The 72,089-nt window shown below is 42.8% G+C and overlaps 1 pseudogene; it reads right to left on the reverse strand.

Annotated features, from left to right (window-relative positions):
- Nucleotides 1–28,989: 28,989 nt before the first annotated feature.
- LOC129697719 (U2 spliceosomal RNA) lies at nucleotides 28,990–29,111 on the reverse strand (annotated as a pseudogene).
- Nucleotides 29,112–72,089: the final 42,978 nt, after the last annotated feature.

Here is a 72,089-nt window from a genome sequence, read left to right on the forward strand (position 1 = left end):
TAATTCTATTATTATGTCAGTTTGATGCTGTGATGAGCTGGACAAGTTATTTAGTAATGTCAAAAACATACAGTTTTGGGATTAAAGGTCTTATAGGAGGCAGTAATAATGATTTTTTTTTGCTCAAGAATATTTAATTACATTTGTTTGTCTTGGCTCGATCACTAACATTTTGTTTCTTTGCATTTGACCCCGGGGAATTTGCCTGATGGAAATGAACAGAGGGGTCAATGTTTGCAGGAATTGAATGGACCGGACCGGTGTGTATGAATCTTTGACCAAGAGGTGATCACCAATAAACCCAAAGAGTTGTGGCAACCCTAACAACTTCTTCAGGCAGCTTTCCAAGTAACCCAGCTAAGATCAGACTTTCACCAGTTTCACACAAGGGTGTGTTTTTCAGGGAAATGGGAGAGAAATCTGACCAAAAATATGGACTGGGAAGCTGGATGACAGGAACTGGTGGGTAGCACTGATCAGAAGGAAGTGTGATTGGAGAATGGAAGATGTCAAGCACCTCATTAGCAAAGAGGTGAAAAGCGGCTGACAGAAATCCAAGCTTCACTTTGTGTTTGGTGAATTCGCCCCTCTTTCGCAATATTTAGGTGAGCATTTTTAACAAATTTACATTCTTATTAGGGCTATAGAGAAAAATGAGGAGAAATGAAACTGAGGGGACCAGCTTATGCGTGATAAACTGAATGTGCTCTTTATGTGCTGTGACCAGTGAGTAAGTGTTGAAACTTGACTGTTCGTAAATTGCAAGGTGTTTATTTATTGTAATCCGAACTGATTTAATTATCTTTCATGACAGATTGTGCTTTTTACAACAATTAAACTTTTCTTAACTGCGAATATCCCAATTGGCATTGCTTAAATATGATTTCAACACATTCCCTGCTGGAATTAAAATCTTGTTTTGTGAGATGTTTTGTCCACCTGCTGCTGTAAAAATGTAGTAGGATTAAGTGGTATGAAAGGCTACTGAAATTAAATACTTTGAGAAATGCAAAGCTCACATAGCTGTAACATTTGTAACCTGGTATTCAAGTTAGCTGGAGATTTCAAATAAATGAGAGTAAAACTAATTTGATTCTCTGGTGTAGTGGGGCTAGGGCGTTAGTGGGTTGTGTTGCCATTCATAGCTATGAGTTAATACCACATTGGATGAGTTTGGATAAGTAGGTTTGTGGATGCTTTACTGTGAATTTGTTTTATATAGCTTCATTACTGGTGGGAAGGTTTTCCCAAGCAAGCATATCAAAGAAGGATGCAAGACCTCTACTTAAGACATTCATTTATTGGCTTACTTCTTATAGTACATTTTTAAAATAGGAGCATGCTTTGCAGGAAGAAATTTTTCTTTCCCAATTGCCTTGAATATCGCGACCAACACGTTGGAAATAGTGATGTCCTTAATGGCAAAATAGATCATTTTTATGCCCTACCTTTTCATTTCACAACTCAGGACAACAATTTTATTGTTATTCATCTTTTCAGGCCTTATTACCAACCACCTAGTAATCCTAATTTTAGCACCTTTTATTGCCAAATTGTTAAAATTCAACCAATTCAAAAGAGAAATTAATCAAACAAGAAACAATTTATTTTCCATATTTTAAAATTTGCTACAATTTTGGATTTCTTGATAAATGAAGATATGAAATAATTGAAAAGACGTTTAAGTGCCTGTCCCACTTTTCCAAGTTACTCACGAATTCTCCTGAGTTTTCCCCTTGATTCAAACTCAGAGAATTATGGTAACACCCAACCATAGGTACTCGGGGCTATTTGTTTTACTCGTGCACATTTTTCAACATGCTGAAAAAACGTCCTGACTTACCTGATGCCCAGAATACTTACGGCTGGCATTACGAGCTGCTACAAAATATCTACGGACTCCTACGGCCACCTACGGACTCGCTACGGACATTCTCCGAGTTTGAATCAAGGGGAAAACTCGAGAGAATTTGTGAGTAATTCGGGAAAGAGGGACAGGGGCATTACCAATCCTTTGTGGTTTAATACAACTTAAAGTAATGAACTGTTGCAGACATTTATTCTGATGTCTTGCATTTTGAAATTAAAATTGCATTTTGAAAGATTTCAGCTCCAAATACAGAGTTGTTTTTGAGGTCAGATACTTTCAAGATACAGTGTAAACGTAATCTTCTGCCAGGACAAATATAATAAATACTTTTACATCTGCAATTAAACTTTTTTTCACATTTTCTGATTTAATTGCTTTATTTTAATATGACAAGACCGCCATTAATCTATTGGATAACCAGATGCACTTGCTGCTAGAAGCTATATATTGGTGCAGCTGACATGCACAGAATTGAATTCATGAATCAGATTACAAATCTCCACTTCTTTTCCCAAGTTGCTTACATCTAGTTAGTCAAGTTGTGCTGTGGGAACCCACCCATGGAAGACTTGACTCGGGACGGCCAATCAAGACGATGCGGAAGAAGTTGATGGAAGACGCATGTGTAGGGACAAAAGAGGAGCTTGCCAGCTGCATGGAGGACAGAGATGTGTGGTGCGTCCGTCACCGTGCCCGTCGGAAACCATCACCACTGCGTCACTAATGTTTTCAACGATGATGAATGAATGAAGTTAGTCAAGAGAATCAAGAGTGTTTAATTGCCATATGTACCGATAATGGAACAATTAAATTCTTGTTTACAACAGCATGACAGTCCTGTAAATGCAATACATATCGATAATATATAACTAACAAAAAAGATTATTAACCACAATAAAAGTGCAAAAAAACCCTGTAATCCTTAGTGCAACCAAACACAATCCTTAGAAGTTTATAATTGAGTTTAGTATTGTGTAGTGTTCAAGAGCTTGATGCTTTTTGGGAAGAAGCTATTCTTGAACCTGGTGGTCATGGTTTTCACTCCTATACCTTCCTCCTGATGGCAGCAGGACCTGCATCTGAGATGGAAGATTGTGTATTCATGACTCTACCCAGAGGCTAGAGCACATAAATCTAGTCATTGGAGCAGTGCTGCACTGTCAGGCAGCAACTCTACCACTGCGCCACCGTGCTGCCCAGCGATCAGTTATAAATGAATGAATGATTGATTGAATGAATGAATGATACTTTAATTTATTATCACATGTGACATGTCACAGTAAAATTCTTTGTTTTGCAAAGACAATGTATGCAAAGAGTCGCCACGTATAGGGCACTGACAAAGTTACAAAGTGTTCAATGTAGTCCCTATTGTCCTTCTTCATTCTCGGTCCCCCCCTTCTCCCTCCCATGCCGGGTCTCACTTTGCTCTCGTCATTAATAAGTTAAGAAATTATTGAATGCTGAAGCAAGTGTGAGGGGCTGAATGTATTCTTTTAATTCATATGTGTTCAGTTATCAGAATGGGCATTATGTGAGTGAAGGCGCTTGCAAACAACCCAATGTCCTTAGTAATTGAAGGTTGTGTTCACGAAGGTAACACAGACCAATATAATGTATTAGAGTAAAGAATGTAACTTGGAGCTATCATTGGGCACAAGAAGAAAAAATGCAGAAAGCACTCGGAAGGTCAGGGTGCTTCTGTGCAACGAGGGAGTTAATATTTCAAGTCAAAAGCTCTTCGTCAGAACTAGGAAGGAGAAAAAGTAAGTTAGTATTAAGTTGCAGGGAGATTGGGGAACATCTGTGATTAGGTGAGGTCAGGGTTGCCCTAGGGACGAAAAACAGTAAAACATACTGACTCTCTTTCCACAGGTGGTTCCTGATCCTTTGAGTGCTTCCAGCATTTTCTGCTCTTTTTTCATTTCAAATTTCAAGCTCCTGCTGTTTATTGATTTTCAGTATCACCAGTATTGCACAATCAAATTGGCACAATTCTTGTTTCAACACTTTCATCTGAGTTTCAGACCAACTTTTCCTCTGAAACTATATATCAAAAAATACTTTAAAGGTTTATCAACATACATTCAGTGAGACGATATAGGGGTGACATTCTGGGGGTAAATAGAGAAAACAGCTAAGTACACATACATATCTAGGTGATATTTAAGGGACAGAAGTATTGAATAACGCATGTAAGGGGAATTTATGCAATTTTCTGCAATATGTCAATGGAGGGTAGTTTAGTTATAATTAAAATTGCAAATGAAATTGAGTGCTACAGTTGGCAATAATTAGTGAACTGTAAAATGATTTTGTTTGCTAAATAGGTGGATGTATCAACTTTTGATGTCATTTAAAGGATTGGGTGACTGTAAATAGGACATATGAACAATGCTGTATCAAAAAATAACAAAACTAAGAACATTACCTTCCACTGGCAATTTGGTATGCCAGAGTCTATGCCTGAAATAAACTAATTCTGTTTATTTTGTTCCCCTTGGGAAGTAACATTATTCACACTTGCATATCAAGAGCAGCAAATGCAAAAACTCTGGGCAGATTAGGCAGCATCTGGGAATTCACTTCCAATATGCAGGAGGCGACACCATCTATGGATATGCAGACATTTATGGAATTATCTTTTCTCACATCTCTTTTTCTATCAACACATTTTCAACACTGCTGCATTTTGTTTATCCTAATTGGGCAAAGAATAAAATAACACTTGAAGCTTTCTTCCCATTTTGTAAATGTAGAAAATTGCCCACGTGCATTCTGTCCACAACGAGCACCACTAATCCAATTTAGGCCGATCAAGTCCTCCCACGTGCTCTCAGTCATCATCAAAATGATGCAAGCGCTATTGTAAACTTGTTCATTAATAGTCTGCCAACTGATGCTTATTTTGGTTGCGATCACCACTTGGCTCCAAGGTTCATTTCTGTCCCCTTTCTTGCCCCATTACAGATCAAAATTGAACTCCAGACATGAGTTGAGAATGACTACCTGCATTGCCAAAGGCACCATTAACCTAGTTTGACATTATGGAGGCTTATAACTTTGAGTCCACTGGAAAGAGAAGGAAACAATTTCCAAAAAGGAAGCTGGCTTGTTTATTGAACCTCGGTTCCTCTCAATCCCAGGAGACCAGTGCAGGAGTTCCTCAGAGCCTTGTGCCAGACACAATTATTTTTCTCAGCTTAAGTAATGGCCTTCCTTCAATTAAGCCTTCACCCACAAGTAGCAAAAGTTGGTCGATATTGAGGATAAGTGTGGGATTTAAGATTTAGGCAACACATTCAAACCAAAGATCTCAAAAACAGTTTATCTACATGTTCTTAACAGTACCACCACTCAATCTCAAGTTGTTGACATCTAAAGGATCAGTTTTATAGGATATTGGTTATTGTGTGATGTTTGGAGTATTGTGTGCAGTTATGGTCGCCCTATTACAGGAAGAATGTGAATGCTTCATTGCCAATGTCAAAATCCTAACACTCACCTCAAACCAGCAGTGTGGGTATAATTTCAATACCGTCTCACCCTTGAGTGCAACAGTTCAACACAGCAGTATTTCTCCTCAAAAGTAATTAAGGATTGTTAAGAATTTCTGGCTTTGCCTGTGGTATCACATGCATTGAAAGAAAGCAAGGGAAAAAAAATCCATACCAGCTGAAGAGTTTAAGCAACGTCTTGCATAGTTTATCATGGGATAATAGTAAGATATCCATAGATAGATACAAAATGCTGGAGTAACTCGGCGAGGCAAGCAGCATCTCAGGAGAAAAGGAATAGGTGATGTAAAGGGTCTGAGAAGGGTCTTGACCCAAAACATAACCTATTCCTTTTCTCCAGAGATGCTGCCTGAGTGATCCCAGGGCCACATTTACGTATAAACTTCACAAGTTTAAGATTAGGGTCTCACGATCTAAGGGGGCCTTGGCAGGGCCGGATTTACCGATAGGCTTCATAGGCTGAAGTCTAGGGCCTCAAAACCTAGGGCGCATCCGGCCAAGGTATTTTTTTCCCTGAGTAAAGAGTAAAGCAAATCCAGAGAAAAAAAAAATTGGAGCGCTATCAGCGTTTCCACTTTTGCGTAAATTACCCGAAATTCAGATTTCTGCCCGCTGGAAGTTTTGGGGGAAAATAAATTGCGAGCATCCACGCCTGCGCAGTTGGGGGAAGCTGGTGACGCAGTAGCAACACAAAATGACGCTGTCTCTCCGCGCGTGCGCAGTGGGCCTGGGCGTGTTCAGATCTCCATTTGTACTCTCCATTTGTACTCCACATAATCACCTTGTGTCTACTCCAGGTACGTATTGGAATATTGCGTTGCGGGAGTGCCGTTTCTTTGGACCGGGGGGAGGGGGGGGGGGGGGTTGCTGTGGTGTCTGCAGCGCAGAGTTGGAGCCTTGCTGCGTGGGAGGGAGAGAGAGGGGGGATGTGAGAGGGGGAAAGGGGGGGTTGTGACAGAGGGGGAAAGAGAAGGAGGGGAGGGGGGAGAGGGGAAGGGGGGGAGGGGGGGAGAGAGAGATGGAGAGGGAGAGAGAGGTGGAGGGAGGAGGGGGGAGTGGGAAGGGGATTATCTTTAGTGAGATTGCAAAATTAAAGTAGGTTTTAGAGCAATTATATTCTCTCCATATGAATAATATCAAACAATTGGAACAGCTTTCTTTTCCTTGAAAAACAATACTGAAAAATATGTATTCCATAGTTTGCGACTTACATTTTGCATCATATTTTTAATGTGCACACACTAACACAGTTGAACAGAAACAGGCAATCAAATCAACACACAAAACATTTTCTAAAAAAAGGTTTTATTTACTGCAAAAAATTACAGCATTTTATTTGCAGTGTTTGTTTGCATGCTCCTTTATAACATTTAAAAAAACATTTTACAGTACAACTTCAATTCTTGATTTAAAAAAATGTACACAACAATGACCCCAATCATCCCATGCTAACCACTCATTACTCTTGATTCAACCAAAATTATTTTGGAAATATTGGTCATAAATTTGGTGCAAAAATGCTCCAAATTAAGGCTCAGAATGCACCAGAGAGCATCTAAAACCCCAGAGCTTCCGGGCTCTGGACCCCAGCCGCAAGGTTTTTTGAGCTTCGCACTTGTGATATGCGCTGCGTGCATTTATTGCACATTTTTTGTAATCCTGCAATGCCACACCTCTTTTTGAAAAGCTTCGTACGGGCTTGGTGTATAATATTTTTGACACTGTCATAGGCCTTTCTTACATATGCTGTCGCAATGCACTGTAGTCTCTAAACAACACTTTAGTAATTTCCCTTGCCCTCCATTTCAGAATAATAGTGTTTTAAGCCGACAACTTGACACTAGCACTGGCAATAAATAAAAAGCGCAGATTTCCAGCCCTTATCTCATTGGCCATGCTCGGCTGCACATCGGTGTGAATCTGGTGAACTCTTCCATCTTCCTCTCGTCGTGGGGGTGGGGGGGATAGGGAGGGGCCTCACGTGGTATTGCCTCGGGCCTCTCTTCATCTAAATCCGGTCCTGAGTTACCCGCTGAGTTACTCCAGCACTTATCTTTGGTGTGAACCAGCATCTGCTGTCCCTTCCTACACAGTAAGATATCCATCATTGGACATTATTGTTGTCCTTCCTTGGCCACACTGTGTCAAGCATTTTGAGAGCTCTGGTACATCACTGGACCATCAGATGACTAGCTTTGGAGAGGTCATTATAATTGGTGATTAGATAATACTGAATGTGGCAGTATGAACATTCTGACTGACTTCTATGTGTGTGGATTCTTTGCCCCCTTAGGAGAGAAAGGACACTGTATAAATCATGGCACAGCATTACAGAAAAACTCGGATAAATTCAGCATCTTTGAAACTTTAGTGATGCCAGACAAGCAGATTTTTCATACTATTGAATGTTTTTCCAATTGCTATCCAAGTGCACATTTTTTTCATGATGTTGCACAGTAGTATAATGGATTTACCAGGGAGCCTTGGAAATGTGGCTACTGTGAATTTTAAGGATGCTGGAAATAGGGTTCTGGTAAGTTTAAAAGGAGCTTGTAAAGGAACAGCCATTGAGTTTATAGAGGAAGAGGGAAAGAGAACCTTGTGAGCCAAGTGTTGAACCATGGGAGTTCTTAACAATGGGGTAGGAATAATAAAACGCACCTGTGTAAGTGTAGAAGTATCTCAGCGGGTCAGACAGCAATAAATGCAGCCTGACCCGGTGAATTACTCCTGCACTTTGTGTCTTTATTGCTCAAGATTCCAGCATCAGCATGTCCTTGTATCTACTGGATAAGGGTTATGGCAGTTTTACTGTACACATTGATGAAAGTATTGAAAGTGTTCAGTTCTGGGCATCATGCTATAGGAAAGATGTTGTCAAGCTGGAAAGGGGTACAAAGAAGATTTAGGATGATTTTGCCAGGACTCGAGGGTCTGAGCTTTAAGGAGAGGTTGAGTAGGCTGGGACTATTTCTCTACCTCTATAGGGTGATCCTATAGAGGTGTATAAAATCGTGAGGGGGATATATGCACAGTCTTTTGCCCAGAGTAGGTGAATAGAGGACCAGGTGACATAGATCTAAGGTGAAGGGGGAAAGATTTAATAGGAACCTTTTCACACAAAGGAGTGGTGGGTGTATGGAACAAGCTGCCAGAGGAGGTAGTTGAGGCTGGGACTGTCCCAACATTTAAGGAACAGTTAGACAGGTATATGGATAGGACAGGTTTGGAGGGATATGGACCAAACTTGGACAGGTGGCACTAGTGTAGCTGGTACACGTTGGCCAGTGTGGGCAAGTTGGGCCAAAGGGCATGTTTCCATACTGTATGACTCCATGACTCGAGGTGAAGCACAATAATCATTATGATTAAACTCCAATCTTGAACTTGTTTATACAAACATAGACCAAAATTAAATTAGTGTACCAACCTGGCTTTCCTCAACCTCTTATTGGAAATACGTTTTTTAAAACAAGAAAAATTGCATTCCTGTTCCAATGAAAAGTCATTAACCCAAAATTATTTCTCTCACCTCACAGATGTTACCTGATACACTGAGTATTTCCATCATATCCTGCTTTTATTTCAGCATCTGCAGTTTATTTGCCTTTCAAAAATTGTTGCTGTTGATAGGGGCAGACTGGTTCCAGTGGTTCAGGGGTGATGAATGAGGTGACATGAATATAAAAGGTTCAGGAGAGAAAGCAAAAGGAACAACTTTGCGGTTAAGTCTTCAGTTTGTGGAATTCATTCACTGAGTTAATGGTTGAGTCAAAATGTACATTAATGTTTGAGATTAGAGATGTCAGGTGAAGGGAGGAAAATGGGACAATGGAATTTTGTTTCAAGGAGACTGACTGTTGCAACAGACTGTTTTGAGTATGTAATAACAAGGAATTGAAGATGCTGGTTTATACCAAAGAAAGATACAACATACTGGAGTAACTCAGTGGGTCAGGCAGCATCTCTGGAGAACAAAGATACATGATGTTTCGGGTTGGGCCTCTTCTTCAGACTGATTGCTTGTTCTACAGAGATACTGTGTGATCCACTGAGCAACACAGCATTTTGTGTCTTTGTTTGGAGCATTAGATCTACCCTAATGGGCCTGTCCCACTTAGGCGACTATTTAGGTGACTGCAGGAGACTCTGTGGTCGCCACATGGTCGCCACAAGTTCGCGGGTGGTTGCCGGGGAGTCGCCTTCATGGTCGTGAGGAGTTCCCGCATTCTGGGAACTAGTTGTGGCCTCGTTATGGACGCCGCAAATTTTTCAACGTTGAAAAATTAGCAGCGATCAGAATAAAACTGCCTGGAGAGTAGCGAGAATTCTCGTGCCGTAGTTGGGTCGCCAGGAGGTAGTAGTGGGTTGCCAGGAAGTCGAAGGTTGTCGTAGGTTCCCTTAGATTGTAGCCGGTGCTGACTGGTGAATTTCATTGGCTCATTGGGGAAAAAACCCGCAAGCTGTAGTTTTCAGAACCAAGGATGACTGACCGTTAATGTTAAATATCTGCCGAGCTTCACAGCCGTGTATCTCTGGCTTCTTAAAAGTTGTCTCCACTCCTTCTCCCTCCTTCTCCCCCTCTCTCCCCCCTTCTCCCCCCCTCTTTTAAAGGACTTACCGTACACTGTGCTTTACCCGTCTTAATTACACCGCAATCTTCCTGCTCATCGTGGTGTGTGTTTTTTGCTTTTGCACCGTGTGAATTTCACTCAGAAGCACTCCCCCTGCTTGCCCTGTCCCCCTGCCTGCATAATGGGCTGGTAAAGGAAGCGATGTGTGTGTGTGTGTGTTCCACTCTGACAGTCGCCGTTCAAGTTGCCGGTTTTTCAGGCCACTGCGGCAACTTAACAGTCGCCTGAAAAATCACCTAAGTGGGACAGGCCCATTACTGTAATGCATTTAGTAATTTCTTATGTTCTAAACTCTTTCTATTGTTATTGTGGAGGTAGAAGTGGACGTTGCGGGGATGAAGCAGAGTGAAGAAGGGTCTCAACCCGAAATTTCACCCATTCCTCTCTTCCAAAGATGCTGCCCGTCCCGCTGAGTTACTCCAGCATTTGTGTCTATCTTTGGAGGAGTAATAGTGTTCCCTGCCTGTTTGAAATCTCATGTATATTCACTTGCAACTTTGAAGTTTCTTCAAAAAGCACACACACATCGGGATAGATTTTCATCCTCGCTGTAGCAGTTAATCTGATTGAGAAAATCACTTGGCTGCCCACTAACTTGAAAATTGAGCAACTTGTAGTGAACATGAAAACCTCCTCGTCACCTACTCCTTTTCTCCATAGATGCTGCCTCACCTGCTGAGTTTCTCCAGCATCTTTTGTCTACTTATGAAAACCTCCTCTGTCTTTTTATAACTTGTTTTACCATACAGAGAGTTTGTCATCTACAATATCGGCAATGTTGCAAATACCCTGCTGAACCCTACATCAGTTATACAGGTGCACAACCTTTTATCCGGTGTTCCGGAAACCGAAAAACTCCGAAAACCGGCCATTTTTTCCAGGATGTCGTCTGCACACCAAAGCTCGCGTTTGGCGCCAAACTTGACCCGAAACGACCCACGGTCAACCCAGGTCTGTACTACTGTAGCGGCTGCCTCCTCCCCGGAGACCGGGGAGACACTTAAACATCTGTAAATCATTGCTTAAATATTAGTCAGTTAGTTTGGAGGGCTTTTATGTGAAGGGGGGGTTGACGGGGTAAACTTTAATTCTTAGTCCCCTACCTGGTCAGAGAGATGGGGAGCGGTCAATGCCTTACCGGGTCGCCGTGCAGTAAGCTCCGCAGCGCTGTGGCTAGTGGGGCTGCGGGCGGCGCCGGTTGTAGCTCCGACCCCGGCAACTCTACCCCTGGCTGCGAGGTGCTCCAAATCCAGCGCCGCCCGCGGCCGGACGCCCCCCACCCCAGCTCCGCAAATGTTGGGAGTCGGCGGCGTCGCAGCGCTGGGATACCAGCGGGAAGCGGGCAATGCCTTACCGGGTCGCTGTGCGGTAAGCTCCGGGGCGCGGAGGTCGCCTTCTCCCAGCATTCGTGGAGCTGGGACTGCGGGCCTCCGACCGCGGGCGGCACTGGATTTGGAGCGCCTCGCAGCAAGGGGTCGAGTTGCCGGGGTCGGAGCTCCAACCGGCGCCGCCCGCGGCCGGACGAAGCCCCCAGCTCCGCGATGTTGGGAGTCGCTGACCAGGTAGGGGATTAAGAATTAAAGTTTCCCCCTTCACCCACCCACCCCACCACCACATAAAATCCCTCCAAACTAACTGACTAACATTTATGCAATGATTTACAATGATTCTCCGGGGAGGAGGCAGTCGCTCCAGACTTTTCAAGCCGCCCGCGCTACCTACCTAATCTACGCTAAAAATCTTTCATTCGGAAATCCGAAAATGTCCAAAATCCGACAAGTGTCTGGTCCCAAGGCTTTCAGATAAAAGGTTGTGCACCTGTAATCCCGAGTATGAACATTTATTGTATGAGAAACTTGCAAGTATGCTAATTCCAGTTATCAATTAGCCCAAAGCTGTTGCACTTAATAAATATAATCTATTTGAGTGTTATTAGTTTGTGTTAGAAACCATTAAATATGTATGCAATCTCTCCTCTATTGATCCCATCTATTGCACATTCAGTATTAGTCAGTTTCATTACAATAGCTATTTAATCACTGACTCCAAACACTCTAATAAATTACTTCTTTCTTTTAACTTGTCCAGCTTTCTACTTTAAGAAATGTTTTGACAAATCAGACAACCTGATTTTCTCATTCTTCAGCTGAGCAAACCAATGAGAATAAATTGCGATCCAGTTTGCTACTAATTTAGTTTTCTAATTTTGTTGTTTTTTTTCTTTGCTAAATGATAAGCGACAGGAAAACATAAAAATCTGGAGTTACAGTAGAGAGCAGAGATCGACAACATTTCATGTGGGGTAATTGATCTTCCAACATGATGGGATGTGAGAGGATCTGCGCATTTTGTAACTGGTGTTACTGCAGCTCTAGGTACTTTTGCTGGAATTGTGAGGGTTGTTAGCGAACTATTTCCCATTAAAGGGTTGTTATGGCACAGAAGGAGACCGTTCTGCACATTGAGCCTTTGCTTACTCCTGAAAGAGCAAACTTGTCTGTCGCATCACCCCTGTTCTGTCCCCACAGCTCTACACATCTTTCTCTCTCTGATTCTCATTGAAAACAGAAGATGCTGGAAACACCAAGCCAGTCAGCAGTATTTGTAAAGAAAGAAATTATTCATCTTTTGGGTCCAAAACCATAATCAGAACTTACTCCCTGTGAATTTCCAACATTTTCTGTTTTTATTGCAGCGCAGTCTCACAGCGATAGATGTGCTGCATCACAGCGCCAGAGACCTGGGTTCGATCCTGACTACAGTTGCTGTCTGTATGGAGTTAGTATATTCTCCCTGTGACCATGTGGATTTTCTCTGGGTGCTCCGGGTCCCTTCAACACTCTAAAGCCGTACAGGTTTGCAGGTTAATTGGCTTCTGTAAATTGTCCCTAGTGTGTGGGTTATTGTTAGTGTACGGGTTGATCGCTGGTCAGCACGGACACGGTGGGTCGAATGGCCTGTTTCTGCAATGTTTCTACAGTCGAAGGTCAAAAGTAAATTTTAGATTTCTGCAGTTTTATTTATGATTTTCCCCTAAGAAGTTACGAACCAATTCTTGCTGAATGTTTCCAGCCATCAGGTTTCAGATCATATCCATTTTCTGCGTGAAATGTTTCTTCTCACAACCCATTTGTACCCTTGCCCAAAACTTTAAACCTATGTCACGTGTGAATGAAAACAGTTTCTCTCTATTCATAATTTCTTAACCTATGTGTAGTTAAACTGCAGATGCTGGTTTAAACCATAGATAGACACAAAATCTGGAATAACTCAGCGGGACAGGCAGCATCTCTGGAGAGAAGGAATGGGTGATGTTTCAGTCTTAACCAGTCATGATCTTAAACATCTCCCTAAAATCCCCATGAAGGCTGCCTCTGCCTACAGTCTGTCCATTTTTTCCATCATTTTTTATTTTTTTATTTTGTTATTAAGTATGTTGAGGAGGTTTCTTTAGTTTTTCTATGTGGGGGAGGGGGGGGTAGGGTAAAGGGGAAACCGTTTCTCAGTCGCCTCGTGGCGAGGAGGCGACTATTCTTCGAGTCGTGTCCTCGCCCGCCTCCTCGCGGCCTACCAAATGGATTGGCGAATCCTTTCCTGCCGGGGACCGGACCAGAGCTCCAGCAGTGGCGGCACAGCACTGGATACATCGCGGAGCAGGCGATGCCTCACCTGGGATGGCCGTTTGAAGCTCCAGAGTGCTGGGCCTGCTGCAACAACATTGCGGGGCTGTGGTTTGAAGAGCTTCCAGCGCGGGCGGCGCTGACTTCAACATCGCGTTACTCTGGGGCCATTTGCCGAGGGCCGCCAATGTGGGTCTCCGCTCGGAGCAGCCTGTGGACTTCGGGAGCCACAGACTTTGGTAGGAAGTGGCAGATTCAGAGGTCCAAGCTGCTGAGGTTGTTCTCCCGTTCCGACGCCGGAGTTCCATCATCCCAGCGAGACGGCCTGAGCATCGGGCCACCAATAGCGGCAACTGCGGAGGGCTCAGGCCCTGACCACGGGTGTACATCAAAGAACATCAAAGAGGAGGATGACTGCAAGGGATGTTTATGTTAAAATACTAACGTGTTTTGTTCTTTTTTTTTATATGTCTGTATGGTGACCCGAAATTTCACTGTACCAATTGATGCATGTGACAATAAATGTCTCTTGAATCTCTTGAATCTCGACCATTCTTTGCTCCAGGGTGTTCATTCCCACATTCTCCAGAATCACTCTGGAACCATTTAAGTAAATCTTTCCCAACCATTCTTGGACGTTCACATATTTCCTAATGCAAGTTAACCCAGAACTGAATGCAATGCTGCACTGGCTAAATCAGTATGTAATGCAGGTTCTAGGTAGTTGTATTTATATAGAAATATATATTTACAAAGAAATACAAAAGTGCTTTTGTGCTCTACACTTCTATTTACAGATTACATCATCCTATTTATTAACAATTTTCACAACATGCTCTGCCATTTTCAAAGTATATAAGAACAGGAACCAACTTAATTCCTGGATTTTCTAACTTCCTGTGGTCCATTTGATAATTTATTATTAAGAGGTTTCTCTGCCCACTTTCTTCCTATTCAATTAGGCCACAGCAATATATGGTTTTAACATAAAAGTTAAAAGTACAAATTCCAGAAATTTGAACCTATAGATATGATGCTGAAATGTGATGCCGACAAAATGTGGTTGAACTGCAATGTGCGTTCAGCTTTATTAAACCTTAATTTTAATGGTGGTTCTCTTCAATATTGACTGATTATAGGGCATGAGCAGCTTCACATGTCTGTGTGCATTCTAAGATAATCCTTTTAGGTTGAAATTAAAAATACATTTGTAGAGGTATTAGGAGGATACTTTTAAAGTTAAAAAAAAAATCAAACTCGTGGTAAGCACGTAAAATGTACGTCGCGGGTACGTCGGAGCTCGGGACGTCTCTTAGCAGCTAGTAACGCTAACGGCAGGTACTCGGGAAACGCGGTAAGCTCGTGAAGATTTTTCAACATGTTTCCTAATGCAAGTTAACCCAGAACTGAATGCAGTTCTGAACCTAGGTCGTTGAGTTTGGTGATCAGTTTGGAAGGGATAATAGTGTTGAATGCTGAGCTATAGTCGATGAACCGCATTCTCATGTAGGTGTCTCTGTTGTCGAGGTGGGAGAGGGTGGAGTGAAGTGCCGTGGAGATGGCATCCTTTGTACTCCTGTTCTTGAGGTAGGTGAACTGATCAGGGTCCAGTGTGGGAGGGAGACAGCCTTTGAGGTGTGCCAGGACCAGCCTCTCAAAGCACTTAGTGATGATGGGAGTAAGTGCAACTCGGCGGAAGTCGTTGAGGCTCGCTGCAGTGGAGTGTTTTGGCACCAGCACGATGGAGGTGGTTTTAAGGCATGTGGGGACAGCTGCTTGGGCAAGTGACAGGTTGAAGATGTCAGTCCAGACATCCGTCAGCTGCGCAGCACAGGCCCCGAGGACGAGCCCGGGGATGCCGTCAGGGCCAGCAGCCTTACGTGCATTAGTCCTTGCTTAGTGCCTTATACACATCAATGGGTATGAGTGTGAGGGGCTGGTGATCAGCAGGGAGCACAGCCTTGATGGCCATCTCTTGATTGTGTCAAAGTGGCCATAAAAGTGGTTAAGGAAGGAGGCATAGCTGGATGTGGGGGTGGTGTTGGTGGGTTTATAGTCCGTGATGGTCTGGATGCCTTGCCACATGCGTCGGGGGTCGGAGTTGTTCTTGAAGTGCTGCTCGATCCTTAGCTTGTAGCTGTGCTTGGCCTTCTTGATGCCCCTCTTCAGGTTAGCCCTGGATGAACTGTAGGCTCGAGAATCGCCTGACCTAAAAGCGGTGTCATGTGCCTTCAGCAGTAGCCTGACCTCTCTGTCATCCATGACTTCCGATTCGGGAATGTGGTAATCCGTTTGAGGGTGGTGACACTGTTAATGGTGGAGTTGATAAAGTCCAAAACGGAGGAGGAATATGTGTCAATGTCCGTGTGGGAGTCAAGGGTGGCCTGAGCTGCAAACACACTCCAGTCAATGTTTCCAAAACGCTGCTGAAGTGTGGAGTCCGTTCCCTCTGACCAAACTTTAACTGTCCTCACTGTGGGTTTAACACGTCTGATGAGTGGAGAGTACTTTGGGAATAGGAACAATGAGAGGTGATCAGACTTACTATAGAGATTGAAACATCAAGTCCTATTAGCTCTACTAATTTGAACCAGAACACAAGAATGGGAATAGAATTGAACAAAATACCAGTTAGATTGCAGTGAATATTCTACAGGTTCATGGAGATACAAATAATATCTTTGTTCAGTTACCAATTATCAATGACCAATTATCACCGACACAGTAAACATCATTGGAAGTAATGTCCCATTATTCCCTGGCTTAAACATTATGCTTTGGCGTTTAATATCCCTCCACCGTGCGCTGCTCAAAACATATACTAAAATGCCCTTTTTTAAACATCTTAATGGCAGCATTAAACTAAAACACAAAGGAATGTTCCATAAATGCATGAAACCGTGCAGTGCCAGAGCAAATTAAACCCTATATTAATGAATGACAGATGTGAGAACAATAGCGGTTAATGACTTTTGGAATGCTGTGGTTAATGAGTACGATGTAATTAGGATTAACATTTGCATTATGTCACATACAAGGGATGTACACCCCAATCACATTGCATCGCTCAGCAGGGAGTTAAGATTTTTTAAATGTGATCTTGCCATTTCTTACTGCTTATATATTCTTTCCAAACCTACCATACTATTCTTCTTTTCCAGTGAAACTAGCTACAGTTGAGTGACTCATAAAACAAGCTCAGGTTACCGTAAAACCTATGGAAAACTGCTGCAGCCTGCACCGCAAATTGTAAAAAAGCATAACATTAATCTCAAACAGCTAATCTTCGGAAGCAAAGTTCTGCACAAGTACTTCCTTAACCTCAAGGTACTTCTATGAATGTCTATTTCATTTCCAATCCAATTGCATAATCCTTTTATCAATGTTACTCAATTGAAATTTGTTTTGTTTTTTCCCCCGGAGTGAATACAACAATCTTTTCAGGTCAATTTACATCACTCCGGAAATTGAACTGAGCACTTCTGTGCATGAGTCTGCTTTATGTCCTTAAGGCATAGGATGACAGTGTGTGGTGCTTCCTTTAGACCCTTGTAGGTGAACTTTGAAGGCACTTTCCTGAGATTGACTGTTATTGGCATCTCCTAGAATAACATTGTCTTCTAAGTGAAGTATCTTCACGTCCAACTCACTAAAGTTCAGGGCCATGCCTACCACCCCCTTATCCTGGGATCATCTTTGTTGAAGGCCACAACTGCTGCTGCAGAGACTGCAATCCGTCTCTATGTTGTAATAGAAGAAACAAAGAACTGCAGTTGCTGGTTTATACCAAAGATAGACACAAAGTGCTGGAGCAATTCAGCGGTCCGGGCAGTATATGTGGGGAAAAAGGGATGGGTCATGTTTTGGGTCGGGACCTTCCGTCAGACTGAAAGTAGAGGGTGGGGGGTGGGGGTGAAGAGTTGGAGGTGAGAAAAGACCAGGGCCAGTCACAAATGATATCAGGCAGGAATGAAATGGTCCCCCCACTCTCCACTGTCAGTCTGAAGAAAGATCCCGATCCAAAACATCACCCATCTTATTTCTCCAAAGATGTTTCCAAAACCACTGAATTATTGCAGCACTTTGTGTCATATATTGATTGGTGCGACATCATCCTTGTTCAGTTGCTGCAGTGCTCCCAGCAGGACGAGTCAGGAAGAACAAATAAAAAACCATCGCTACATCTAATGAACTGGCACACTCTTCCTTCCTCACTGTATTATCATAACAAGGGACATTACAGCTATAGTTGCTGGCTCCTGATGTATGCCAGTGCCGCCTCCCATCCCATCCTTCCTCACACGTCTACAGTTAAATTCACCTTAATCCATTCTCTCAGCTTTTACATTAAGGTGTTGGGGTAACTCAGTGAGTTATGCCCCTGTCCCACTTAGGAAACCTGAACGGATACCTCTGGAGACTTTGCGCCCCACCCAAGGTTTTCGTGCGGTTCCCGGAGGTTTTTGTCAGTCTCCCTACCTGCTTCCACTACCTGCAACCTCCGGCAACCACTTGCAACCTCCGGAAACCGCACGGAAACCTTGGGTGGGGTGCAAAGTCTCCAGAGGTTTCCGTTCAGGTTTCCTAAGTGGGACAGAGGCATTACTCCATCACTTTATGTTTTGGTCAAGAATCCAGCATTTGCAGTTTGTTGTGTCCACAGATTTTATATGGTCTGTCATGTCTGCTTCTTTCTGCTTCTTTTCTGTTGTGTCAGTAGCTCCTGTATTGAAATAAATCTGGCCCTTGACTCTTCTTACTCCGCAAATTCACTCACTTCTACCACGTTTCTTGGTTCTTTATGATCTCTACAAAATCCAGTTGTTGCTGTGAGCATTAAGCGCTAATTATATTTTAGCATGGAGCCACAGGATGCTGCAGCAAATGGAAGCAATACAACCCTTCCATGCACGGTTACTGGTGTAACAATCCAGCAATCCAGGAACATAGGAAGAAGGAAAAGGATGCAAAATGCTGGGGGAACTCAACAGGTCGGGTAACATCTCTGGAGAACGTGAATAGGTGATGTTTCGGGGTTGAGATCCTTCTGAAGAAGGGTCTCAACCTGAAATGTTACCTATCCATGTTCTCCGGAGATGTTGCCTAACCTGTTGTGTTTAGTTTCTTGAACATTAATACCAGTATTTCAGAACATAAATCTCCAACCCAGCAAATTGGGAAGTAAATCTGGCAACTTCTGAGTTGTCTGAATCATTCTGAAGAAGGGCTTTGGCCTGAAACGTTACCTATCCATGTTCTCCAGTGATGTTGCCTGACCTGTTGTGTTACTCCAGCACTTTGTGTACTTTTGTCTATTAACCAGCATCTGCATTTCTTTGTTTCTAGAAGTGGGAGAAGCAGTAGCTCCCTCAAGCCTGCTCTGCCATTAACAATGATCAGGGCTGAGCTGACGCCATCTAAATTCCACATTCACGTCTATCCACAGTCACCAGATTATCAAAAATATCTTCCTTAAAAAAAATAAAACATTCTCTTCCGTCGATCCTTTGACGAAGAGAGTTTCAAAAACACAACCCCTCATAGATAAAAACATATTGCCTCATCTCCGTTTTGAATGGGTGATCTCTTAATTTTTAAACAGTGATCCCTAGTTCCAGGTTCATCCCAACAGCTACCAGCTACATTGTTAAGACGACTAAGAAGTCGCCGGATTTACTTCCCAATTTGCCGGGAAAGAATTTGTGTTGTGAATTACTGGTATTAATGTTCAAGATCACAGATATCAGAATTCGGTACCAATAGACAATAGGTGCAGCAGTAGGCCATTTGGCCCTTCCAGCCAGCACCGCCATTCAATGTGATCATGGCTGATCATCCCCAATCAATACCCCGTTCCTGCGTTCTCCCCATATCCCCCGACTCCGCTATTTTTAAGAGCCAGATCTAGCTCTCTCTTGAAAACATCCAGAGAACCTGCCTCCACCACCCTCTGAGGCAGAGACTTCCACAGACTTACCACTCTCTGTGAGAAAAAGTGTTTCCTCGTCTCCGTTCTAAATGGCTTACTCCTTATTCCTAAACTGTGACCCCTGGTTCTGGACTCCCCCAACATTGGAAACATGTTTCCTGCCTCTAGTGCGTCCAAGCCCTTTACAATCTTATATGATTCAATGAGATCCCCTCTCATCCTTCTAAACTCCAGAGTGTACAAGACCAGCTGCTCCATTTTCTCAGCATATTACAGTCCCGCCATCCCGGGAATTAACCTTGTAAACCTACGCTGCACTCCCTCAATAGCAAGAATATCCTTCCTCAAATTAGGGGACCAAAACTGCACACAATACTCCTGGTGTGGTCTCACTATGACTCTGAACAACTGCAGAAGGACCTCTTTGCCCCTATATTTGATTCCTCTTGTTATAAAGGCCAACATGCCATTCGATTTCTTCACTGCCTGCTGTACCTGCATGCTTACTTTCATAGACTAATGTACAAGGACCCCCAGATCCCGTTGTACTTCCTCTTTTCCCAACTTGACGCCATTTAGATAGTAATCTGCCTTCCTGTTTTTGCTACCAAAGAGGATAACCCCACATTTATCCACATCAAACTTAATCTGCCATGCATCTGCCCACTCCCCCAACCTGTCCAAGTCACCCTGCATTCTCATAGCATCTTCCTCACAGTTCATACTGCCACCCAGCTTTGTGTCATCTGCAAATTTGCTAATGTTACTTTGAATCCCTTCATCTAAATCATTGATGTATATTGTAAATAGCTGCGCTCCCAACACCGAGCCTTGCGGTACCACACTAGTCACTGCCTGCCATTCTGAAAGGGATCCGTTAATCCATACTCTTTGATTCCTGTCTGCCAACCACTTCTCTATCCATGTCAGCATTCTACTCCCAATAACATGTGCCATAATTTTGCCCACTAATCTCCTATGTGGGATCTTATCAAATGCTTTCTGAAAGTCCAAGTACACTACATCCACTGGCTCTCCCTTGTCCATTTTCTGAGTTACATCTTCAAAAAATTCCAGAAGATTAATCAAGCATGATCTCCCCTTTGTAAATCCATGCTGACTCGGACCGATCCTGTTACTGCTATCCAAATGTGCGGCTATCTCATCTTTTATAATTGACTCCAGCATCTTCCCCATGACCGATGTCAGGCTAACTGCTCTATAATTCCTCGTTTTCTCTCTCCCGCCTTTCTTAAAAAGTGGGATAACATTAGCTACTCTCCAATCCACAGGAACTGATCCTCAGTTTATAGAACATTGGAAAATTATCACCAATGCATCCACAATTTCTAGAGCCACTTCCTTAAGTACCCTGGGATGCAGATCATCAGGCCCTGGGGATTTATCAGCCTTCAGTCCCATCAGTCCGTCCAACACCATTTCCTGCCTAATGTGGATTTTACTTCGGAGTCATGTGAGTGACTATGTGAAGAAGGGCCGTCCGTCTGCGTGCGCGTCATTACGTCTGAACGCAACGAGCGACGGACTGGCAGAGTCAGAAGTATAGAAACTTACAAAATTCTTAAGGGGTTGGACAGGCCAGATGCAGGAAGATTGTTCCCGATGTTGGGGAAGTCCAGGACAAGGGGTCACAACTTAAGGATAAGGGGGAAATCCTTTAAAACCGAGATGAGGAGAACTTTTTTCACACAGAGAGTGGTGAATCTCTGGAACTCTCTGCCACAGAGGGTAGTTGAGATCAGTTCATTGGCTATATTTAAGAGGGAGTTAGATGTGGCCCTTGTGGCTAAGGGGATCAGGGGGTATGGAGAGAAGGCAGGTACGGGATACTGAGTTGGATGATCAGCCATGATCATATTGAATGGTGGTGCAGGCTCGAAGGGCCGAATGGCCTACTCCTGCACCTAATTTTTATGTTTCTATGTTAGGATGGCAGGTAAGGAAAGTTGAATCACTTACCTGCGTTCTCTCGGGCTTGAAACGTTTTGTAGTTTCAGGGCCCAGATGTCGAGGAGACGGTCCGCGGGGAAGTCGGCTGCCAAAGACCACAGCATTTCCCAGTAGCGGGCGACGGTGTTTCCCGACACAGTGCCGGCAGCTGAACCGGCAGGAGACTTGTTGCAGGAGGAGAGCTCCATTGGTGGTCCTGCAGTACGGGAAAATCCACCCGCAAGTCAAACAACCCGTTGACTCAGAAGAGTCCGGGGAGGGAAAGGGATACCCTCCCTCAACGGAGAGCGTCTGAGGACGACTCTCCCACATAGGAACAACTTTTGGAGAAGTTGCTCCAACAATGACCTGCTCTAAAGGAGGGAGCAGTGTCAGCCCGGGGCCTACAGCAGCATAATGGGTCAACCCAATGTCTTCCCCATTGGAGGGGGAAGTACATATGGAAGAAACCACTCTGAATCAGAGTACAAAAGCAGGGGGGGGGGGGATACCTTCCCAGGGACAAGCAAAAGAAAAGAAGTAAGTAAGTAACTTTTACTTATATAGCACTGTTTAAGTTAACTTGAACCAAAGAGCTTTACATAAAATAAATAATAAGCACAAAAGAAAATAAATACTTCTGCGATCATCCAGGTTCCACTGGGTGCTTCCCTGGATAGAGATCTAGAAAATGTCTCCTGCTCTGAGGAGAGGAGCATTCACCGTCAGTTTCAGTCTGACCCAAATCAAGAACCTCATTTAGGCCCGCTGGAGGGGCCATGTCAGCGCAGGTATCCTCATGGGCCTGCGGCAGCACCTGTTTTCAGGGCTACCTATAAATCACTCTCAATGGAGGGGAGTGTGAGTGATCAGTAGGTAACTGATCTTGAATTACAATACTATACAATACCATCTATTTGTCATTTGAACCTCACATAACGTTCAAAAGAAATTTGGTTTTGAGATCAGTAGGTAACTGATCTCGAATTAAAGTATGAACATACTGAAGCACATGCATATGGCCTCAAGAGACAGCAGTTGGCAGAATATCCGCACAAATGCCGGCAAGGGAACAGCGCTATCAGGATGACTTTGGAGCAACCAGCCGCCGAATCCTCTCTTCAGGTAAGACCAGAAGAAGGAAGCAAAAGCTGTCGGACCATTCAAGGTACCAATGACAAGCAAACTTCATCAGTAGGCGACAACACACCCCACACCTCCATAGGGGGTAAGCGGTTCACTGAAGCCGGTGGTAGCTTGAAAGCTGGGCACGGAAATATGATCAGAGTCGTCTTTCAAGGCAGACTCAGAATTATGGCCAGAATTGTCCTACAAGGCAGGCTCAGTATGATGAGGTTTTCAGACCAACACCCAAGCAGAGGTCAGGAGAAACATGGAATCCACACTTCCTACCAGTCCAACTCCCAATCAAGGAGAGAAAAGGAACCCGCATCAGGGGCCTTTGGGCTTACCACAAGACCACCGGTAGCTATGGAGGTAGGTGGGTCTGGGTTTACTGAAACAAGGGATTGTGGACCAGTTACATGTTGGTCATTTTACTCTTGTGTTTTTGTTCAAAATGACAATAACATGAATTTCAGATCTGGTTTTAAAAAACAGATAACAACATGTAGGTATGTTACAAAACCTACCTGAATCGTGGCTGAGCATCTGCCCTACCCCGTTTGCGCGATTTTGGCGCTGTTTAGAGGGGGCGGGTTTAAAACGCGATTTTTACTAGGCTGTTCCAATCGAAAATGTTCAGCCTAGTAAATCATTAACGGAAAATCGCTGAAAGACCCCGTCGCAAAAGGTATTATTAGTTTTTATGGCCTTGTATAATATTTATAGTAGTTTAAAAATCACTCTTGTAATGTAACCCTGTATATAAAGTTTTCTATAGCGAATAGTTCATTTGGGGCTCTTTATATCCCGCAGTATTTTTCTGGCACTTGAGGGCACAAATCCAGCGCACTGCTTTGAAGATTGACGCACACGCAGACGGACGGCCTTTCTTCACGTAATCGCTCATCGTAACTCCTCATAAAATCAAGATCAAACTTCAAACTGGTAAGTTCTCGTTTAATCTTACTATTTTCCTTCCGTTCCTCTGTCACCCCAGATCCTCTGGCCACTACTATAACCATACAACCATATAACCACATAACAATTACAACACGGAAACAGGCCATCTCCACCCTTCTAGTTCGTGCCGAACACGTATTCTCCCCTAGTCCCATACACCTGTGTTCAGACCATAACCCTCCATCCCTTTCCCATCCATATAACTATCCAATTTATTTTTAAATGATAAAAACGAACCTGCCTCCACCACCTTCACTGGAAGCTCATTCCACACAGCCACCACTCTCTGAGTAAAGAAGTTCCCCCTCATGTTACCCCTAAACTTCAGTCTCTTAATTCTCAAGTCATGTCCCCTTGTTTGCATCTTCCCTCCTCTCAGTGGGAAAAGCTTATCCACGTCAACTCTGTCTATCCCTCTCATCATTTTAAAGACCTCTATCAAGTCCCCCCTTAACCTTCTGCGCTCCAAAGAATAAAGCCCTAACTTGTTCAACCTTTCTCTGTAACTTAGTTGCTGAAACCCAGGCAACATTTTAGTAAATCTCCTCTGTACTCTCTCTATTTTGTTGACATCCTTCCTATAATTAGGCGACCAAAATTGTACACCATACTCCAAAATTGGCCTCACCAATGCCTTGTACAATTTTAACATTACATCCCAACTTCTATACTCAATGCTCTGATTTATAAAGGCCAGCACACCAAAAGCTTTCTTTACCACCCTATCTACATGAGATTCCACTTTCAGGGAACTGTGCACAGTTATTCCCAGATCCCTCTGTTCACCTGCATTCCTCAATTCCCTACCATTTACCATGTACGTCCTATTTTGATTTGCCCTGCCAAGATGTAGCACCTCACATTTATCAGCATTAAACTCCTTCAGCCCACTCTTCCAACTGGCATAAATCTCTCTGTAGACTTTGAAAATCTACTTCATTATCCACAACCCCATTTATCTTAGTATTATCTGCATACTTACTAACCAATTTACCACACCATCATCCAGATCATTGATGTACATGACAAACAACAGTGGACACACCACAGATCACTGTGGCACCCCACTAGTCACTGGCCTCCAACCTGACAAACAACCATCCACCATTACTCTCTGGCATCTCCCATTCAGCCACTGTTAAATCCATCTTGCTACTTCTCCATTAATCCCCAATCATTGAACCTTACTGAAAAGCCTTACTGAAGTCCATATATACAACATCCACTGCTTTACCCTCATAAATTTCACGAGTAACCTCTTCAAACAATTCATGAAGATTAGTCAAACATGACCTTCCAGGCACAAATCCATGTTGACTGTTCCTAATCAGACCCTGTTTATCCAGATGCTTATATATATTATCTCTAAGTATCCTTTCCATTAATTTGCCCACCACTGACGTCAAACTAACAGGTCTATAATTGCTAGGTTTATTCGTAGACCCCTTTTTAAACAATGGAACAACATGCGCAGTACGCCAATCCTCCAGCACTATTCCCGTTTCTAATGACATTTGAAATATTTCTGCCATAGCCCCTGCTATTTCTACACTAACTTCCCTCAATGTCCTAGGGAATATCCTGTCCCGACCTGGAGACTTATCCACTTTTACATTTCTCAAAAGTGTCAGTATTTCCTCTTCTTTGATCCTCATAGTTTAATAGTAAGATTAAACGAGAACTTACCAGTTTGAAGTTTGATCTGTATTTTATGAGGAGTTACGATGAGGGATTTCGTGAAGAACCCCGCTTCCACGCATGCGTGTCATTCTTCAAAGCAGCGGTGTGAGGTCACAGGAACCTATAATGATCTAACATAGTAAGATTATCAAAGAGATACCAGTTTTTGATATGATCATAAGAGGGTGGGAGCGGAGGGCACGAAATCCCTCATCGTAACTCCTCATAAAATACAGATCAAACTTCAAACTGGTAAGTTCTCGTTTAATCTTACTATTTTACTTCGGAGTCACGTGAGTGACTTCGTGAAGATTTCAAAGCTCTGTGACCTCATGCCGTGGAACGAGTCCATGCTTCACAACTGCCTTGGGTATTGGGAGAGAGCATCATTAGTAATTTTAAAACACAATTATACAAAGAGTTGTGTGATATAATGAAAAAATTATATAACTTTTTTTTTTTTTTTTTTTTTTTAAATTTGAGAATCATAGCCCTGTAACCTTTCGGGCAATTATTTTGTTGGACATAAAATGTCTTCTTAATACAAATGATGGCTCCAAAATTTAACTGGTTTATTATAAAAACCTGTGGAAAAACCCTTTTTGAATGACCATCCTGCCATTCTGAGGATTTGGTCTGTGGGTACCTGTACAAATTTTTGCTGCGGATGTTGCTGCAGCCCTGGTGGAATGAGAGTTAAAACATTAGTGTCATTTTTAGGACCTATTTGAGCCACCTAATATAGTTTGAGTCGTGACCCTTTCATGCGGTTTCTTTTAAGAGATAAACAACTCCATTTTCTGACCTCGAATGTTCTTAGTATATTCCATATATTGTTAGATGTGTCTTGCTATACACCGTCGTTTGCCATATGGGTGTACCATAAATTCAAACACTTGACCTGAGGAAACCCGATCTGTTTTCTTTTATTAAATCCTGTATGACAACACCAGTTTCTCGGTGAGATGATCAGGGAGTCCAGGCTCAGTTTGCTTAATGGCTGGACTTGTTGTGCGGTAAATAACACCATGAGCATAACCATCTTCCTGGTCTGTTACTGAGCTACAAGCTCCTTAGCATGTTGAGAAACGACACCCACGTCCCAGATTTCGGAGTACCTGGTTTTCTTACCAGGGGTGCGTTCCCACCGCGTGCCGCTCCGTTCCTTGTGATAGGTAATTGGAGAGTGCACTTGTGGCACTATTGATGGCACTGTAGCTCCATCGATTATCATAATGGAGGCTTGTAAAAATTCCAATACGGCCAGAATGTTCTTGGCCTTTTGGTCGAGGTTGTTGTCCAAGCAGTATATGCCCCATTTCTTGATGTCCAAAGGTACTGCTTCCGTGTTGACAGTCTTAGTGCAGATGAGATGAGATTCATCGTCCTGTCTGACAGCCCAATGCCGTGCAGTGGGTCTTTAGACTCTATAATCCATAATCCATAGTCTTATGGCATGGATGACAGCCTCCAGTCACTGGAAAATTAATAATTTTTTGGCTATGTTCAATAGGGAACATGGTTCTAAACCATCCCCTGTATGACTGAAATACCATGATTTAGAAGGTCAGTCGGAATCCTCAGAATTCCAGATGCCGAGTGTAGTTGAATTATCCCTAGTACCCCATTGATGGGGCCGAACGGGGGAAAAACATCACCCTATGGCTTTGTTACATAACAATGCCAAGCTGGTTTTAGAATTTTAGTAAATAATATTGGAGCTAATGATTGCCCCTATTGTAAGCTCTATTGCCAAAGTTGCTCTTTTGAGTCAATGCCTGCCATATAGAAAACCCGCAGCTGACACCAAGTCTTATCAAGAAAAAAGAGTATCCATCTTAAAATGAATATCTAGAACAAATGTGTTTAGGGTTAAAATCAATGATAATCCTGCAACCCTACTCTATTTATTTTTAATAAATATGTTTGATACAATTCTAATGTTCCATGAAAAGTATGCTCAATCACATCTTTTGTGTACAATTTTTGTAGACCATGTGGGTTTTAGATTGTTTGGTTTATGTAAGGACAAAATGCCCTTCTGGTGTATGTTGTACTGTGGTTATTGGAATGAGTAAATCTTATCAGATAACCCTGAATACTGCTGAGATTATATGAATCTGTAGTGATTATATACCATACATAACTGTAGTGTTGTAACCTCCCCTACCATCATAGGTCCCTATTTTAAACAGAAGAAAACCCCACCCACCTACCTCCATGGTTACCGGTGGTTGTGTTATTTCCTTGGTTTTTTGACAAAGGAGGTTCTGGTTTGATATCTCTTGTTCGGGGTTGTGTGGGAGGTTGAGGTTCCCGCATCTTCCAGGGTGGCCGCCCTGGCCATACCCTAAAAAAGGATCCTGCGGGTTATTGATTTCTAGCACTGCCACTGGTATGAGCCACATTATTTATGGTGTTGCCTGTGGCCGGTATCATGCTCCAAAATAGGCCCTTGCGCTGGCCTTGATGAGCCCCAGTGTCTTGGCTTTGTCCACTCACGGTTCTTTGTTTGCAAATGGTAGCATTTTTTGGGGTCCCAGTGCTGGCTGAATGGCCGCCTTCCATGTGTAGTTCAGATCATATTGCATATTACTAAACAGAGCTAGTGCGTCTAGATGGTCTTTGGTTACCTACATTTAGTCCAGGGTGCGAGTGTATTCTATGATGCCTTCCGTTAATCCCTTTAAGGTTCTCTGGATCTTGAGGTCCTGGTTCCTGATGTTCGTCCCCATATGCTGCCAAATGCATTGGTTTACACTGGGCACCTGTAATGCCTCACCGTTGCCAGGTGGCAGATGTCTGGCCAGGGTCTGTAAATTTTTTCCCTGTTGGCGTTTGTGGCCAGACATATAGTAATACTATTGCCATCCTGGATCCAAGTCTACCCATGTTTGACTTGGTTAAAGTAATCAGCCACCATGTCCAGCAGAGTCCCTGCTGTGTTAGGATCATGGGATGCTGTATTACCAGGCTCTGGCCCATCAGGGTCCTGCCTACTCTTTTTTATAGAGTTAGAGATCTCTAGGGTCCCGCACGGGGTACCCCTGTGGGGCTTAACTGCTGCCCACTTGTCTTTTGTTCTGCGGACCCCTCTTGCAAGTCAACCCAGAACTGACCCACAGTGCTCCCCTCTGATGGGGTAGAAGCATTGTGCAGCCCTCAAAGAGGTACTGCTGTGGGTTATCACGTTGGAGCAAGGCTCCATACACCACTTCTTCCCGCTCCAGCCCTCTCGGGCGCTGGTTGCCGGCGGTTTTATGCAAAGTCGGACCCTTCTCAGTCCACTACCTTGTTTGATTTGTGTCTAGCCTACCGCTCGGCCGCATGGAGCTGGCTGGTGCGGGGCCGACATCGGGCACCGCTGATCCCACTACGGTTGATCCAAGTGCCGCTGGCTGCTGCTGGCTGCCCCCTGTTCCACGGTCCTCCTTCTCCAGCTTTGTCCTTCCTTCCGTGGAGTGGATATGGCCGGTGTGGAGGATAACTGGCACAGCTGATTCCATCTATTCCTTTAACCCGGCTCCAACGCTCTCAGCGCTCTTGGCTGCTCCTTTATCTTAGACCCGTGGGACCCACCCCCGTACTGACGGTACTGGTCCCTTGCGGTCGTTGCAGCTGGTCAACCCCACTCTAATGCCCTCAATTCTGGGCACTCCTACTTATATGGTCCTTAGCCAAGGAACATATAAGACATTAAAACTGATGATAACAGCTATTATAGATTTTATTTAATATATGGTCCCTAGATAAGGGACGTATCAGATATTAAACTGATAAGAACAGATACTACACTTGGTCTTAGCCAAAAGGCCTAGAAGCGATCATTGTAACTAAAACCCCCGCTGGGACCGACCCTGGTACTCACATACTGGTCCCTTGTAGTAGATTGCAGCCAGTCAACTGCCAAGTCCTTTGCTGCTGAGAAATGAATTTTCTCACCGTGCTGGAGCGAAGTTGGGCACAGGTGTTTTCCTCCTCCGGGAATCGATGTGCCCATGCTGCTCCTGCCGTTGCCAGCTCCTGCCGTTGCCAGCTCCTGCCGCAACCTGCGCTCCTGCAGCTGTCAGTGCTCCTGCAGCTGCCGGCTGCCGCTGCTGCTGCTGCTGCCACTCCTCCGCGGTTCATCCGCCGGCCTTCTACAGCTTACATGGACCCGGTCCATGTCTGCACCTAGAAGGTAAGTTGAAGGAAACGCAGGGTCTCTTACCTGCTGTTCCCGACTTTCCTTCTCCCGCTGGTGACCGTCGTTCCCTCCGTTGCGGGTTGGAGCCGCTCGGACCGACCCCGGTGTTCACGGGCCTGGTCCTTCGCGGCAGTTCCGCAGCCGGTAAAACCCGGCTGTTCCTATCCCGGTGCCTACCTTTTGAAGAAGGTTTTCGTCCCCAACGTCCCGTTCCGACTCCATAAGTGCCGCTGCACTCGCTGAGCGTTTCGAGCCCCGGTACCGCTGGTCCGTGCTGTCTGTCCCGCAGCCTCTGCGCTGGCTGCTACCGACTGGTCCCAAGCCAGTCTCGTTTGAGACTGGCATACGGACCTCTTTACTTTGCTTCCCGCCCGGCCGAGAGGTGAATTTTGCCGGTGCGGGAGCAAAGTCGGGCACAGGTTGTTCCCCTCCAGGGAAACTCGTGCCGTTGCTGCTGCCGGCTGCTCGCCCTCCACGGGTCTCCCCGCCGGCTTTCCGCAGCCACCTAAAAGTAAGTAGTAAAAAAGGGAAACGCAGAGTCGCTTACCTGCTGTTCCCGACTTTCAAATTCTCCCGCTTGGGGAACGCCGTTCCCCCCTGTGTGACTCGTTGCAATGCGTGTAGCGATATGACATGCATGCGTGGAAGCGGGGTTCTTCACGAAGTCACTCACGTGACTCCGAAGTAAAATCATAGTTTTGATCCTCTACCCCTTCCATAGCTACTCTACTTGTTTCCCTTACCTCACATAATTCAATATCCTTCTCCTTGGTGAATACCGAAGAAAATAAATTGTTCAATATCTCCCCCATCTCTTTTGGCTCTGCAGATAGCTGTCCACTCTGAGTCTCTAATGGACCAACTTTATCCCTCGTTATCCTTTTGCTATTAATATAGCTGTAGAAACCCTTTGGATTTACTTTCACCTTACTTGCCAAAGCAACCTCATATCTTCTTTTAGATTTTCTAATTTCATTCTTGAGATTCTTTTTACATTCTTTATACTCCTCAAGCACCTCATTTACTCCATTCTGCCTATAATTATTGTAGATCTCTCTCTTTTTCCAAACCAAGTGTCCAATTTCCCTTGAAAACCATGGCTCTTTCCAATTTTTACTATTTCCTTTCAACCGAACAGGGACATAAAGATTCTGTACTCTTAAAATTTCACCTTTAACTGTCGTCCATTTCTCTTCCACATCTTTCCCATAAAACAAACTGTCCCAATTTACTCCTTTTAAATCCTTTCGCATCTCATCAAAGTTAGCCTTTCTCCAATCAAAAATCTCAACCCTAGGTCCAGTTCTGACCCTCTCCATAATTATATTGAAACTAATGGTATTGTGATCACTGGACCCGAACTGTTCCCCAACGCATACCTCTGCCACCTGACCCATCTCATTTCCTAACAGGAGGTCCAGTACCGCCCCTTCTCTAGTAGGTACTTCTATGTATTGTTGCAAACAACTATCCTGCACACATTTTACAAACTCCAACCCATCCAGCCCATTTACAGAATGTGTTTCCCAGTCTATGTGTGGAAAATTGAAATCTCCCACAATTTTATCCTTGTGCTTACTACTAATATCTGCAATCTCCTTACATATTTGCTCTTCCAATTCTCGCTCCCCATTTGGCGGTCTATAATACACCCCTATAAGTGTTTCTACCCCTTTCCCATTTCTCAGTTCCACCCAAATAGCCTCCCTAGATGAGCCCTCTAATCTATCCTGCCAAAGCACTGCTGTAATATCTTCCCTGATAGGCAATGCAACACCTCCACCTCTTGCCCCTCCAATTCTATCACACCTGAAGCAACGAAATCCTGGAATATTTAGTTTCCAATCACAGCCCTCCTGCAACCATGTTTCACTGATCGCCACAACATCATACTTCCAGGTGTCAATCCAGGCTCTAAGTTCATCCACCTTTCTTACAATGCTCCTAGCATTAAAATATACACATTTAAGAAACGCACCATCTCTTATTCTCTGTTTATTTTCTTTTTCTTCTCTCTCCCCTACATTTTGGGTCAGAGTGCTACCATTCTCTGCCCCCTGCTTCACACACTGACTGATAGCTTTCCCAATTTGAGTCCCTCCCCCCAACCATACTAGTTTCAAGTCTCCCCAGTAGCCTTTGCAAATCTCTCCGCCAGGATATTGGTCCCCCTCGAGTTCAAGTGCAACCCGTCCTTTCTGTACAGGTCGCACCTTCCCCAAAAGAGGTCCCAATGATCCAGAAACTTGAATCCATACCCACTGCACCAGTCCCTCATCCACGCATTTATTCTCCACCTCGCTCCATTCCTACTCTCACTGTCGCGTGGCACAGGCAGTAATCTTTGTTACCTTTGCAGTCCTTCTCCTTAACTCTCTACCTAACTCCCTAAATTCTTATTTCAGGACCTCTTCTCTTTTTTTACCTATGTCGTTGGTACCTATATGTACCACAACCTCAGGCTCCTCTCCCTCCCATTTCAGGATTTCCTGGACACGTTCAGACACATCCCTGACCCTGGCACCAGGGAGGCAAACTACCATCCGGGTCTCCTGTCTACGTCCACAGAATCGCTTATCCGACCCCCTGACTATAGAGTCCCCTATTACAATTGCCCTCCTCTTCTTTTCCTTACCCTTCTGAGCAACAGGACCGGTCTTTGTGCCAGAGGCCCGGCCGCTGTCGCTGCCCCCAGGTATATCAGGAAGATTGTATGTGTCCTCCTTAGTGAAGATAGGTCCAAAGTACCCTTATAACAGACTGCAGTCATGATCATGCATAGTTTTTCCGCTGACTGGATAGCACGCAACAAAAAAAGCTTTTCACTCTACATAAACTATACTAAACTAAACTAAACACGTGGGGTGGATCAAGTAGAAACATTCCATTCATGTGGCATCATGTACCTACCTAGAATGTCTCAAAGCTCTTCCTTGCCAAGAAAATCTTTCTGTCTACTTACTATTCTGTGAAGGAAAACATAGCAACCAATTTGCATTTTGGCAACATCCCACAAGCAGCAATGAGACAAGCAACCAATTAACTTGTTTTTTGCTGATGTTGGCTACAATACATGCTCCTCTAAGAATATAACTCTTTATCGCAACTCACCCAATTTGCAAACTTCATGTAGAATGCTGCATTTGGATGTTATTAATGCAGATCCTATGGCACCAGGATAAAGTCGTCGCTCAAATACTATTTTGGAATTTACTACATTAAATATTCATGGAATTTTAAATGAAAATAATGCATTTTAAATCAGTTTATCTCTCATAAAGCTATGAAAACAAACAATCTACAGTCACCAGAGAAGCTAAACACATTAGACTTACACCAGTTTGGCACTGAGAAATTGATGCTTTGTTTGAGGTGTTTCCATCTTTCAGGAGAGGTATTAAACCAAGGTCGTGCTGATCCTCAATGCAGGCTTGAAAGATCCCACCGCACTAATTTAATGAGGAAACAAAAAGATTTCCTGAATCCTACACAATATCTCCCTTCCAAACAATATCACTGATCAGAGATTAACTAATCCATAACATTCTTATTTCTGGAATCTTGAAATCCATCAAGTTGCACAGCATACAAACAGACCCCTCGGGTCTCCCTGTCCATACTCAAGAGGACCTAGGCTTAACCTCCAGTGTTCCAGAGAAAACAATCCAGGCCGATGCAACCTCTCCCTATAGCTAATACGCTGTAATCCTGGTATCATTCTGATAAACATCCTCTGCACCCTTTCCAATGTCTTCACATCCTTCCTGTAAGGGGGCAATCAGAACTACAGACAATACTCCACAAGTGGCCTAACTAAAGTCCTATAAAGCTGCATTATAACTTCCTGACTCTTATACTCAGAGCCCTGTGGAGATACTGTGTGGAAACAAGCCCACCAAGTCCGTGCTGACTACCAATCACCCGTACACTAGCCCTGGGGATTTATCAGCCTTCAGTCCCATCAGTCTATCCAACACCATTTCCTGCCTAACGTGGATTTCCTTCAGTTCCTCTGTCACCCCATATCCTATGGCCATTACTATATCAGGAAGATTGTTTGTGTCCTCCTTAGTGAAGACAGGTCCAAAGTACCCTTATAACAGACTGCAGTCATGATCATGCATAGTCTTTCCGCTGACTGGATAGCACGCAACAAAAAAAGCTTTTCACTCTACATAAACTATACTAAACTAAACTAAACTCGTGGGGTGGATGAAGTAGAAACATTCCATTCATGTGGCATTATGTGCCTCCCTAGAATGTCTCAAAGCTCTTCCTTGCCAATACTAGGGAAACATTTACAATATACTAGACCATTGGGTCCCTATCACACGGGAGGCCTGGTCCCCCAACGCAACCCGTTCCCCAACGCAATATTCCACCACTCGCCCATAGCCGACAACTGCACAGGGGCTGCTCTATTTACCCTCCCTCATTTGAAACTTTAAAAAAAAAATGCAATTGCACTTGCTAGCTAGCAGAACTCGGTGTACTGTGACTTGAAAAAAAATGGATTTGCATTTGCTAGCTAGCAGAACTCAGTTTACTGTGATTTGAAAAAAAAATGCATTTGCACTTGCTAGGGCTAGCAGGACTCAGTGTACTTGGATAGCAACCATGTTGCGAGCAGGCAGCCAGGTGACGTCACTAGCAGCACGTGAACACAGCATGCAGCCATTATGACATCATCATGTCATCAGCCAAAGTTAGAACTTTTATTTTCTAAGTTCTTTCAGATTTTTGAACATTTTGATTAATAACTCGAGAAATAATGCATGAATTTTTCAGATGAGGCTATTTCTGAGAGAATGGGAAAAATCTGTACAGGAATATGTAAAAATGTTACCGTTAGGGCATTGTTTTTTCGAGAAGGTGTGATTATCAGGCACGCGCGCGCGCGCACGCACACACGCACAGACACGCGCACAGTTGGACAGGTGCAAGGATAGGACAGGTTTAGAGGGTTATGGACCAAACGCAGGTAAGTGGGACTAGGTTAGCTGGGACATTGTTGACCGTTGTAGACGAGTTGGGCCGAAGGGCCTGTTTTCACACTGTATTAATCTATGATTCTATGAATATGTGCCCCACCCCAGTCATTTCTCCTTCCACATGGTTCCATTAGGCAGGAGATACAGAGGCTTGAAAGTGCACTGCACCAGACTCAGGAAGAGCTTCTTCCCCTTTGTTATCAGGTTTCCTATCAGTCCTTCCATAATCTATCTGATTCATCTCTATCCCATTGTAGACATTGGATTATGTCTCTGGAATTGGTGCACTACATTGGGGAGAATTATCTACCCCACTCAGTATCGTTCCCTATGTTCTGCCTTTTGTACTTGAATTTGGCTTGAATTGATTCTTGGGCTGGCTACTCAGTCACTCAAGCAGGGTGTGCTAGCAGCTCACTCACTCACGGCTAGTGGGCTGGCAGTTGACTCACGGCTATTCCTTGCAATTCCATTTCAAGCATGGTGCAAGGCCACCAAATTCAAGTGTAGTTCATACCACTTCAAGCAGGGTGCAAGGCCACCAAATTCAAGCGGGGTTTCGTACCACTTCAAGCAGGGTGCGAGGTCATCAAACTCAAGTGCAGTTTCATACCATTTCAAGCAGGGTGCAAGGCCACCAAATTCAAATGCAGTTTCATACCATTTCAAGCAGGGTGCAAGGCCACCAAATTCAAGTGCAGTTTCATACCATTTCAAGCAGGGTGCAAGTCCACCAAAGACAGAGAGTCATGACCTCTCTCTCCCCCTCATCTTGCAGAGACTGAGCCACGCCCACACCTCCGGGTTTTTATCGCCCTCCACCCCCCCCTCAGTTAGGCCAAAAACACTTTTCCTTGTGGCAAAAACCACTTGTACATTAGGCAAAACCACTTTTCCATCAGGCAAAAACCACTTTTCCATTAGGCAAAAACCACTATAGCATTTTCCATAAGGCAAAAACCACTTTAGCATTTTCCAAGCAGCAAGCAACACTTTAGCATTTTCAAAGCGGCGAGCAACGCTTTAGCATTTTCAAAGCGAGCAACACTTTACATTTTCAAAGCAACAAACACTTTTGCATTTTCAAACTGCATTTTCAAACCACATTATGGGCACTCACAGTTTAGTAGACAAGTGTTCAGTGTTATTTACAGCTCAGACTGAGAGACGTGACCCTCTCACTCCCCCATCTTGCAGAGACTGACTGAGGCACTCAACACGTCCGGGTTTTATAGTCCCGCCCCCACCAGAAGCGGCGTGGCCTTCGGGGCGTGATTGACAGGAGAGAAAATCTCAACATTTATTAAACATTAATAAATCTTTTATTTTTCATCGATGGGAAAAATCATCTTGTCCTGCCCAGTAAGATGGCCAAAAATCACAGCAGTAAGTGGTAGCGTTTTTTTCTAAAATCAATATGCAGTCCAAACAGGAAGTGGTCAGGATGAGACTTTTTGTAATATAGATATCTGATTTGATCGGATATTATGCAAAACAAAATTTTTCACTGTACCTTGGTGCATATGGCAATAACAAAACCCAAACCTGAATCTGAAAGGCTTTATGGAAATGTAGATTTTTTTTTAATTGACTTACTAACAGGAAATGAGTTAATAGGACACAATAGATTGCAGATATAACCATATAACCATATAACAATCAGATGCTGGAATCTTGAGCAAACCACAAAGTCCTGGCATATCTCAGCAGGTCAGATAGCATCCGTGGAGGGAATGGATGGATGACATTTCAGGTCAGGACCCTTCTTTAGAGTTGGCTTCAACTAAAATGGTTGAACAATATCTATAAAGCCAGTAAACAAAAGCAGTAAATATTTCTTGTAAATATAGAGCAGATGGAATAAATATATCCAGTTCAAATCCACTTTATCTGAACAGATCTGTACTCCCCATTGAGATGAATAGGATCATATACTTATATACTTTAGTGCAGACACAGAGCGATGCTGCCATTAGAAGATAGCTCTTTCACCATAGATTTATTTTTATGTTCTGAACCTCTCAGTGAGCAGAACAAAACAACATCAGTAATAAATGTTGCCTGAAGTTTGATACAAATGTTGGAGACCCGAAATAAAACAGATAAAGCTGGTGCTAGTGTGTAGGAAGAAACAGGCAAATATTAAACTATCATTCTCTTTGCGCATGCTGTCTTTTCTCCCAATGTCTTCTGACTGTGCATTAAAATGACTTGTGGAACAAAAATTTGTACATGCACATCAAGTTTAGTTAATGTCAGGGCACATTGAATTTTATGCTGTCCTACCCTGAATTGAAGATAAAAGGAACAGATTCTAATTACTTAATCAAAGTATTTATATATTCAGCTCATTTTCTCCATTTCAATACTCAGCTTGAATACCATCTGCCTGTATGAATTCTCAATTAATATTCCACAGCAGAGCTCCTGCAAAGATTACTTAAGCTGTTTCAAATGTACAAAATAATCTCCTCTAGCATAAAAGTACCAAATGTTGCATATATATATATATATGTGCGTAATTTGTTCACAAGTGCAGACTGTAAGTGTAGGGAATGCTGAATTAAACTCATAACTGGGCCCCTCAAATTGCATTTAAATATACTCTGTATTTAATGCAGGGAACTCAAATTAATGTACTTCTCTCTTAATTTAAAATCCTTTTCTGAAAACAGATTGATTTTTTTTTCAAATGTTAATTACAGGCTGTGGCAAAGGTTTTAAATCAGACTGCATTATTGTGCTGTGATGCCTCGTTCATGCATTCACTGCTTAGGTTTCCATGGGATACTTGGCCTTTTGTATTGGTTTAATAGGCACAGATGTTCACCCTGGCTCATATGGACTGGGTTTCTGCCTAACAACCACCTTTAAAACATGGCAAGGCTGCACCTGTTCAAGAGACGCGGCTGAATCGGAAAGGCTTGATTGCCTCTAAAGGAAAAAAATTGGCATTGTCTTATTTAAAGACATGATTGTGTTATCTCAGTGAAAAAATAGTTACACCAATTGTCCTTTAGAGCAGGATCGTAGCCAAAACAATCAGCAGTTTGCTCTTTCATTGCCTTTTGTGTTTGCCTTCCAAAACAAGTGTAAACACTTTTAATTTATTTTCTCAATACCTCTCCCCAAAGTCTTATGACTTTCCAAAATCTGAACCGTACAGGATGAATGAGAATCGGTTTATCTACAGGGTTAGCTCAGCCTGTAAAAAATATTTAACATCCAGGAAATAGACAGAAATGTCTCTTTTCTTGTCACATGATAATTCTTACAGTTTAATTCCATGTATGGTTCTGGTATATAGTAAACCCTCATTATAACAAACCATAATTGGGGGAATGATATTGTCAATTGTCCACTATAATCGAGTAAGGGATTATCATTGTATAAGTAGTAGAAACAAACAACTGCAGATGCTGGATAAAACACAAAGGGCACAAAGTGCTGGACTAACTCAGCAGGTCAGGCAGCATCTCTGGAGAACATGGATAGGTGACAATTTGGGTCGAGCCCCTTCTTCAGACTCTCATCTGGAACTGGGCCTGGAATCCAGGTGAGTTGACGGCCCTAGGTGGAGGAGAGGTGGGGATCGGCGCGGTCTTAGGTCACGGCCCGCTGGACGCCTGAGTGCAAGTAATAGTCGGCGGTGACTGTGGCAGATACGGACTGGAAGTGGATGGGGTGACGGTGCTGGCTGGCATTGACAGCCCTGCCTAGCGGTGAAGGTCAACACGTCCAGCTTGGAAGCTGTGGGGAGGCAGCGCAGGCCAGGCCAGGGAGGCAGTGTGGGCAGGGGCTGGCGGAGGCAGTCCAGCCTGGTGGTGAAGGTTAGTAGGTCGGTCCACTATAACCAAAATCCATTATAAAGAGCTCCGTAAAAATGAGGGTTTACTTTACTAGTAAACCACATAAATACCTAGACATCCAATAACCAAAGCTGTAACTTTATTACTGAGATTGTGATGCCTGTAAACCCACAGTCACACAACTCCTGCGGTTGCAAGATCCTGTGAACCCACCTGAGATCTAAAAATAATAATTTTCCTGTGTAGGTTGCGGCAACTGGATAGTGGTGCAACTGGATAAGTAATGGAAACCTATATTAGTCTTGTCACTCTGGGAGGTATGGTACAGTGACTTTAATATGCTTTCTGAAATACTGCATGCCACATTTATAACAGCCCAACTGAGTGTTACACAGAGTTCTATCTTTCTGTATGTACAGCCTTCCTAAATTTCACACTTTATTGGATTGGATTACAATGTGATATGGTTATATGGTTCAGTGTTGTACAGCAGAGAATAAGGGCAAACAGTGGTTTTGATCAACATACCTTCACAAGATGGTTAAAATCAGTTGATTATCTGACAGTTTAAACTGTAGCTATGTGTGCAGCATGGGGTGCAGCAGTAGAGTTGCTGCCATATATCACCAGAGACCAGGGATCATGCCTGACTATGGGTGCTGTCTGTACGGAGTTTGTACCTTCTCCCCGTGACTGCGTGAATTTTCTCCGGGTGCTCTGGTTTCCTCCCACACTTCAAAGACGTACTGGTTAGTAGGTTAATTGGCTTTGGTACAAATTGTAAATTGTCCCTAGTGTGTAGGATGGTGCTAGTGTATGGGACGGACTCGGTGGTCCAAATGGCATTTTTCTGCACTGTATCTCTAACTGTGTCTCTAAACTAAACTAAACTAAACTACCACCGGGTGGGTTTTGAAAGTCAGCCTTTTAAAATGGAACAGCTGGCAATGCAGTAGCAGTTCACCGAGGAAAAAAAACAATTTAGCAGCTGTAAAATGTAAAGGAAATTAAATGCAAGAACACGTCACTAAATCTGACTTGTCATAAAGTAGAATAATGCGTTAAGAGAAGAAGACTGCAAGAATATCTGAAAGGTGAAAGTAGCTGACATCAAAATATCTTAGAAGAAACCATAAGGATGCCATTGCAGTGGCCATTAGGCCTGTTTTACATGTCATTGATAATGGCATGTGCCTTTAAATTTTAGGCTGCCCGTTATATTGTGGGTGGGATTTATGACGTGTTTTTGGGCGTGTTTGGAGCTAAGATGCTTGCGCAGAAGTCTAGTTTTTAGATTACTTTGGAGAGACCATGGTGAAAGTTAACCCTTCTACCATGTGAGATCATGCAGGCCATGCGGGGTCCATGGGAGATCAAAAGGAGATCATGCCAGATCTTGCCAGTGTTATGGTCACACGAGGAGTTTTCTAATGTCTAAAGTAATAAGCTGGAGTTCGAAGAAGATTGTAGTAAAGAGTCGGAAGAAATTTGGATGTATCTTACTGTTTTCTATCAACAATGAAGCATTTATTCATCAAAAGACTGTGTTTTGAAGACATATCTGAGAAGAAGCTCTGAAGGTCTCTGTGAGTGAGCTTGCATGCGTTTACAAGACACCCCCTTCCACCATTCTCATCCAAATAAGGCTAGGGTGCTAATTATCTGAAAGATATGAAAATCTGCCGCTACAGCCATAACGACATGGTGGTGAAACAAAGATATCCATATATCCATATTTATGATGGTAAAATAGCCAGGAACATGACTGATTATCATAAACTGACCAAAGCACATCTAATTATCCCCATAATTTAATTTGAAAAGGCAGCTGGACTGAAGCCTGTTTTGTCCTCAACTGTCCATGACATGAATTACTTGTTGAAAATATATAGTTTCTCAATAATCCTCAATATTCTTCATTACCGAGGTATATTCAAATCGGCATCTAATTAGAGCTTAATGTTCAAATGCTGCAGATTTTGGCAAACAACACAAGCATGACTATGAATGCTATATTATGGAGGCTTGAAAGAGAGTTCAACTGAGAGGAGTACAGCCAGCTTTGGTTATTTTGTGATTATTCAATATAACATTTTTTATGATAATTGATCTTAGTTCTGCTCATGATAATAAATCAATGCTTAGCAGATAAAATAAAGTAGGAAAGGATAACTAGGACGTCTTTCCATAAGTCTACATCTGCAGAGTTGATCAACAGGATTTAAGAATCAGGGAAATTAGACTTTACTGAATTCTTGAAACAAGGAACTGCAGATGCCGATTGACTAAAAAAGACGCAAAGTGCTGGAGTAACTCAACGGGTCATGCAGCATCTCTGGAGAACATGCATTGGTGATGTTTCGGGTCAGGACCCTTCTTCAGAAGTGCCGATCAGAAACGTCATCTATCCATGTTCTCCAAGGATGCTGCCTGACTCATTGAGTTACCCCAACACTTGTTGTCTTTTTCTCTTTACTGAACTCTGCTGTTTATATTCATACTCACATCTTGTCCTATTCCTATTGAGTTTACACCACCTGTTCAAAAAAACACTGCAGTAACACTGCAGTGTTGAGATGCAATTTTACACATAGCCAAATGCACACATGATGACTCAAGGGCCTGTCCCACTTGGCTGTCATTCGCACACCATTCAAGCGACCTGCTAGTGTGTGGGTAGTGGGTGGGTAGCGCGTGGGTAACGCATGGGTAGCGTGGGACGGGCGCATGGAGTGGCGTGGAGGAGTGTGGAGTGTTGTGGAGGAGTGTGGACTTCGTCCCGCACAAAATCGTTGCGTGCCACCGGCCTGTCGTGTAACTGGCGGCCAAAGTGGGACAGGTCCATCAGGCAGCAGCTTGATACCGTTTATTGATCGGATACTTTTACTAAATAAATTTAAGCAACTATTTGGAATTAAATTAATTCCTGAAGACACTTCTCAAATGATGTACCATGATTTAAATGTGATGAAGAAACCACAGAAACATGCAATGATATAACTAATAGAAATAAAATAAATGGCCCTGATACTCCATCTTTCCAACTACTGGGCTGAGGTCAGGCAAAGCTCAAATTGTTGTCTTTAAGTGTAACAGTTGGATAATTACTAAAGGTTCTGACAGTAAGTCAGAAATATTTTAAAGTCCATGTTCAATAGTCATACAGTCATACAGCGTGGAAACAAGTCCTTTGGCCCGATTTGCCCATGCTGTCCAAGATGTCTCATCTATACTAGTGTCCTTTGGCCCATATCCCTCTAAACCTTTTCTATCCATGTACTTGTGCAAATGTCTTTGATCTAGTTTAGTTTAGAGATACAGCATAGAAACAGGCCCACCATCCACACCGACCAACGATCACCCATACATTTGGTCTATGTTATCCCAGTTTTGTATCCAACACACTAGGGGCAATTTACAGAAGCCAATTAACCTACAAACCTGCATGCCTTTGGAACACGGAAGGAAACTGGAGAACCCAGAGGAAACACATGCAGACACAGAATGAACGTCCAAACTCCACAAAGGCAGCACCCATAGTCAGGATCAAATTCGGTACTCTGATGCACCAGCTCTACTGCTGTGCCACTGTGCTGCCCCAAAGACTAATGGTTCAATTGAATCACATATTTGAATTAATTTGTAATTCATGAGTTCATAATTGATTGGAGCAGAATTCGGCCATTCGACCCATCAAGTCTACATTCAATTTTGGCTGCTCTATCTCTCTCTCCTAACCCCATTCTCCTACCTTCTCCCCAATACCCCTGGTATCTGTACTAATCAAGAACCTATATATCTCCCTTAAATATATCTAAATTCAATTGAATTTAAAAAAAAATCAACGGAATCATTAGTCTACCCCCAAAATGTTGAGGTAATCCAGGCAATTGTAAACATTGAAATTAAATTCAAACACTTGGTATAAATATATAAACTGAATGTACTTTGAGTTCAGAGAGATTCTCCTTCTAGGTATTCCCATGCATGTCTACTTGAGCTGAAGAAAGATATGGTATACATCGACTGCTTGATTGATTTGTGATTCATTCAAAATTATAACACCCTCACCCAGCTCCCAGAGGCATTGTTTGTGACATTAGAAGATATAACATTGTGCAAGGGGTATCCAGAATGATAATTGGTGTGGCTTGACTGTGCCTGCCAACCATCAATCTGGACATGGGGATACACCTACCCTATCCACAGATGGGGCCAGTTGAGTTTGGAAGGTCTGGACAACCACATACATGTTTAATTTATCTGGTCCAATTGACTCTTCTTTTAGTTTAGCTTAGTTTAGAGGAACACCATGAAAAAAAGACCTTTGGCCCACTGAGTCCGCACCGATCAGCGATCCCTGTACACTAACACTATCCTACACACAAGGGACAATTTACAATTTACAGAAGCCAAATTAACCTGCAAACCTGTATGTCTTTGGAGTGTGGGAGGAAACTGGAGACCCTGGGGAAAAAGCTCACAGTCACAGGGAGAACGTACAAACTCTGTACAGACAGCACCCGTAGTCGGGATTGAACCCGGGTCTCTGGCGCTGTGTGGCAGCAAATCTACCACCACACCATCTTTCTGGCATCTCTTTTTGTGGGCTATCACCCACCTATTCCAAAGAGAGACTTCCACCTTCAATCCCACCCATTAAAAACCTACACAAATACAGGGTCAATGATGGAAGGACTGCATCACCTCACAAACTACCCAACCTCCCAACCTCCCAATCCATCTGGCATCTCCTATTCCATCTGTAGCAAAGTCTGCTCATCCTGCATTAAGCTCATCAGCCATCTCAGAAGCCACAAAACCAGTCATCCGTAATTCCAAGAATTCCCTAGGGAAAGTAAAAAAAGTGCGGAATGTTGACCCAAAGATTTCCATTTGATTGGTAAATTACACGTTCAATACTGAAAGGTTAAAAGTAGGACATTTTGAGAAAATATCAACCAGAATAATCAAATGAAAATAATATTGATAATGAGAGAAGGAAGAGAGGAACACGCATGTGTTGGATATGTTGGATTCTGCAAGCCTGTGTCATAATCGTGGTTTAGGAATTAATTGATCAAAGCCAGTCAAAATTTCACCTGGAGTCCCATTTAAACTGGATCGAAGCACTGTGGACCACTGCTGAACGTTTCCAGGTGGTTTCCCAATGAAGCAGATACTTGTTACTGGCCATGTTGCTGGCAGCTACCCACACGTTGGTTGGAGTTGGGAGAGGAGATCAGGAACGGGGCATGGCGAGGAAGGGCAGAAGAGGTAAGAGAGGGAAGAGGGTTTTTAGGAAGGGATTAATTGACCGGGTGAAGGAAGCATGAATGCAGAGATGATCTGGTGAATTCAAGGAATCAGCTGCTGGAGATTGGTTGAGGATGTGAGGACATCAGGAGGAAGATAAGTTATAGGAAGGTTATAGGCAGGTGTTCCCAAGAGAGAGGAGATTAATTAGAAATGAGTAGATGATCCAATGACTGGAGGTGATCAATTAGAGGTTGGGATGGAGATAGGGGGGTTGAATGAAATCAAAGCAGGGACATGGGAGTAGAGGACAAAGAGTTCTGCCCTGCAGTATTGTGGCCATCTGTGCCAATATGGTTACTGAACATCCCAAAAGTTGATCTGGAGATATGGAAGGCAAAAAGAAGGAACAGAAATTCAGACCTAAAGACAGAATATCATAGCCATATAGATACAGGGAACACCTCTTAATTTTCACAGATGGATCAAAGGATCCAGTAGCTGAAACAACAGGGGCGGCTGTGGTAGTCCAGGGGATGAATGTTGAGCTTTACAAAAGAACAAACAACTATTTAACAGTATATAATAATAATAATAATAATAATCTTTATTTATATAGCACTTTTCAACAAAACCAGTATTTGAACCAAAGTGCTTTACAGAGATTGATTAAATTAATTGAACAGATCAAATGTCAATAAATCCATACAAAACAAAAAAGAGAAAAAAGAAAAAAGACACAGAACAGTACACTATAGAAATCAACATGAAACGTCCCCCCACAGCAGAATTCACTGTGAGGGAAGGCACTAAAAATATCCAGTTCTCCCCCTCATAGTCCACCCGAGGTCGGGGTCTATATGTGGCCTCCTCAGCCAACTCGATGTTCTCAGGCCCTCTGCCGCGAAGCTGGATCATCGGCGTCGACAGTGGAACTGTACGCTATTTTGATGGCAGTTCGGTGGATGGAACAGGTGCAACCATGTAAAGTAGTAATATGTAGCGACTCATTATCTGCAATCCAGAGTATTGGGTCTGGTGCATCCCATAGGTGGCCTGACTTAGTTTATGAAATCCTGCTACTATTAAGCCAAGTGACAAGGAGGGGCAGTGACTTGACTTTGTTGTGGGTCTAGGGAATGAAAAGGTGGATAAATTGGCAAAGGAGGCTATAAAAAAAAGAAACATAGAGGTAAACTTACAACTATCCAAATCTGAAGGAAAACACATTGTGTGGAAGAAAATAAATCAGGAATGGCAACAATACTGGGAACAGGAGACAAAGGGGAGACACCTCTATTCGCTACAAAACAGAGTGGGCATTACAGCAAGAAGAGGGGGGAACAGGAGGGAACAGGTAGTATTAACAAGATTGAGGATAGGACACACTCACCTGAACAGCACATTAAAAATATTGGGAAAACACCCTACTGGGTTGTGTGAGGAATGCCATCAACCAGAAACAGTTCAGCATGCCCTAGTTGCATGTAGGAGATATGAGACAGAAAGAGGATTTATGATCATTGAAATTAGGAAAATTGGATTGACAGAAATATCAGTAAAGAACATTCTAGAGTGTGGAGGGAAAGGAAAAGGAATAAAGTTGTTGTTTGATTTCTTGAGGGCCTCTGGGCTTATAAAAAGGATCTAATATAAAGACATGAGTACTGTGGAATGAAGCCAGAAGGTGGCAGCAATGCAACGTTGCGGATGCCGGCTGCCGTAAAACTCCAAAGAAGAAGAAGAAGAAGAAATCAGTGGGTCCAGTGAGTCTGATGGCAGATGGATGAGATGATGGGAGAAAAACACGTTTTGATGGCTGCTGAATGAGGGTGGGTGATCCAAATGGAGAATAAATCTGTAAAGAGAAAGAGATCAGATGGGAGGGTGTACACAGAAAAGCTGGAGAAACTCAGCGGGTGCAGCAGCATCTATGGAGCGAAGGAAATAGGCAACGTTTCGGGCCGAAACCCTTCTTCAGGCCCGAAACGTTGCCTATTTCCTTCGCTCCATAGATGCTGCTGCACCCGCTGAGTTTCTCCAGCTTTTCTGTGTAACCTTCGATTCTCCAGCATCTGCAGTTCCCTCTTAAACAGATGGGAGGGTGTGTTGTGAGGGAAGGACTATTGGGAACGGGGAGACAATTAGGAATGGAGACAAGATCAGGTGAAGGCAGAAGAGGCAAGACTGGAAAATTGTATGATTGGGAGGGAGAAATGCTGAAGGGGTGAACTGGAAGTGGAGGTATTATGCAATGTAGTACCAAGTCTATGGCACTTGGATTGAGCCTGTTACCACAAAACAAGCTGAGCCAGCACTGATCAAATTGAGCATAACTTCATTTTGGTATCCCAATAAGATATTCAAAGGAGCAATGCCTGTCTTCCATGAGACCTGAGTTGTGGGCCGCACAAGCCTAGCAGTGGGACAAATGCCAGGGTAATTTGACTGGCCAATGCTAAACTGTGTTATCATTGGGAAAGTACAGCATAGTCTACCTGGGGACCTTCAGTGCTTTCTGCAAAACCATAAAAATCGAACATTAAGTTCAATACACTGGAGTGCGGAATGAAAAAAAAAAAGAGGTTGTAGAGCATTTTGAAGCACCTTGTGATTGTAAAAGGCATAATGCATAATTCCAATTTGATTTTTCATTATTTCCGCACAATGTTGATGTGATGTGACTTTGATTAAGGTGCCGTTGGAGGATAATTAGAGGTCCTGGCACACCATTATAGGCATTAAAGCCGTGGAAAGTTAAATCAAGGATTTCTTAGAGCGGTACAAAGGATGAGACATTTATTAGAGTGGTACAAAGGAAGGACATCAAAAATACAAAAGATTTTGAGTAGGTTGAGCGGTGAAAGGCTTTTACCAAGGTTGGAGTAATGGAGACAGTTATAGTCAAGAAAGAGGGGATCTGGAAGATTCTATTCACATGGTATCATTGGTTTCTAAAAAACTTGAAATTGGTTGTTAAGGTAGAAATATAATTTTGAAAGGGAATTGGCTTGCCATTAAAAAAAAAGAATAATATGAAAAGATACAGCCTAACAACTGGAAGATGAGAGCAGAATAAGCTGCTCCAGTTAGAAAGTTTGATGTCAGGTGACTGTGTCTAATGTTCTCAAGGTACAAGGAAGAAGTCCTCAATGCATACTTTTACGGGTGTAAAGTAGATCAATTTATATGAAACATGGCAGCCAAAGCATTGCAAGATGTCCTTCCTAATGCAAGCATCATGCTCACAGAGGTACAGTACAATTAAAAAAAGCTTTGTTTTGCATGTTATGCAGGCAGATCATACCATACATTAGCAACATCAGGCAGTGTAAAACAGAAAATAAACAAAGTACAGAATATATTGTCACAGTTACAGAGAAAGGTCAGACAAATAAAGTGCAAGAGCCAAGTAGATTGGATGATCGGAAAATTCATCCCTAACATAGAAACATAGACATAGAAAATAGGTGCAGGATTAGGTCATTTGGCCCTTCGAGCCTGCACCGCCATTCAATATGATCATGGCTGATCATCCAACTCAGTATCCTGTACCTGCCTTCTCTCCATATTCCCTGATCCCTTTAGCCACAAGGGCCATATCTAACTCCCTTAAATATTGCCAATTAACCGGCCTCAACTGCTTTCTCTGGCAGAGAATTCCACAGATTCGCCACTCTCTGTGTAAACATATGAGAGGTCTGTACACGAGACTGATAACAGCAGAGAAGAAGCTATTCATTGATTCTGGTGGTACATGCTTTCAGGCTTTTACCTTACGAGAGAAGGGGAGAAGGGGGAACTTGAGGAAGTTGGCTAATTTCTAAGGCGGCATGGAGTGCAGAGGGTATCTAGGCGGTGGGGAAGGGCAGGTTAGTTTGTATGATGGTCTGGGATGCAGTTCCTTGGAGCCTTGGGCAAAGTGATACCAAGTTGCCTTGTCAAGATGTGATGCATCCAGACTGGAGGTTTTCCACGGTTCAACTGTAGAAATTGGTGAGAGTCATTAGAGACATGCTGAATTTCCTTAGATTTCTGAGGAAGTAAAGGTGTTGGTGTGTAATCTTTGGTCATCTACAGTACTTAACCCAGGGATGCCTGAAAAGCATCTGACCTCCAAATTGACCACAGACAAGGGGATAACTAAAACTTGTTTTTTCATGGTTTTATAGAACATTTCTCAGCCTTGTAAACAGACATCTTGTGAACAGGCGTTATTAAATTATACCCACAGCGGCTGCCAGGATTGATCTGATCTGTCCACCCACCCCACTTTAGACTTTAGACTTTACAGGTGCAGTGCAGAAAAAAGGCCCTTTGTCCCATCAAGTCCAAGCCAACCAGCGATCACCCTGAAAACTAACACTACCTTAAATATTAGGGACAATTTACAACTTTACTGAAGTTAATTAACTTACAAACCTGTACGTCTTTACAGTGTGGGTGGAAACCAGAGTATCCAGGGAAAAGCTACATGGTGACAGGGAGAACGTGCAAACTCTGTACAGACAGCACCCAGAGTTAGGATCGAACCCGGGTCATTGGCGCTGGAAAGCAGCAACTTTGTGCCACTTCTCCAAACCATCTTGCTCCCATCTTCTTCCTGCAAGCTGCTGACAAAATATTGTTTTCTGTGGAAGCACAGCAGGCAACTGCAGTTTACCTGAATTGGCAAAATTGCCTAGAGCATGGAACCTCACCTGGGGCTTGCTGGAGTACACCTGATCCACTGCACCATTCCTTCACTGCAAATGGTCTCAGTTGACTCTACTGAAGCTGAACCTATAGAGCGTACATTCCTTCTTGTGGGAGAATGGTTGCAACAATTTTAATACCAATAGGATAAAGTCGTAAATGCAAGTCAATTCTTCTTAGCACCTTTGACTTTCAAAAAAGAAGTGTGGATAAATATTTTAAGGAGAAACCATTAGAGAAAGTGGCAGTAAAAGCACTAACTCATTTGTTTTTTTCCGAAAGAGCCAACACACTTGTAAGACTGTAAGGCTTTCATTTGTGTGGCATTACTCTTGATTTATGGAACAAGTTGCCAAACTAATGGTCATCTTGTAGCATTTTTGGCCCTTTTAGTGAGCTTTCAGCACTTGCATTAGCTGCCCTCTCCAACCAACTCCAGAGCCAGGCCTGAAAACAGGAGAACAACTATAACATCAATATTTCATAAAAATGGTAAGTGCACTTGAAATTATAGTTAGATCATTTAAAAAATTGAAACAAGATTTAATCTGAGCAGAATTCTTCCCCAGTGGCCCATATGAATTAAATTGAATAAATGTTATTAGCCAAGTATGTATACACACAAGGAAGTTGCCTTGGTGCTTCGCTCGCAAGTAACAACACGATATACAGTGGACAATTAAAACTAAAACATTATCATTTAAACATGTGAAGAATGAAATAAAATACCAGAGCAGAAGGAGGCTACAGACTTTTGGCTGTTGACTAGAGCTGATGCACATGAAAAAAAGCTGTTTTTATGTCTGGTTGTGGCGGCTTTGACAGTCCAGAGTCGCCTTCCAGAGGGGAGTGCTTCAAAGAGTTTGTGGCCAGCGTGAGAGGGGTCAGCACATTGAAACACATATGGACATCTTTACGGACCATTTAGCTATAACATATCAGTGCTCATCTCAAACAATAATCAGACTATCCATGCTGCATGCTCAAATGAGTTTTGTAGAATGTGTTTATTGACCCTTTCCTAGTTTATGACATTGTTTTGGATTCAACCTCTGACAAATTATGAAAGTTGTCAGGGGATCCTACAAAATGATTATAGAAACATTCTGTTCATGCAACCCTTTCACCATTCATTTTACACATCCCAAGATGTCCTATTGCATTACATTCCTAATCATGCCTGATTAGAAATTCCCATGCTCTTTGCTGGTCCATTGAAAATTCTGCTGAGTGACAACAGTCCACTTTAATGAACCGTTCCTTCCATCCTGCTCTCCTTTCCCGAAAACCCAATTTTCTTCCCTCGCCTTGGCTTTACCAAAGCCCTCTTGTAAGTCTGAGGTGTTGCAACCAAATATGTCGTCCTCTTATCAACTATCAATACATGTATAACCATATAACCATTTCCAAAAAAAGCATCTAGTTTACATGCAATTCTCCGTTACTGTTCAACTAGATTAGTGCAATATTAGTGTTATCACCACCAAAGTCAAGACCTGACAAGAACTTGCTGCAGGAATTCAGCAGGTCAAGCAACATCTGTGGTGGCAAAGGAATGGTCAGTGTTTAGGGTCAAGACCCTGCATCAAACCTGCCTAGTTCCCCAGCAGCTTTCCCCCACTTTTTTTTGCTCAGGTCATAATGTCAAGGTCACTGCAGACTAACGTTCGATTCCTAACCACCTCCCCACAAGATTTTAATAGTTAACAATTGTGAATTAAAGGCTAATGTTTAATATCCGATAGCAAGTACTAACATGCCACCACCATACATGACCTTACTTTTGTATCTCCTAGCACAAATTCCCCATCAGATCTTCTTTCCACACTGGTGAATCCAACTGAGCAAATGGAGCAAAGGTTGTTTGAAATGTTTTGAGGTGGATAGAGAAATAATTTCCATATTTCCCCATGACATAGAAGGAGGCCTTCTCTATGAGAAGTTACAAGTGCCCTTTCCCCACTAGTGTTCCTGCAACCTATTCCTCCCATATTGTTATCCCTTTCTCTGCCCCCAGATTCTTCTCCTCAGCTACACATGAGGGACAATTTACAATGGCCAGTTAGTTACCTACTAACCCATACATCTTTGAGGTGTGGGAGTAAGCCTAAGCACCTGAAAGGAACCCACACAGTCACATGCAACATTACACTGATAGCACCAGAGGACTGGATTAAAACTGGATTATTGGAGCTATGAGACAGCAGCTCTACCAGCTGGAATCCTAAACAAGGTGGGTAATCATAAAGTTAGAATTGGGCCACAGTCCGAGTGAAAGATATCTAAAGCATTTTCCCCCAAAAGATTTGAAAATAGCAAAAATGAAGTTGATAAGATTTTGTATGTGAGATAAGAGATTAAGGGTTATAGAACCAGAAAATATAAATAGACAAAGACACACTCGAATTGAACATCAAGTTCGTGGGAATTCTGTTCCTGTTGGAAGATTATTTTAAACCTGCACTATTTTTCTATGTAATTTTAACCAAAGAAGAATGTGGTAACAGCAATATTCTTTGACATGTCTCTGTATTTGCATGCTAATTAAATTTACAGATTACAAATTACAAATATTAATATTACATTTTCACATTTTGCATTGCCACTAGCAGTACCCAACTTAAATAAGTTATCTAAACTACTGTACATCTAAATCTCCAGTTAATAGTCTTGAAACCAAACATGACTTGGAAGTTCTTACAAGCTATCAGCAAGAGAAAAAGCTGATCTGAACAGTTATATTCTCTAGTCATTTCTTCCCTGAAGCAGCACCAATTTTGGGATAGCTGAATTAATTTGCTTCAAACTACTTGTAGTTTTCCATCTCCTGATGACTGTTGCTATTACTGGTGGGCAAATGCTTAACACTTACTTATGTTATTGGAGCAAAATCTAAAAATGAAAATCAAACACAATGATAGCTGTAAGAGAGCTGGTCAGGCCTCCTAAATGGAGAGAGAAAGAGTAAAATATAGAGAGGGAGAGAAGGAGAGAGGGAGAGGGGGAGAGAGGGAGAGATAGAGGAGATAGAGATGGAGAAAATGAATGAATTTATTCAGTTAATGTCTTTTACAGAACTAGAAATGTGCGAAAACATACAAATTCCAACAGTTAGAGACAGCAGGAGAAAAAAAAAGAACAAACAGATGAAAACTAAAATATCCAGTAACATCTGCTGAGATAGATGTTTTTTGTCTTTGTGGGGATACTTGGTTGAGGAAAAGTGCAGGGCTCTCTCATTCTCACCTGTACTACTAAAAATATTAAGCTCCATAGGTTGACTCCTCTCTCATGAACGTAGCAAAAGGTTAGATCAGGAAGAAAATCTCACTGCTAATTGAAATGATCTGTGTGACATGTTCAATTTGTTCACTGATCATAGACACATTGTAAATCCCAATATACACATGCAACATTAACGCTAGGAGAGCAGATATAATGCTGCCCTTTCGTGCAAAGGTGGAAAAAGTGGCACATTTACAGAGCAATGGGTCATTGGAGATCTTCACTTGGAAGGCCATAATTCTGGAACTCCCCACCTCAGGGAACTGTAGATGCTGAATTATTGAATATGCTGAAGGCTGAAATAGATTTTTAGCCAATAGGAGTGAAGCAATTTGGAGAACAGGCAGGAAATCGCAGGTGATAGTGTGGCCCTCTCTGATGGACTTCATGCATTTTATGCCCACTTTGAGCAGAAGGCCAATGATATGCATCCCATCAGTGCCTTTTCCCAGGGTCACTGTTGCAAAAGTTAGATTGGCCTTCCTGAGGGTGAATCCATGGAAAGCAACTGGATCCTTGGCCGCATCCTAAAGGGCATCCACCAATGACAATATACCACAACCTACGACAATTTCGGCGACAACTGAAGACAATTCAGTCGCCGGTACCCGTCACCAATTGACGTAGGTAGTCGCTAGTCGCCAATAGAATTCACCAAAGTCAGCATCTTGTGACAACCAACGCCATCTGGCATCATCCTGACGACAACCTACGATAACCTACGACAGCACCTACGACAGGAGAAGACAGGCAATGTCAAGCCCACTGTTGCCGAAAGGTTTTGAAAATGTCAAAATCCAGCGGTGACAAGAAAAAAGTCACGACACTTGAGGAGACAACTCATAACAATACAGCTGTCACCCCCTATTTTCTAGCTGTCGCCAAAAAAGTTGCCTAAGTGGGACAGGCCTTTTAGGAACTGCATGTAGCAACTGGCGGGAGTATTCACAGATACCTTTAATCTCTCCCTATTCTGATCAGAAGTACACACTTCTTCTAGAAGACTGCTATCATCCCAGTGCCAAAGAAAATCAGGACCTCATGCCTTAATGACCACCGCCCACGCCCAGTGGCTTTGATATCCACCATCATAAAGTGCTTTGAGAGGCTAGTTATGGAACATATTAATTCCAACCTACCAAGAAACCTCGATCTACTGCAGTTTGCCAACCGCCACAACAGGTCCACAGCTGTTGCCATCTCCCTGGCCCTACACTGGCCCTGGTCAGACACATATTCATGGAAACAGCTCTGCTCTCAATACCATCAGCCCATCCAAGCTCATCTCCAAACTAGTGGAACTTGGATTCAGCACCCACCTCGGCAACTGAATCTTTGATTTCCTGACCACCAATCAGTGAAGATAGTTGACAAATCATCCTGGGTGCCCCACAAGGATGAATTTGCAGCCCCCTTCTTTATTCCTTATACTGTACACCCATAACTGTGCAGCCAAATACAATTACAACTCAATTTCCAAATTTGCAGATGACACCACCGTAGTGGGTCGGATATCAAATAATAAAGAAATGTAGTACAGTAAGGAGATTGAGAACATGTAATCTTTACACAGATAGCACCAGACGACAAGGTTAAAACTGGATTATTGGAGCTATGGGACAGCAGCTCTACCAGCTGGAATCTGATACAAGGGGGCATAATCATAAAGTTAGAACTGGGCACCAGGTGGAGTGATAGATATCTATTTCCCCCCAAAAATGTGTAAATAACAAAAATGAAGTTAATAAGATTTTTATGTGAGCCAAGAGATTAAGGGTATAGAAACAAAGTATATAGATAGACAAAGGCACACTTGATTGTAATGTAACCCATCTTTTTAGGACAGGAGGAAGAGAGTAAATGGGGAATTATAGACCAGTTAGCCTGACATCGGTAGTGGGGAAGATGCTTGAGTCGATTATTAAAGATGTAATAGCAGCGCATTTGGAACGCAGTGACAGGATCGGTCAAAGTCAGCATGGATTTATGAAGGGGAAATCATGCTTGTCTAATCTTCTGGAATTTATTGAGGATGTAACATGTAGAATGCATAAGGGAGACCCAGTGGGTGTGGTGTATCTGAACTTTCAAAAAGCCTTTGACAAGGTCCCACATAAGCACGTGGTATTGGGGGTAGGGTATTGACATGGATAGAGAACTGGTTGGCAGATAGGAAGCAAAGAGTAGGAATTAACAGGTCCATTTCAGAATGGCAGGCAGTGATTAGTGTGGTGCCATAATGTTCAGTGCTAGGAGCACAGTTATTTACAATATATCTTAATTATTTAGATGAAGGAATTAAATGTAACATCCCCAAGTTTACGGATGACACACAGCTGGGTGGCAGTGAGCTGTGAAGAGGATGTCATGAGGCTGCTTGGTGACTTGAATAGGTTGGGTAAGTGGGTAAATGCATGGCAAATGCAGTATATAATGTGGATAAATGTGAGGTTATCCACTTTAGTGGCAAGATAAAGAAGGCAGATTATTATCCGAATGGTGTTAGATTAGGAAAAGGGGAGGTGCAATGAGACCTAGGTGTTTTTGTACATCAGTCATTGAAAGTAAGCGTGCAGGTACAGCAAGCAACAAAGAAACCTAATGGCATGTTGGTCTTCATAGTGAGAGGATTGTATAGGAGCAAGGAGATCCTACTGCAGTTATACAGGCCCCTGGTGAAACTGCACCTGGAGTATTGTGTGTAGATTTGGTCTCTTAATTTGAGGAAGGACATTCTTGCTATTGAGGGAGTGCAGCGTAGGTTCACCTAGTTAATTCCCGGGATGGCGGGAATGACATATGATAAAAGAATGGATCCACTGGGCTTATATTCACTGGAATTTTGCAAGATAAGAAGGGATCTTATAGAAGCATATAAAATTCTTAACGGATTGGACAGGCTAGATGCGGAAAATTGTGCCACATATTGAGGGAGTCCAGAACCAGGAGTCACAGTTTAAGAATAAGGGGTAGGCCATTTAGGACTGAGATTAAGAAAAAAAAAATTCACCCAGAGAGTTGTGAATCTGTGGAATTTTCTGCCACAGAAGGCAATGGAGGCCAATCCACTGGTTGTATTCAGCGCGCGATATAACTTTTAGGGTTAACGGAATCAAGTGATATGGGGAGAAAACAGGAACAGGGTACTGATTCCCCTGCTCCTATTTTCTATGTTTCTATGAATTAAACAACAACAATTTTGTGGCAATTCTGTTCCTTCTTCTTCTTATCGAGTCCACACACAAGACTAGAAGTTGTTCAGTCAGAGCTGAACACACTTCTCAGCATCTGCATACAATGGTGTCTGTCTTGTCGCTTCTTGTGCTTCTTGTGCGTGGTGATGGAAAGATGGTGGAAACAGGGCCGCGACGTGAACACTCTTTCCTTGACCCCAATTCTGTTCCTGTTTGAAGGTTATATCAAACGTAATATTTTTCTACGTCATTTTAACTTAAGAAGAGTGTGGTAACACCAATATTACAGCCCATCGCGGATAAGTTATTCAATAGGAGCTATTCAGCAAGGAAACAAGCCCTTTGGCCCAACTGGCCGTGTCGATCTTTGTCTGCATTTGGCCCATATCCCACTAAACCTTTGATGAATCTCTATAAAGTTACTCATCATTCTTCTTTGCTCCAATAATGCACCAAGTGGAATCTAAACAATGTTTTGTATAAATGTGAAGTGAATCCCAACTATTATGCTCCATGGCATGGCAAGCATACCATTTGTTTTTCTCACCACCTTGTCTACCTGTGTTGCCCTTTTCAATGAACAATATGTTTGTAACTCATTGGTCTCTCTCTGATCAACAACACCCCTGAGGACCCTGCCATTCCATAACTGTGTATGTTCTGGTTTTACTTTGCAAAATACATGACATTGCACTTGTCTGAGTTAAATTACATCTGCCATTCCTTCACCTACTTTCCCAGGTGCATTGATGTCATCTGCAAACTTACTAACCATGCCACCTACACTCTTACCCGAATCATTAATATACGTGACAAACAACAGGGGACCTACACTGATCCCTACGGCACACCACTGGTCTGGGCGTCCAATCTGAAAAGCAAGTGTCCACTATTACCCTCTGTCTCCTATAACCAAGACAACGTTGTCTAGCTCATCCAGGATCCCATGTGATCTAATATTTTGGAACAATGCCAACCATGCATAACCTTGTCAAAGACCCTGCTAAAGTCCATGTCAACAACATCTCCAATAAATCTCTCCTCAGCCTTTTTGGGCACATCTTTAAAAAGTGCAATCAAATTGAAACAATGTACCTGTACCCACTAATTGTCTCATCTAGTTCTGAATCCTTGTCCTAAAGCTTGCAGTTTTCAATAATTTCTGATGGCTTCAGATTAAATCTTCCAGTTTCGACACAATATCTTTACACAAGCTATCTTTTGCATGGCTCAATAAGATTTGTCAGCTTGCCCTATGCTTCTGTCCCAATTTCTCTCGGAAGTATTGGCTTTCTATCACTGTACATCAAGTTGTTTTGGGCTCTCAAAACAGATTCTCATTCCCTTTCAATCTCTCAGATATTTTTCACTTTAAAGAACATATCTCATCGCTCAATATGTGAGTTGTGTGATTCTCGAGTTCAGTAACATGACAAGATCCTGAATGGAGTCATGTTATCATGGTCCGATCTACTAGTCTCATGCCTAAACTTTGTGTGTGTGGTAGTCTGGTGATGTTAATCCCACCTCCATTGCACATGTTGTTGACCACATGTTGCACTTTTGCTGCAAATCTGCTGTCTATTTTCCACGTGGCCTACTACCAGCTGCACTTCTGCTGCAACGCTGCTGTCCATGCCCCACCAGGCCTGCTACCAGCTGCACTTCTGCCGTGAAGCTGCTGTGTATTCCACATTTAGTCTACCACATGCTGCTCTTTGGCTGCTTCTTATGGTACCCTTGGACAAATGAAATTTCACATGAGTAATTGCAGAAAAACACAATGAGAAATCTGCTTTGATCCTAAATGTTTACCTTAAATTAGCCACGTGATCCTTCGACAATTACGAAGAAAATCTAGCTGGGATTCCACTGTTTTTTTAACGTCTTCACAAACACTTCAATTACCACAACTGACAGTGGTTTATTTGCAAGACTGATACTTCTCCGATACGCATGATGAATCCTCAAGCCAGACAACAAATTGCCACATTATTACAAAGCAGGCACACAACCTGACTCTTCTGCCCCACTGGATTTCATTGCGGCCACAGAAAGAAGGATGTCTATGCGAACTGCTTATATCCTTTATTTATCTTGATATGTGTTGGAAAGAACTGCAATGCTGCTTTAAATCAAAGGTAGATGCAAAATGCTGGAATAACTCAGTGGGTCAGCAGCATCTCTGGAGAGAAGGAAAGGGTGACATTTCGGGTCGAGACCCTTCTACAGACCGGACCGTATCTTGGCTAATATCATATCTTATACTTGGCTTAATATCTACCTTTCTCTCCTGAGACACATGTAGTTATCCTTTTAAGTATTTTATAATATTTATGTTACTTTTCTTATCGCATAAATCTATTACTACCTGAATGGAAGAGAAGCCTTTACTTCACTCCTTCATGCTAAAATTTTAATAGTAAGATTAAACGAGTACTTACCAGTATGAAGTTTGATCTGTATTTTATGAGGAGTTACGGTGAGGTATTACGTGAAGATCCCAGCCCAGTGCGCAGGTGCGGCATACTTCGAAGCGGCGGTGTGAAATCACAGGATAGACACAATATTTGAAGTAAGATAGTAAAGATCATGAGACATCAGTTTATTAGTTTGATCTATATATCGAGGGTGGGAGCGGAGGGCACGTAATACCTCACCGTAACTCCTCATAAAATACAGATCAAACTTCATACTGGTAAGTACTCGTTTAATCTTACTATTTTACTTCGGAGTCACGTGAGTGATTCCGTGAAGACTTCAAAGGTCTGTGATTTCAAACCGTGTAACAGTTTTTATTTCACTCACTGCCAAAGTTTTTGAGGGAGGAAGTGTTATCGTAATCAACCAATGGATCTGCTTTCACAAGAAACAGAAAGGTATTTGTTAACAATAACAACATAAAGAGCTCCCCTGAGCTTAAATTAATATTGCAGTTTGTAATATTCTTTCTGCAATTAAATCAGGCTTATCAACGGTTTACAATAAAAAATGTTCTGAACGTCGTTCCCTTGACCATTCTGCCGTATTGAGAATGTGGTCAACCGGGATGTCCATTCGTTCAGCCGCTGATATCAATGCTGCCCTGGTGGAATGGGATTAAAATGTATTATTATCTATTCCGGCAGCTTTCAGTACCTGTTTGAGCCACCTTGGAGTGGTTTGGCTCGTACCCCATCTTGGGGTTTCTGTGGTTGACCCATAGGCTTTCCTCTCCCTCTAAGATTGTGGGTTGTGTCTATATATTGTAGTAGATGGGTCACCACACTCAACCTGGACTCTGGTGGGTAGGCCCGGAATCCCACCATTGAATAGGGCGTTCCTGGTCCATATAACCATATAACAATTGCAGCACGGAAAACACAGGCCATCTCGACCCTACTAGTCCGTGCCGAACTCATAATCTCGCCTAGTCCCATATACCTGCGAGTAGGTTTTTACCAGACCTAGAATGATGAACGTGATGTGTCTGGGGTAATCACCATGTTATCCAGTCTAGTTTTATGGAGTGACTGGACTCTGTGAGCGTGTACGAGAGCCATAAGCATGAGCGTTTTTAACATAGATTGAGCAAGACTGAGGGATCTGGCTGGTGCCATTCTCTGAGATATGTCAATATCACACCAATATCCCATACATGGGTATACCTGGGTTTTTGGGGCTTATTATTATAGTACCCTTCATAAGTTTATCTCAGTGGATGGGATCCCATGCTCTGCTGTCCTGCTGTTTTAGATAAGCAGACAAGGCGCTCCATGCTGTATTTACGGCACTGTAACTCACCTTTTAGTCATGGTGTAGATGTTCCAGGAACTCCAATACGTCAGTGGTTGAATAGTTTGGTATGTTGTCCCTGCGTCGTGGCAGTATTTTACCCATGTTAGCTCTTGGTGACTGTTCGCAGGGATGCAGACATGGTGGTAATGGTTCCTTTGGATAATCCCAGTCCCTGGTAAGGTCTATTCTAACCCTGCACCCAGGAGTTTTTCTGGCATGGGTGGCTTATGCCTGATACTGGGTTGAGTCAGCAACCATGGTCCACTAGGGAAATCCCTAGGTGACTCGCCCACCATGTCGTGATGAACTGGGAACCATGACTGTGTAGGCCGGTCGGGCACGTTCAATATCTCGGAGACAGATTCCATCTGTATTGCGAAGTGCCCGACTGATGAGGCAGAAGGGAGGAAGGCAAAGCAGAAATTCCCCCTTCCAGCGTGTAGGCATCTATCGCTACTGCCTCTGATCTGGTTCCTAAGTCACATACATAGGTTACTGGTGATTCCGTCTTGTGCAACCAAATTGATATCTGGCTTTCAAACTGCTTAATACCTTTAGCAGATATCTTGGGTTTGACATCTATTCAATGTCATCATAAATTTTTACCCGTGACATGGTGTCTCCCACTGTGTTCTAGCTTCCTAGGACATAGGCAGCTGATAGTTAAAATGTCTTTTGACACACCATTGCCAGATTTGTTTGACCAATTTGTTGCACAATAATGATTTTTATGCTCCCATATGGTTGATATAAGCCACCACCATAGTATTATCAATCCGTAACCACATATGTACGTGCTGCATTTGAAATGCATATGCATTTTAGCCCAATAGGCGATCACCAATCCCAAGTAGTTGATGCCTGGTGTGTGTAGTAACGATGTTTGTGAATTTGTCCATCTGTTACCTGTGCTGGATATGGAGTTTAGTTGCTCCCCAGCTTAAAGTACTGGCATCGGTTTTTAATAACCAAGTTGGGATTGGTGATGATAATAGGGCTGAAAACTATGCCAAATATATGTCTGCCCACCACCGTAATTGTGATATAGCTTCAGTGGGTACATTCATGATTTGATTATAGTGACCCAAGTACCTTGGCAAAGTAACAGTCATATGGATGGAATTGTTATTGAAGCCCAGATAATCCATGGTAGTTAACGCTTCAATTCTGGTTTATCTGGGCGTGGGATGAACCTCAGAGCTTTAGGGAGCTGTTTCGTAGCTAGAACTGCTGCCACAGCTAATTCCTTTGTTTCCCCTAATATGAGGATATCATCCAATATATGCCATGATTATGCTTGTTTTCTCAATATTTTCATGGCCATTTTTAATATTTATAATAGTTTAGGGCTGAGGTTAAACCATTGGGAATGCTCTATACTCCCATAGTTGCCCTAACCGGGATATCCATTATCCAGGTAAAATCTGCTCGTTCCATGGCCTGCCCTCATGAGGCGCACAGGTTTAGCTGCCTCTCTTCCCGCAGCAGCGGTTTGCATAGCCCCGTATATTTGGGGTTGCGGGCAGGTCTTATATGCACCAATGTCAGTCGAGTATCCCAAATTTGGGAACATCTTAGGCGTCAGCACCCTCGTAGTGCAACGGGATAGTCTCATCCTAGGAGAACCACCTTGGTGATCATGGCGTCTCACCTGCCAGGTGAGTATGATCCGTGGAAAACGAGCAAAGGTGGTGACATCTTGACCCTTCTGTCAGGAGCTTCAGAATTCGCTGTTTTCAGCTCTTGTCTGCGAGTCTGCTGACCCAGCTGCCTGCGGATTTGCCTCTAGAAAGGCCTGCTCCTGCAGGGCTTTGTTGGGAAGATGGTCGCGTGGAGGAGCCATGTAGTGGCCCACGACACCCAGTAGCTCTTCCTGATCCTGCTCCCCTGGCATACTGCTGTTCTCGTCCGCCTGCCCAGCGTTTAAGCCAGCCCAGCCCTGGCCTCCTTAGCTAGCCTCAAAAGAGGGAGCAAAAGGGTGTGCTATAAATTGGAGGAGGCATAGCTCAAACTCCGCTGTTGCATCAATCCCTCAACAAGGGAGATGGCTAGTGCAATAGCACTGGGGTAGGAGTGTCAGCTCCCTTGGCATTCAGCCAGTGCCCCTTTTTTCCTGGAGGTTTTGAACTCCATGACCTCCTCTGGCTTGGGGAGACAGACATACTTATTTTTGCTGTCTCCACCTGTTCCAGTGTTGGAGGAAGTTGATTCCTATAGAACCTGTAATTTTGGTAAGATTTTTGTCTTACCTGTATTTAGAGGCTGCCTGCCGTTTCCCAGGCGGCATTGTAGCGGTTCCCGGGCGGCGATTCTCCTTGTCAGGAGTCTGCAGGGCTGCCGGTCGGGTTTTTAAATTTCCCGCCGGTCCGCTGCTGTTAACCAAACAGCTGTTCAGCGGACCGGCATAGCGCAGCTCCCTGTCAGCGGTCCGCAGCCTGTGCGGTCCCGTTTGCGCCTTTCCCCCTCCACTGTCGGCTCCTTCGCTGGAGTCGAACGGGGGCCGCTTCCTCTGCTGCTTTGCTCCCCCTGGAGCAAAAAACCACAAGGCCCGATTAAGGTAAGTACTTACCTCACGTCCTTGGTTGCGGGAGCTGCCCGACTCCCGCTGGCCGCGTTGCACAGCTGTGCGATAATGCCGCACCTGCGCACTGGGCTGGGATCTTCACGGAATCACTCACGTGACTCTGAAGTAAAATTCAATGTCACAGCTGCAAGTGTGAACAAGGGATTTTCATTTGCTCCACCACCTGTGGGTCTTCATCTTTCATTGACTGGAAAATGATCCAGCTAGTATGCATCATCCACCTGCTCTCTGTTTTCAGTACACTACCAATACTACACTTATGGGGCTTCAATATTATTAGTGTTAGGTTTAGGAGACAAAAGAAACAGCAGATGTTGGAACCTTGAGCAAAGTACAAAGTATTGGAGTAACTCATGTGGCATGGTGGTGCAGAGGTCAAGTTGCTGCCTTACTGTGTTTGCAGCGTCAGAGACCCGGGTTCAATCCCGACTACGGGTGCTGTCTGTACAATGTTTGTATGTTCCCCCCATGACCACCTGGGTTTTCTCCAAGATCTTCGGTTTCCTCCCACACTCCAAAGACATACAGGTTTGTAGGTTACTTGGATTGGGTTTGTATACTTGGTAAAAGTGTAAATTGTCCCTAGTGTGCTCAGGCTTGGGTTAATGTGCGGGGATCACTGGTCGGTGCAGACTCGAGTCAGCCAGCAGCTGTGAAGGTAATGGACAGACAATGTTTTGGGTCGGGATACTTCTTCAAACCAGTGTAGTCTGAAGAAGGGTCCCATACTGAAATGTTTTCTGTCCATTTCCTCCACAGATGCTTCAGGCCCCGACATGAAACGTTGTCCACATTTCCTCCGCAGATACTGCTTGACCTGCTGAGTTACTCCAGAACCTTGTGTTTTGCTTAGTGTTAGATTTAGCTTCTCCAGACTTGCTATTAGACTTTGGCTTGACAATTATAACCAAATTATAACCTGTCCCACTTGGGCGTTATTTGCACATCACGCAGGTGGCACGCAAAGATTTTGCGAATCCCAAAATCCTGGGGCGTCACTGCCTACGCCACCACGCGCCATGCATGCATAATACACGCCATGCGCACATCACGATGCGCAAATGATGTTGCGTAAATGACGCGCAAATGATGCCCAAGTGGGACAGGCCCTTAAGGCTAATGCTGACTCATTGCATGTTCAATTGACTCTGAATGTTCTTTGCAGTAAATAGTACAGTCAGTCAATAAAACTGTGGAAGTATACAATTGTGGTAATTAAGTAACCATTACATGCATTGCACTTTCCTCTCTGAACTTTATCAAGAAAACTAATCATTTTGAACATTGGTTGTCAAGAATAAAGACTATGAAATGTGAAAACCATATAACCTTTTTTTTTTAATATATTGTGGCATTTGATTCTAATCAATAAGAATAAATTAATATTTTACATATCCATACATTTAGGTCATAGATCGAATGAGTAGTACGATTTGGATGCTCCTACAGAAGGTCGAAAAAATAATTCCTGAGTTTTGATAAGATTCCTGGATATTTTTGGAAACAAGATCAACATTATTACTTCAAAAGAAGTTCTTTGAACATTTACTCCAGGAAGAATGGAACAAACTGAAAATGTTATAGAAATCTTTATATTTAAACTGGAAAAACACCGTGTGGTTGTCTTGGAATCGATGATGGAAAACGGTGTTGGTGAGTAAGGTTAAGCCTATATATTTGCATTAAGGTTATTGTAAATCAATAGTCAAAGCTATTTTTACAGTCAAACCCTTGCAGGCCACTTTTTAGTTGAGGGTTTCAATTTCAGTTAAGGAGATAAAGAATGTATCTTGAGTGGTGACCTCCCTTTGTAATTACAATGTGACCATTTCAATTGAGGTAAATTAACTTCAGCTGACTGTACAGGGTCTGTTTGAGCATATAACGAGCAAGGCAGAGAAACTGTGATGCATGTTGTGTTGCAGTGGGTCTTGAAATGTAATCATGGCAGAGTGGGAGTTTTGGTGAGTAATTTCTTATTATTACCAGTTTACTTGCACTGTGGAAAGAGATTGGATTACATTTTAAGAAGTCCTTTTGAAATTAAAAATACTGCAGTTGAGCTAATTCCAGTGTGCTGTGCAACTTGAGATTCCAACATGCTCCTTATAGATTGAATGCCTACATCTGTGGGATGTGCCTTTAGTTTTGCCAGCTTGAGTGCTTGGCTTCTGAACTTGAGCATTGACTGGGGTCAATGCAGGATGTTGGTGAGGTTGAAAGTTATAGGGTTAACCTGTTTTGAGAAGTAATTATGACACAGCTTAAGTCAAAGTTGTCTGAAAAGGAATGGGTAGAGAAAAGGAGATGGAGGCACAAGAAAGTCTTGACCCAAAGAGACACTGCTGGAGGAACTCAGTAAGTTAGGCTGCATCAATGAAGAGAAATGGACAGATGCTGTTTTGGATCAGGGCCCTTCTTCAGAAAGGGAGATATATATTCAGAAAATAAAATATATGTCTTATTCTCTTGAATGTATCTTGGATGAGCTCCTAGCGAGCCAACATTCATCCCCAACTCAGTAGAAACATAGAAATTAGATGCAGGAGTAGGCCATTCGACCTTTCGAGCCTGCACCGCCATTCAATATGATCATGGTTGATCATCCAAAATCAGTACCCCGTTCCTGCTTTCTCCCCATATCCCTTGATTCCGTTAGCCCTAAGAGCTATGTCTAACTTTCTCTTGAAAACATCCAATGAATTGGTCTCCACTGCCTTCTGTGGCAGAGAATTCCACAGAAAACTCTCAGGATTTAGATTGTATCCTTGATTTCTAAATTTTTCGGATAACATCATTGATTCTTTGGCATACGTGCCTACAATTTACAAAGCTAGTTTTTGCTGTAATGAACAACTCCAATCTTCCCCTCGGAATACTTGCTACTGGTATGCCCGTAATGCATTTTCGGATTTACAAAATTTTGTTTTGATGAAAAGTTCTTCAAGAACACCTCTTTCTTAATTTCAGGCATAGCTATACTTTTCAAGTGCAATCACTAAGAGAAAATAATTTTCTATGCAGCAAAGTCTGGGAAAAGTAGTAGTGGGCTTATGTTTAGAGGGAGAAAGTTTAAAGGAGATGTGCGAGGTTAGTTTGTTTTTTGGAGGGATAAGTACCTGGATTGTGCAGCTGGAGAGGTGGTAGGAGCTGATCTGATAGGAACTTTTAAGAGGCATTTTGACACGTGAGCAGGCAGGGGAATAGAGGGACGTGGACCATGCAAGTTCATGGGGCTGGGTTAGGTTAGTATCATAGTTATCGCAATGAATTGAGTTGATCAGTCGTTTTGGGTGCTGGTTAAAGTATAAATGCTGGTCAGCAACCGTGGATTGTTATCTGCAAGGCACCATCTCTGACTGTGCAGAATCGTTTCAGCACTGTACATATGTGTGCCCGGATTGCACTAAAAGTCTTGATATGGGATTTAAACACGTCCTTCTGATTTGGTGTTTTTGAATAAATCTCTCATCTATGTAACAAGCTCTTATTTTTTTTTTCAAGGTTAATCTACTCAATTTCTGAGTAGAGCTGTTCTCCAATTTTGACAAACTTTATTGATTTTGTTCCTGGAATTCCAACTCTGGAATGCTAAAATAGAACATTTTGTCTTGCATGGTTGACTTGTTATGTTTTTGCTATTGTTTACTTGTTTTGCTGAGTTATATTTTGGAAGCAGCGTTCATTTCAATGTATATCACTGTTAATTAACTGTAGAACTTATGTCTTTGTTTAAGAATAATATCTAATTATTCTCCCACTGTATTCATGGGTCATTGCTTGGCTAAATTGCTTGCTTGTATGTGATTAGCTGCAACGTTGACATCAGGAATTTTACTATTGTGATTTGAGAAGTCAAGTCCAATAATAAATGATGTGGAAAGTATAACGATTTATAACAACAGTAAATATAAACATATTTTGGGTCACTAGGGATAATGCAACAGGAACACAATAATTTTAAAAAAGAGTGTGAGTGAATTTTATAATAAAATGTGTGCTGAAACACCAAAGTATTTTAACGAAGAAGAAACAAAATAACCATTTCAGCCTTTAACCTTCTATTTAATCCTCAGTCTTATTATGTAGACACAAAGGACTGCAGGCTCTGTATCCTTGAATAGGTGATGTTTCGGGTCGGGACCCTTCCGAAGAAGAAATGTCGATCAGAAACATTAACTATTCATGTTGTCCAGGGACGCTGCCTGATCCACCGAGTTACTCCAGTGCTTTGTATCTTTTTTCCATAATGTAATTGCTTTTTTGCTTTTACATGTGCTCACTTGTTTTATGTTTTCTGTGTGGCAATATGCATTAAAGGCACCAGTGCTGAAGTTGGAGCCACCATCACCAAAGCCTTTACGTGATTGCAGCTATGCCGGCTAAAACATTCTTGCTCACCTGCATTATGCCTGATGTATTGTCAAATTAGTGTGGAACGTGGCTTGATTTTGAAATGTTCACATTTATTTTGACTGCTTGATTGTTTAGAATAAAGAACCTGAAATTGTGGACAATTTCAGAACTTTTTGGTGCTACTTTGTGAAATTTCTTCTGATTAAAATTGAGTGGACGGGCTTTGTGTAGAATTGAGTATCATGGGCTTTCTGAACTTAAAGGCTACAGTCTGTTTGGGACCTTCTGTGATTTGCCAGTGATGGAAGACGGAATTAACATAGAAACGTATAAAATAGGTGCAGGAGCCAGCACCGCCATTCATTGTGATCATGGCTGATCATCCACAATCAGTAACCCGTGCTTGCCTTCTCCCCATACCCCTTGATTCCACTAGCCCCAAGAGCTCTATCTGATGGCCCTGTCACACGGTGCGAGTCCACCCACGAGTGAAAGAAAAAATCAAACTCGTGGTTGTCTACGAGATTCCAAGTTTATGTTCACGAGATTAAACGAGTTCCCACGTGTATGTCTAACTTTGCCGTTTACTTCTCATTTCTGCGATGTACCAAGTTCCTCTCCCGAGTTACTCTTGAGCCGACAACGACTACCGACGTGTGGAAAAATCATCACATGGTAAAAATTATGTCATGCAGTTTTTATTCACTATAAAAAGCCTCCCATGACCATAGACAGAACTGCCCCGATAATCAGCTTCTCCGTGTCTCTTGTGTAGCCGCATGCTTCTCTGGGACGCTGCTCGATTCTCAGATTCTGCTCGGATGCGTTCCCCACATAAATGAACGAATTATCATAACCCATTCATTTGTTTGCAAACTCAAGCCACAGGCAACGTACCTCGTATTTTTTCCAAGGGCGGTGCTGTGCATAAGTGACATGTCTAGTCATGTAATTAACCGCTGTGTGTTTGCAAACAAAAAAAAACAGGTTTAACCTCTTATCAAATCATTGCCCATCATTGCTACAATGCAATAAATGGCATTTAAAGTACTTGGCTGTCAAAAAAAGCACAAAACGTAAAGGTGTATAAGAAACGGACTGCAGGAAGAACTTCAAAGCTTTTGTAAATCAATTAAACTCGGGTAGAAATTGAACAGCAAGGGTTAACAGAATTGTGAGAAATCAATGTTCATGCCACCAGGATGCAGACTCCCCAAGCGGAATATGGGGTGCTATTCCTCCAATTACCGGTGTTGCTCACTCTGGCCGTGGAGGAGGCCCAGGACCGAGAGGTCGGATACAGAATGGGAGGGGGAGTTGAAGTTGAGCCACTGGAGGTCAGATTGGTTAGTGCGGACCAAGTGGAGGTGTTCGGCGAAACGATCGCCAAGCCTACGCTTGGTCTCACCGATATAGATCAGCTGACATCTAGAGCAGCGGATGCAATAGATGATGTTGGAGGAGGTGCAGGTGAACCTCTGTCACACCTGGAACGACTGCTTGGGTCCTTGAATGGAGTCGAGGGGGGAGGTAAAGCGACAGGTGTAGCATATCTTGCGGTTGCAAGGGAAGGTGCCCGGGGAAGGGGTGGAGCGGGAGGGAAGGGAAGAATTTTATGTTTGTATAAGATGCCCCCTCGTCCTTCTAAATTCTAGTAAATACAAGCCGTCTTTCCAATCTTTTCCTCATTTGACAGTCCTGCCATCCTGGGGATAGGACAACATGCCATTATCTTTCTACACTGCCTGCTGATTATCCTTGTGAACCTACGCTGCACTTCCTCAATAGCAAGGATGTCCTTCTTCCAATTTTGCACACAAATACATTGGTTGTATAGTTCAAAAGAAAATAAGCAGCCTATCAATAGAATGGATAGTAATTTAGTCACAAACCAACTCTGCCAGGCCTTTTCAGCAACACCTTGTAAGTAAACATCCTAGACAAGACAATGGGTCACTGGGAAACCATCATCTAAGTTCCTCACCAGGGTACATACAGTTCTATTATGGAATAAGTAACACCATTTTATTAATAGGCAACTTTTCGGGCCAAAACCCTTCTTCAGACTGAAGAAGGGTTTTGGCCCGAAACGTTGCCTATTTCCTTCGCTCCATAAATGCTGCCTGACCTGCTGAGTTTCTCCAGCATTTTTGTCTACCTTTGATTTTCCAGCATTTGCAGTTCCTTCTTAACCATTTTATTAATGTTTAGATCAAAATCATGAAAATGTATTCCTAATAATATTGTGTATCTTTATTGCTACGACTACCATGGCACTCAAGCAGCCAGGGTTGGAATAAACAAAACTTTGTTAAGGTCATGCTGTGCTTGCGTATCAAATCTAAGAAAACACTTGCCGATATAATGTCCCAATGTTGGTCAGGAACTGCAGGCACAATTGGAGCTTGTCATCCATTACTCTACATTAAATATCGTAAGGGAAGTGTTTTAGTTGATAGGTTTTCTGTCAGTAATCAAACAATGTCAGTAAGGCCACATAGAAACTTTGGATTTAATTCATTGATTTTTCTTTTCATATCTGTATTTGTTTCACTTGTCAAAGGAGACCCATTCATTTTTCAGGTAAGCGATTAGAGAAGACAGTGACATTGTATGACAAAGTGTGTTCAACTTTATCACTTTTGTGTAGATTAGTCTGTTGCAGTCGTAGGGCATTCCTACTAAATGACCAAAAGCTAATATTGCAGATAAAATTGTTTAAGAGCAAAAGGTCTGTTTGTGAATTCCTTCTCCCTGAATAATTCCTGCTCAAAATCTAGGATCAATAAACTTCTTTAACAAAAAAATCTCCAGTAAACAAACAGTTATCAAAAGGTCATAAGTGGAAGAATGATGTTTTGGCAGGTTGTGTTCTAAATCAAAATAAATTATTGGAAACTTTTATGGTTTGATTACTTTAGTTCAATGTTGGTGAGCTATTATTCCAATTTGAGTTCATTGTTATTAACAGCTGGATGATTATCTGTCTCAGACATATTAAAGACTGGGACATTGATACATAAGCCTATATTTCTGTGGATGACCAAGAAATTTGAAGGTAGACACAAAATGCTGGATTAACTCAGTGGGACAAGCAGGATCTCTGGAGAGAAGGAATGGGTGATGTTTCTGGTTGAGACCTTCCTTCAGACTTTCTGTCCTGGGCCTTCTCCCTTGCCAGAGTGAGGCCCAGTGAAGGAACAGTACACCATATTTTGCCTGGGCAGCTTATAATACAATTTAGACACATATTCAATAATTAATATAATGGGTTTTTTGGAATCTCATCAGCTGACATTACATGAGGCTCACCCTGTTGGCAGTTTATTTTTCAACACTAGCAAGTCAAAAACCATCAATTCAAGGACAACAAGAATGTATTTCCCCAGCAAGAATCTTTTTCTCACCTTGGATCTCTTTGTGATCGAACAAGATTGTTTGTCTCACATTTGACTTTGAAATACATTTCAGAATAAGTAGAAAGGCACAAAAAGCTGGAGTGACTCAGTGGGTCAGACAGCATCTCTGGTGAAAAGGAATAGGTTAAGTTTCGGGTCGAGACCCTTCTTCAGACAGTCAGGGGAAAGGGAAATGAGAGATATAGACAGTGATATGGAGAGATATAGTACAAATGAATGAAAGAAATGCAGAAAAGTAATGATGATAAAGGAAACAGGCCATTGTTGGCTGTGGCATAGATGAAATGAATTATAGGCAATGAGACTCAACAAGACGACTTCAAATCTTTCTTCAGATTTCCCATCCCTGTAACCTCTTCCAGCCCTGTAACCCTCAATTGGCAGCCGGGCTTTCAACTGCTCAGGCCCGCAAGGCTCTGAAATGTTACCTGCAAATCTTACATGCGCTCTATCTTTCTTTTAAACAATATTTATAAAAATCTACCCCAATATCTCTTCACATAATTTCTAACAATCTGTATTGGGTGGATGGGGGAGAGGGGTGGGGTTGATGAGAAGACTTTTATAAAATTCATTAAATGTAACATATAATCTGAAGTGTAAGCTTGTGGTCTGCTAAATGTGCCCTATCTAAAGGCTTCTTAAATCCCGCTATCATAGTGGGGTTTAAGAGAGATAAGGGGAGGTGGGGGGGGTGGGGGGGGGGGGGGGGGGGGAGAGAAACCTGTCTCACATTTATTTACTTTTCATTTTTAGCTGTTGGAGATTTTATTCACAGGACTGGTTCTGAGAAAAGCTTCCTTCTCAGAAGTGCCACTTTTCTGTTGATATTTCTCCAAACGTTGCTTTTTACTCTTCAGCTAACAACCTCATGTTCACAGGTTTGACTTGACAATTGACTTGGATAGGCTTGGATGGAATGGATGTGGTGAGGTTGTTTCCTCTAGTGGGAGAGTCCAGGACTAGAGGTCATAGCCTCAAAATTAAAGGATGTTCTTTTAGGAAGGAGATGAAGAGGAACCTCTTTAATCGGAGGGTGTTGATTCTGTGGAATTCTTTGCCACAGAAGGCTGTGGATGCAAAGTCAGTAGATATATTTAAGGTAGAGATAGATAGATAGATTCTTGATTAGTACGGGTATCAGAAGTTATGGGGAGTAGGCAGGAGAATGGGATTCGGAGGGAGAGATAGATCAGCCATAATTGAATGGCAGAGTAGACTTGATGGGCCAAATGACCTAATGATCTTATGATATTTTGGTATTTTTTAATTTCCTTAATTATAACCCTTATTGTAAAAATTGTATTTTGAATGGTTCTAATTTTTCAAATTAGAGGACTTTTTCATTACCCTTCTTGCGTTTTTGCTCAATGTCCATTTTGTTCAATCAATATAACTTCTAAATTTAACATGTGAGCTAACAGTAAGTTAAACTTGGAGTAATTTTGGTCATATAATAAGAAGTTCACATTAGGCAGGAAATAATGTTGTATAGAAACATAAAAAATAGGTGCAGGAGGAGGCCAGTTGGCCAGCACCGCCATTCATTGTGATCATGGCTGATCGTCCCCTATCAATAACCCGTGCCTGCCTTCTCCCCTTCTCCCCATCTTCCTTGACTTCACTACCCCCTAGAGCTCTATCTAACTCTCTCTTAAATTTATCCAGTGACTTGGCCTCCACTGCCCTCTGTGGCAGGGAATTCCATAAATTCACACCTCTCTGGGTGAAAACGTTTTTTCTCACCTCAGTCTTAAATGACCTCCCCTTTATTTTAAGACTTTATTCTAAGACTGTGGCTCCTGGTTCTGGACTTCCCCAACATTGGGAACATTTTTCCTGCATCTAACTTGTCCAGTCCTTTTATAATTTTATATGTTTCTATATGAACCACCCCCTCATCCTTCTAAACGCCAGTGAATACAACCCATCCCAGGGATCAATCTCGTGAACCTACGCTGCACTGCCTCAATTACAAGGATGTCCTTCCTCAAATTAGGAGACCAAAACTGTACACAATACTCCAGATATGGTCTTTCCAGAGCCCTATACAACTGCAGAAGGACCTCTTTACTCCTATACTGAAATCCTCGTGTTATGGAGGCCAACATTCCATTAGCTTTCTTCACTGCCTGCTGTACCTGTAAGCCAACTTTCAGTGACTGGTGTACAAGGATGCCCAGGTCTCGCGGCACCTCCCCCTTACCTAGCCTAACCCCATTGAGATAATAATCTTCCCCCTTGTTTTTGCTATCAAAGTGGATAACCTCACATTTATCTATATTATACTGCACCTGCCACGTATCTGCCCACTCGCTCAACCTGTCCAGGTCACCCTGCAACCTCATAACATCCTCTTCACAGTTCACACTACCACCCAGCTTTGTGTCATTCGCAAACTTGCTAGTGTTGTTCCGAATTCCCTCTTCCAAATCATTAATATATATGGTAAACAGTTGCGGCCCCAACACTGAGCCTTGCGGCACTTCACTCGCCACTGTCTGCCATTCTGAAAAGGACCCGTTCACTCCTACCCTTTGCTTCAGGTCTGCCAACTAATTTTCTACAACACCCTACCCCCAATACCATGTGCTCTAATTTTAGTCATCAGTCTCCCGTGCGGGACCTTATCAAGTGCTTTCTGAAAGTCTAGATACACTACATCCACTGGCACCCCTTCATCCATTTTACTTGTCACATCCTCAAGAAATTCCAGAAGATTAGTTAAGCATGATTTCCCTTTCACAAATCCATGGTGAATTGGACTAATCCTTTTACTGCTATCCAAATGCCCCATTATTACCTGTTTAATAATTGACTCCAGCATCTTTCCCACCACAAGTCATGCTAACTGGTCTGTAATTCCCCGTTTTTCTCTCTCGCTCCTTTTGTGAAAAGTGAGATAACATTAGCTCTCCTCCAATCCACAGGAACTGATCCTGAATCTATTGAACATTGGAAAATGATCACCAATGCGTCCACTATTTCTAGTCACCTCCCTGAGGACCCTGGGATGCGGACCATCAGGCCCAGGGGATTTATCATCCTTCAGGAGGGTAGCTAGTGTTATCCCACTTCTTATGAAAGGCGGGAGAGAGAAAACGGGGAATTTATAGACCAGAAATCTGTAATTTCCTGTAAAGAATTATTAAAGGATCTAATCAATCTAATCAAGTTAGCCTGACATCAGTGTTGGGGAAGATGCTGGAGTCAATTATAAAAGATGAAATAGCGGCACATTTGGATAGCAG

The sequence above is a fragment of the Leucoraja erinacea genome, chromosome 5, assembly GCF_028641065.1.
Source record: "Leucoraja erinacea ecotype New England chromosome 5, Leri_hhj_1, whole genome shotgun sequence".
Classification (NCBI taxonomy): Eukaryota; Metazoa; Chordata; class Chondrichthyes; order Rajiformes; family Rajidae; genus Leucoraja; species Leucoraja erinaceus.